The sequence below is a fragment of the Sardina pilchardus genome, chromosome 9 (genome assembly GCF_963854185.1).
Source record: "Sardina pilchardus chromosome 9, fSarPil1.1, whole genome shotgun sequence".
Taxonomy (NCBI): domain Eukaryota; kingdom Metazoa; phylum Chordata; class Actinopteri; order Clupeiformes; family Clupeidae; genus Sardina; species Sardina pilchardus.
This window is the reverse complement of record NC_085002.1, coordinates 21,829,994-21,884,993: the sequence shown is the minus strand read 5'-3', so window position 1 is coordinate 21,884,993 and position 55,000 is coordinate 21,829,994. Positions and strand designations below refer to the sequence as shown.

The 55,000-nt window shown below is 45.3% G+C and overlaps 4 protein-coding genes across 10 annotated transcripts in view; 2 read left to right on the top strand and 2 right to left on the bottom strand.

Annotated features, from left to right (window-relative positions):
* slc41a1 (solute carrier family 41 member 1) overlaps positions 1-7,303 on the top strand; it is a 20,132-nt gene extending 12,829 nt beyond the window's left edge. Inside the window, exons 6-11 of the mRNA XM_062546345.1 lie at positions 412-558; positions 1,951-2,098; positions 2,421-2,500; positions 2,811-2,945; positions 3,226-3,374; positions 3,620-7,303. Of these exons, the coding sequence (XP_062402329.1) occupies positions 412-558; positions 1,951-2,098; positions 2,421-2,500; positions 2,811-2,945; positions 3,226-3,374; positions 3,620-3,805 (845 nt within the window). The 3' untranslated portion in view covers positions 3,806-7,303. The remainder of the gene's footprint in view (positions 1-411; positions 559-1,950; positions 2,099-2,420; positions 2,501-2,810; positions 2,946-3,225; positions 3,375-3,619) is intronic.
* Positions 7,304-8,895: 1,592 nt separating this feature from the next.
* Positions 8,896-19,956, bottom strand: si:ch211-112f3.4 (EF-hand and coiled-coil domain-containing protein 1). Of its 2 annotated transcripts, none has more exons than XM_062545046.1 (8): positions 19,236-19,956; positions 17,200-17,776; positions 15,017-15,165; positions 14,339-14,489; positions 13,327-13,471; positions 12,485-12,622; positions 11,674-11,743; positions 8,896-10,795 (listed from the first exon to the last, which is right to left on the bottom strand). In XM_062545046.1, the coding sequence occupies exons 1-8, from the start codon at positions 19,795-19,797 to the stop codon at positions 10,620-10,622; spliced, it is 1,968 nt and encodes a 655-aa protein (XP_062401030.1). In that variant the 5' UTR covers positions 19,798-19,956; the 3' UTR covers positions 8,896-10,619. The 2 variants fall into 2 exon arrangements, with proteins under 2 accessions (XP_062401030.1, XP_062401031.1); XM_062545047.1 differs by having other exon boundaries at positions 15,017-15,147.
* An 8,314-nt stretch (positions 19,957-28,270) lies between these two features.
* etnk2 (ethanolamine kinase 2) lies at positions 28,271-37,441 on the top strand. The gene is made up of 8 exons (XM_062546344.1): positions 28,271-28,665; positions 31,442-31,701; positions 33,125-33,265; positions 35,106-35,248; positions 35,381-35,464; positions 35,603-35,763; positions 36,069-36,142; positions 37,275-37,441. Exons 1-8 carry the CDS (start codon positions 28,519-28,521, stop codon positions 37,345-37,347), a joined length of 1,083 nt encoding a protein of 360 aa, XP_062402328.1. The 5' UTR covers positions 28,271-28,518; the 3' UTR covers positions 37,348-37,441.
* An 8,504-nt stretch (positions 37,442-45,945) lies between these two features.
* Positions 45,946-55,000, bottom strand: part of LOC134093059 (transcription factor SOX-13-like) — a 26,636-nt gene continuing 17,581 nt past the window's right edge. For 3 of the 6 annotated variants that reach the window (XM_062546343.1, XM_062546337.1, XM_062546339.1), the window contains 8 exons: positions 54,502-54,616; positions 53,530-53,606; positions 52,768-52,921; positions 50,669-50,769; positions 49,168-49,303; positions 48,026-48,193; positions 46,485-46,704; positions 45,946-46,404 (listed from right to left, as the gene is read on the bottom strand). In XM_062546343.1, coding sequence (XP_062402327.1) covers positions 45,999-46,404; positions 46,485-46,704; positions 48,026-48,193; positions 49,168-49,303; positions 50,669-50,769; positions 52,768-52,921; positions 53,530-53,606; positions 54,502-54,616 — 1,377 coding nt within the window. In that variant the 3' untranslated portion in view covers positions 45,946-45,998. The remainder of the gene's footprint in view (positions 46,405-46,484; positions 46,705-48,025; positions 48,194-49,167; positions 49,304-50,668; positions 50,770-52,767; positions 52,922-53,529; positions 53,607-54,501; positions 54,617-55,000) is intronic. The other 3 variants (XM_062546340.1, XM_062546341.1, XM_062546338.1) reach the window with 3 other exon arrangements.

The following is a 55,000-nucleotide window of genomic DNA, read 5'->3' as shown; positions in this document are numbered from 1 at the left end:
CACGCACACATACACACACACACACTCACACACACACACACACACACACACACACACACACACACACACACACACACACAGACGCGCACACATACTCACACACACTCACACACACACACACACACACACATACATACAGACACGCACACATACACACACACACTCACACACACACACACACACACACACACACACACACACACACACGTGCACACACACGCACACACAAACACACGCACACACACACACACACACACACACACACACACACACACACACACACACACACACACATCTATGTATTTATAACCCAACCATCTCCATACATACAGTAAGCTAAGGTAATCAGTCACACCTCTAGTTATACTTAGTACGGGGCCCTTCATATGATCCCCTCCCCTCTGTCCACAGGCCTGATTATGATTGGCGTGATCATCGGCTCCAGGAAGGTGGGCATCAACCCGGACAACGTGGCCACGCCCATCGCTGCCAGCCTGGGTGACCTCATCACACTGGCACTGCTAGCAGGCATCAGCACGGGGCTGTACAAGGAGCTAGGTACCACACGACCACTCGGCTCTGTTTGCATGCTATTACGCTACCATGTTTGCTTGTTATTACGCTACCATTTTAGCCGTTAATTATTAACCGTCCATCAGCGCGCCTTCCTGTTGTTACAGTGAGTAATGCCAGGCTGAGTCTGTTTGTACCCATGTTGCAGTGATGATAACACTGTTTTTGGATATTAGCTGCTGTCTTTATTTATCGGCTTTGGTTTGTTGACATTGACTCACGTTGTCAGCTGTCAGAAAGCCATTAATGTTGTTGTTTTTTTATCAGCAGTTAGGCAGTGAGCGATCGTGTGTGCCAAGAGCGTTATCAGCCTAGACAGATGGAGGGAAAAAAAGACACATGCGATGTGTCTTCAAACCTGATGTGTCCTTATGCTCACAGCTAAGGCGGCGGCAGCTTTGTTTTGGATGCACTTGTGTGTGTACACACAGTGGTAGCGTCGGCACCCTTAGACTCTCCCTGCAGCTTCTGACTAGTCTGCGTATTTTCAGCGGCTGCTCATCCCAGATGCCTCAGTAGCCATCTGGCTGCCTCCCACCACACTGCAGCATCTCATCTCACCATGGTGATAAACCAGCCCGAGTGATATACACAACAGCCAGGGAGTTTGTGGCTGTCAAATCGAGGCATAAATCTTTCTGCTGAATCCCCCTGCTGTCTTAGAGGGCCATGTCTGGGGATGAGTGTAGACACTCTGTCTGTGTGACACTAAGTAACGTCAGAGCCAGACGAGGCCGGTTATGATTAAGATGTTTACACTTGATATGTGTGTGGCATCGTCATTTTGTTTGTTCCTAAGCGTGGGAGTCAGTACCAGACACTGGTGAGACAAGTGCCTCATGTGGGGTACTGCAGTGACCCGCAGACCATACCCAGCATGGGGCTATTGTTAGCTGAGCGATAGCGCGTACTGTAGCAACCACACCTTGGCCTGCTGGAGCAGATCCAGTCACATCACTGGCACACCGCAATGAGTCTCTCCACATGGGAATGTTTACAGCAAGAATAACGGCAAGAATAGCTATCAGCTTTCTGTTTTTCCCCCGTTTTTCTGTGGCCGAAATGTAGGCATTTTTGGTGTTTACGTGTTGTACTAGAGGTTAACCTCAGAAAAAAATCTCCCAGCATGTCCCCGCGACTGTTTGGAAGAGGTTTGCGGCCTGACGTGGGAAGCGTAGAGGAGTATTACACACTTCCAGCTGCCTCTGGTCACAGTCGTGCTTTTAAAACCAGATGTGTTGCGATGCTTTAGTGACCCACTGACCTCGAAATCCTGCATCCCCCCGCCTTCATCCGCTGAGATTTCTGCCTCCTGTGTCCATGTCCCGTCTTCTCTGACACCATGACTTCCTCTTGTGTCTCTCCCTCTCTCTGCAGACTCTAACGACTATGCCAACCCGTTGGTGTGCGCCTTCTTTGTGGCGCTCACTCCCATCTGGGTGCTGATCGCCCGCAAGATCCCATCAACCAAAGAGGTGCTGTACTCGGGCTGGGAGCCTGTCATCATCGCCATGGCCATCAGCAGGTGGGCAACAGCAACAACACACTCTCCTCGTCCATCGATGCTTCTCCGTCGCAGTATTCTCAGTGTCGTATTTACGTTTAATTTTACATTTTGGAAGACACTTTTTGCACAATTATTGTCATTATTAGAGAGATAGATCGGTCGTTAGATAGATACTTTATTATTCCCAAAATACATTTTGTTCTAGTTTTTTGAAGGCATGATCTTCATGCCACTCTTGTCCTCTTACTCTGTACTCTGTACAAGTTTTGTTGGAATTGCTTCACAACCATACCACATGGTCCAGTGTTGTTGACATCCGTCCTGTCTTGTTATCCTGCAGTGTTGGGGGGCTCATCCTGGATAAAACAGTGTCCAACCCAAACTTTGCCGGCATGGCCGTCTTCACCCCCGTCATCAATGGTGAGAGAGGCATCTCTCTGACTTAATTCTGCCTTCTCAAGGAGCACGCGTTGAATTTGCTAAATATGCCGAAAAAAAACAAAAACATGGACCGTTTGAGTTACAGTACGAACAATGCTATAGTGTTATCACCACCACTACTCTCCCACATGATAGATTAGTGTCTTTTTTACAGACATGTTTATGTAGCAAACTGATCTTTTTGTTGCTGTCTCCCTCTCTCCCTCTCCCTCTCTCTCTCTCTCTCTCTCTCTCTCTCTCTCTCTCTCTCTCTCTCTCTCTCTCTCTCTCCTCTCTGTTCTGACGGCAGGTGTGGGAGGTAACCTGGTGGCCGTTCAGGCCAGCCGGATCTCCACCTACCTGCACATGAATGGGCTGCCCATGGGAGAGCCTGACCCTACGCCAAAAAAATGCCCCACACCCTGCACTACTTTCTTTGGTTCAGGTGAGTCACCACACATACAACCATTGTCCGTGATAACCAGATTTGTCTTGAAAAGAAGATGGTAATTGCAAAGGATTAACCGGTTTGTTGCAATGCAGTGTCATTATACTGTATATGTGGCATGGGATAGTCTCTGACATTTTGCCCACAAAACCTGATAGACAGACATTTTGTCCTGAGGTCATGAAACCTTGTTGTGACATTATTCTGTATTAATCAACAATATGTCCCATCCTCCAAATGAATGATGTCCTTCCATGTTCTCTGTCTCGTGTCTCAGGTGTGAACTCTCGGTCGGCCCGAGTGCTCTTCCTGTTAGTGGCCCCAGGTCACCTTGTCTTCCTCTACACCATCAACACCATGCAGGGGGGACACACCACCCTCACCCCCATATTTATTGGCTTCTATATGGCCGCAGCTCTCCTGCAGGTAAGACCTCACTGATTTCATCACACCTGACCTGAGTCACACACCAAGATGCCTCTGTGATTAGTTTCCCTACCTCAAACTCTGAAAATCAGTAAACTTTAATGTCTGAAAAGAATACATTTTAAGGACATGGAGATAGCATCAACTTCAGTATCACCGACATTCTGACAATAGAAAATGAATACAACTGCTAAAGACCGAGGGCGGAGTTCTTACAGGATTTCTTTCTCAAAATTCTCCCTCAGGTGTCGCTCCTGCTGTACCTGGCGAACTGGATGGTGCAGTGGATGTGGGGCCGGGGGATGGACCCTGACAACTTCTCCATTCCATACCTGACGGCGCTGGGCGACCTGCTGGGGACCGGCCTGCTGGCCCTCTGCTTCCACATCCTGTGGCTCATCGGGGACCGGGACACTGACGTGGGCGACTGAAGAAAGGCCCTGAAGAAGCCTTCACCCACGTGCTCACCCCTCCTCCCTACCAGAGTGCCAGTCAGTGCATTACTTTATGCCGCAAAAAAACCCCAACCCTCCACTACACGAAAAAAAAAAAAAAAAAAAAAAAAACCGATACACATGTTGATATTCTTATAAATTGTTGTTGCTGACTCGGAGGTTCCTCATTATTTTTCAATGGGGACAACTCCTCCCTTTGGCCAAGTGCTACAGGCCGTTAATGTAAAATATATGATCAAGTTGCACTTGAAGTTTTAGCAAATATATTTAAAAAGCAAAAAAAACGCGAACTTAGAATGCAAATCACCAAGTGCTCTGTGTGTGCGGAATTGTACAGTAAATGAGTATTTAATACACTAAAAGAATGTTTATAAGAGACGGAAGCGCAGGCTCCAGTTTTCCCACGGAACACTGTCAAAGTTCTACTACTCCCAACTGAAAGCAAAAAAAAAGTTTCTGGACCAGAATGGAGTGACCTGATCATGCTTAGATAGCCTCTCTTTTGCCAGAGGTGTATGTGTTTGTGTTCCTTTGTACATTTTGATCCCTGCCAGCCCCTTTTGCCTCAACCGCTCCTCACTGCGCCTGTTGGTTCTCTCAGGAGACGGGAGAGCATTGCACAGAGGCTACCACACACTGACCCCTGGTCACGAAAGGTCGCTCACTGTAAAGGTCAGAGAGCCTGGGCTCTCACGTGCATAATGTGTGACGGCCATCCCAGTCCTAATCTCCCTTTCTCTCTCAGTCTTAAGGAACTCCTTTGTTTCCTCCTTAAATCCTGTTGGACCGGAGCTTGTGCTTTTTATGTTTATTTTTCGGTAGTATTTCTGTGTTTACTGACCACAGTTAAAGTAAATATTGGCATAGAATTGGGTGGCTACTCCTTAGCTATGCATGGACAAACACTGTCTTCTGATTGCTTAGATGAAGTTGATTGTGCTGACTAGTTGCAAGCCATGTGTGCAGTGCTATTGGCTTACTGTCCTCCCATACCGCTCATGATGTTTTATATGGCTAGATAATGGAATCAGAAGGACAGTGTGTTTTTTGACATGAGTGTAGAAATCAAGATGACTGGCTCCCAATTCTTCCCTCTGTAACTCCTCCCACTTAGGATGAAAGCCTCATGAGAGATTTTCAAAATGGCCACCAACTAAGAATGGTTTTGGATAAAACTCCCTTTAATTGCTTAGTTTTAAAGAAAAAAACAAAACAAACTACCAACAATACTAATGTATATTTGCTTTTATGACAATACGTAGTGGTGGGATTATTTTTCCAGAGGATTTCGGAGGCATAAGCTGACTGTTTTTTTAAGTTTTTGCTGGGACTGGCTATAAGGGCTACACATTAAGGTCTGTCTGCTCTCCAGCACACCAAGGAAGACACCTTGGCAGTGTGGCTCTTGCGCAAAGCCGTCTGACTGAAGACCACGGGACCCCCCCCCCCCCCCCCCTTCTAGGGCACTCAGGCTGCCACAATACCCACTGCAGTTAGACGCACATGTAGCGCATGGCTCACACAGAACATTTAGCAAAGCTATACGTGAAGGCATGGCTGAAATAGAAGACTTGAAGTGAATGGAATTTTTGTTTTAAAAAAAGAAAAAAGAAAAAAAAGCATGGCTCGACTGGAACTGAATATATTTACCTCGGTACCAGACCTCCCCTGGGGGAAATAAATCAATAATCGAACAACAACAACAAAAACCTACAAAAAACTATAACTATGGTAACCCATAACACTCTCCAATGCACTCTGTTGCAGCAGCTACTGATAACAGCGCAGATGAATGCAATTAGCCTTTAGTTCCTTTAAAATCCAACTGACCACTAACCATTGTAACGGCTGACATTGTACTAATATGAGCCTTTAAGTCTTATGATCTATACAGCAGTCGTGGCAGTTTTTGCAGTAAAATGCAATTTGTCCAGTCCATGGAGGCTCGTCTGTTTTATGTAAACCTGTGGGGTCCACCTGATGATGCTGTGCAGGGCACATGAATTGCATTGCTCGATGATTTTTTTTTTTCTGTTTTTGTTTTGTCCAAGTACTTTCCCCAACATGTGTAATGGTGGATGGCATAGCATTTCTTCATAATTGGTTTTCAAAGATTGTTTTTTTTTTTCCCCTTATGTTTTTTTTCTTCTCTTTGTTGTCATCGGTTTCTTGAATTGTTTATTCTACGCTGGTCAGACGCCAGTGAGCGTATCTCTGACTTGTGGCAAGCTGAGGTGAGACCACTGCTGTGCTAAACGTACTGTAACCCTGTGGCCACCAGAGGGCACTGTTGGGATCTCAAAAGGCACAGCCCGGAGGATGGCCACCAGGTGGCAAACACAGGAGCACGCGTGCCTCCACACATCCTGAGTCTGTGCTAGTCTCTTTTCCTCGGTGCAACTCACCTGTTGCCATGACACCACTGCCTGGCAGCGAACACTCACCTGTTGCCATGGCGCTGCTGTCTGGCTGTGAATAATTCTTCAGGGTGTGGGCCGCTTTGTTTTATTTATTTTTTAGATGTATACAAAGCGAAGTTGTATATAATATATATATTTATTCTATAAATAAGTTGTCTATTTTTCATTTTATTTTGTCTGTCATTCAGCTCATGTTTGTTTCGTTTTGGGCCAGTAGACATACTTTGTTTGCCCCCTTTAAGAAAACATGGCAAACCTAACAAACATATCAGACATGTGGTGCCTAATATCTGACAGAAACCTCACATTTGCAACTGTAGAACTATGCCTTAACAAAATCACCGGCAAGGTTTTAAACAAAAGGAAAAGTAGTTTTAAGAGCTTTTATCAATTTTTTTGTCTTTTTTAATTCTGTGAATTGATTTTTATGTTGTATTGATTACATTTTACTCCTGGGAAGACACAACTGTGCAAACAAAGAGACAAGACTACTGTGTTACTGTCTGCATAGGGTGGTGGTGGGCTAGCATGTGGCTATGAGCATGGGACAAGGGATCATTTACAGACTGAAGACACAAATCAAACCATGGCTATCTGTCTTCTCTAGATCTTATGAAAGACCGAAAACAAGACACAATTCAACACAGATCTCAATGGAAATTTCTTTAAGTAAAAAAGAAATCCCTGCTCTATTTGGTATGGATTCTATGCCAAAAAAATAACTCACATCCACACTTCACTTGTTAGCAGAAGGCTAAATATAAATACAGCTGTTACTCTCCTGTAGCAGTGTGCAGACAGATCGCTACTTCGAGGTTGTCTGGGGGCAAAGCTACAGTATCTATGTCAGATCATATGTATTGGGCCTATGCTCTTGGTTTGAACTATAGGATGGGTTGAAGGCTCAACACAATGCCACCATATTACTGTCTGTACCATCACCACTACCACCATCCTGTCTCTCTTCTGCTGTAATGGGGATTCAAACAGTGGTACTTGTAAATTTGCTGGAATAAAAAAAAATAAAGAAAGAAAATCTATTATTTCGTACCAACCTGGTGTTGAAGTGTTTTTATGGGATAGTGTCATGTCTCACTAGATAGGGCCTTTGCATGTATTTGCAGAGGTCTTTGCATGTATGTGTGTGTGTGTGTGTGTGTGTGTGTGTGTGTGTGTGTGTGTGTGTGTTTGTGTGCGTGTGTGTGTGTGGGGAGGGGGTGTTGTCTTCGTTTTTCCTGCCATTTCCTCACATTTCCTCACATTACCACATTGCACAGACGTTACTAAGGGATTGGATAAGAGGCCTATCTTACTGTAAGTCAGAGTGCAGTGGCAGTCAGCACTTTACAAACACTAATCCCCCCAGCCACTCAAAGAATAGAACACAATAAAGCCCTAAGGCTAAGGTGACCAGATGTTCGAGACCAAAACCGGGGACATAGCCCCAACAATGTGGAAAAAATGGGGACTTTTTCAGGGGACATCAATCTGATTGAAATACATACAAGTTTTATCTTCAAAAAACGGGGACATAGGTAGTTTTTCTGTATTTTCCCGGGGACAGGCAACCAAAAACGGGGACTGTCCCCTGAAACCGGGGACGTCTGGTCACCCTACCTAAGGCTTATTTCCATTGTGGTTCCATTAACGGAGTAAGCTTTGGTACCTGAGAGAGGAGGGTGAGACAATGTTGTAGGAAGGAAGGAAGGAAGGAACCTTTGAGGTCATCACCAGTGAAAGAGGAGAGAGAGAGAGAGAGATGAAGAGAAGGAGGGAACACATGAAGGGGACCCGGCCGCCCAGAGCTGACGTCCTGGTTGGCATGGCGAGTCCAAGCGGAGAACAGAGATTGCGTTATGCGTAGGGGGGCGAGTGCAGACAGGGTGGCTATTGTGCGCAGCCAGATGTGTGTACCGTGCCCTTGCCCAGCTGACCGATAACAAAAGGCTGATGTCACTTTGTTGGGTACAGCAGAGCGAGAGCTCCGTCGCACATTGCCAGTATCACATGTAGTATCACTCCTCTGATGCTCTTGTTTTGTCCAGCGACGAGTGTTGATGAGATTCCACAGCCTGGCGTGTGTGTGTGTGTGTGTGTGTGTGTGTAGACATGAAGTCAGAGCATGTTGGCATTAGCCCACACCGTCCGTAGTCACAGGAAATCTCTTGGCATTGCTGACGACAGCTGGACAGCGATTGGGTGTGTGTGTGTGGGGGGGGGGGGGGGGGGGGGGGGTAAAATGTATCTGCTGCCTTGATTGTGCTTCAAGGACATGGGCCTGATGCGCGTCTGACCATGAGACCATTAAGACACATGACCCAACTGAGGTTGCACTCAGCTTTGCCAGGTCTCAGTTGAATGTCAATTACTCTCCAAGGGATCCAACTATAGTTCCACCTGACTTGAGTAACTGAAGTCAGAGATACGTCCATTCATCCATGAATCACACAAAGCAGATTGTTTACAAGTTGCACTCTTATACACCACGTATAATAGAAAATGATAGTTTATATCAGATGTGATGATAAACTCAATATTTGTGAGTGAGTTGACAAAGTGCAAGGTATTTACCTAACCCTATTTATTCACCACTGAAAGATATAATAGAAATGAGTACCTTATGATTTGTACACAACAAATTAAATATGCAATATTTTATTCATGATTATTAACATAGATTTGACAGCATTGCAGAATTACAGTCACTCACACAAACGATCATGAAAACTGTGTCTTCTGAACACAATAAAGTTCAGTTCAGTGCTTTTAGTGATTTGAAAGATTCAATGTCCTCACACTCCTGTACTGTTAAGTGCCTTGTAACCAATGCTCTAGGAAAAACTAAGGCATGTGAAATGCCAGGGGAAAGCTTATCGACATTTTGTCTCCCACATACAATATCAAATAGCATACAGCATGGCACATGTAGTTCAGGGATACAAACAGGTGAAATGGGGGATCCTCTGTCTACCACAAACAGTTCAAGTCTGGTCTGAAGTAACCCCCCCCCCCCCCCCCCTCCCTTCCTGTCGTCTCTTCACCATCCTGTCAAATGAAGCCTGGAAGTGGGGCAGGCTGTAAACAGTGACAGAGGAGACTGGTTGGCACCGCTTTGTACACAACCAGTGATTGCCCTGACAGGGTTAGTATTAAATAATATGGACATACAGTATATATTCTCTGAAATTAAGTACACAACTGCATCCATCCTACTCCAAAAAATCTCCTCAGATCTGTGCAAATCTCATATCAAAAAGCTGAGTCTAAGCTTAATGATGAGAAAATTGCATTCGATAGTAAGATACAATCAAATTCCACAATTAACCATTTGTTTAAATATTTGGGCAAGTTATAATATTAGTGTTAAAATATTATACAAACCACTCCCTAATATCAGTGCTGAATTTGATGGCTGGTTAAAGTTAACAGTAACATCCACTGGTATTCTGGAACAAAAGAGTGAGTTTGTCCTGATTAGGGTTTAGGGATTAGCTTTCGACAGTTATTTTTCTGCCGTCCTCTATTAATAGCTACTACCACAGTGTTGTATGTGTGAATAATGAAGCACAGGAAACGACATCAGCTAGAGACATAACACACAGCTTTGGTAGGATGCAGTTTAGTTAAACTGTCAAATCTTTTGGTAAATTCATTGTCACATTTACAGTATCTGGAATAACTATCATGAGAAGATTAAAAACTCATATTTAATCGCACTGTATCACTTACAGCTAATGGAAACAACCAGTCACATTTGTGTCTCACTTGTTGTATATCAAATATCGGTAAGTTTTACACAAAGCTGTACTGGAAACCCAACTAGTGCTTAAGATCCGTCTCAAATGCTTTGTCTTTTACCACCAATTTGGAAAGGAGGTAGAGTAAACTAGTGGTAAAGTTAAGAACATGTTAGCTTATATTGATGATACAGTATGTTCATGAATAGTTTGTGTCTGCGCCAGTCATTCAGATTATCCCAACAATCTGTGAAGATTTTCTTCAGCACTGTACATCGTAGGGGTGTAAAGGTACGCATATGTGCACCGAACCGTTCAGGTACAGGATGTTGCCCCCAACTGGTGATTTCACAACTGAACCGGCACAGAAAATGTCTCCCAAATGTCAGTCTGATGAAAGGTCTACAGGGTGCCTCTCAACATCTCTCCTCGATGCTCGGTCCTCCAGGCTCATTCCCACTATAACTAACACTAAATAGACTACCCCATTGTTGCCGCCCCATCATTCTTTATGTAGATCAGTGAGCACGAGGCCCGAGGAAGGAAGGAAGGAAGGAAGGGAGGATGTATAAAAGACGAATGAGAGGCACCCCTAGAGTGGGTTAGAGGCAGCTGTGCTGTAGGACGGCCTCATCAGCAGGAGATGAGCAGGGGGTTGGTGGCGCTCTGGCCGGAGGCCGGCACTCTGGGCCAGGATGCTGGCGCCCCACTCTCCCCCGCACCTCCTCCAGCCTCCCCTGAGATCAGGAGCTCACTGGACAGAAGCTGCTGGCAGAGGGTGTCCACCACCTGCAGCACGGCTGAGGGACCTATAAGGACAGCAAGCATAACACGTGTGTCTGTTAAAGATTGTTTATGTGTGTACATTTTTATTTTTGTGGGCCCTCTTTTGTATTTTTATTTCACTTTTATTACTGTAAGTGGTGTACAACTGTTTTCCTTGGTTTTGACTTTTGCTTTTACTGTGGTGACGGTCAATGTTTGTGTGTTAGTGCAGTTTTGTTTATGTTGTGAAACTTTCAATAAAAAGTTAATCACACACAAAAAAGGGAGGTGGACACATGATGATCTGGGTGAACCATATCCCTGCTGGTGGAATGACCTACCAACTATTATCAGAGCAGGGGAGTCCCTCTCTATCTCTTTCAACCACACTTATTAGCATTTAAACTTCTGCACTCTCATCCTCTGGGAGCAGTAATTATTCTAGAAGTACAGTATTTAATGTTACCTAAGGTCCCCTTTGCAATGTAACTTTCATATATAATTGCATTGCTAATATTAGAAGTCAGTTTGGATAAAAGCTAAATGAATAAATGTGAATGTAAAGGAACCAATAATCTGTGCAAGGCAAGCTTCAGAGAACTTTTGGAAAAATTGCTTTACTCATCTGATGGCCGTTGTAAGCGAGAACAAGGCTACTGGGTACAAGTGTCGTCACACCTCAGTCCAGCAGATGGCGGTAATGCACTCTGTTTGCAAACTGCCAAAAACAACTCACAGAAGAAGGGTTTGCTTTGTCTTTTGGCAGTTTGCAAACGGAGTGTATTACCACCATCTGCTGGACTGAGGTGGGATGACAAGTGTACCTAGTAGCCTCGCTCTGACCGCCGTTTGAATAAGGGCAATAGAAAATCATCTATGGTTGAGGGAATGTGTGAGGGTGGTAAATGCTTGGTTTGCTCACCTTGATCATTTTGGCTGAAGACATCCAAAGAGCTCATGAGGATCTTACCCAGCATCCTTCGGGACACTCTCTAGTGAAATGAGAGAGACAAAGCAAAGAACTTGATGTCATTTTATCTATGTATGTATGTCCAACACCCACTGTGATGTTTTCACCACTAGGTGGCAGCCTAATATTGAGAATACTCTCTCAGTTGTGGCAGCACAGCCAATGCTTCCCTTTCCTGATATTTAATCTCTTGTGTCAAGGCCCTTGTCTGAAATGTCTTCATAACAACAGACTGCCACTATGTGAGTACACTTGTTACACTATACTAATCCAACGCATGAGTCATCCTCAAGTAAGCACAGAAGTTATTGGATGTTCTGTTCCGTATGCGTGCTTTTGTGTACCGGTAAGTACAGTAGGAGGTGTCCAGAGCACAGTGTGCTAGATAATACTCCTACATGAAGAAGGGGGAACGCAATGAAACAAAATATCTTGGGGTAGGAAGGGACAATTTGAGAGACAAATGTTCTGAAGTCAAAACGAGAACATAGACTCAGTGCTCTGAGGATGATTATCTGATCTCAGAAATATTTTTGAAAAACAGGTGGGTAAGCACATTTGCTGTGTGTGTGCGTGTGTGCATACGTGGGTGTGCGCGTGTCTGTGTGTGTGTGTGGTGTGTGTGCATGTGTACATGTGTGTGTGTGTGTGTATGTGTGTGCCTACCTGTGTGTCTGTGTGTGTGCATGTGCCTATGTGTACGTGTGTGTGTGTGTGTGTGTGTGTGTGTGTGCGCAATCTGCGCACGTGTCTGCGTGCGCACCTTTGAGCGCAGCTGCAGCAGCAGCTCCAGGGCGTCGGTGAGCCGCTCCTCCAGCAGAGAGAGCCGCACGCGCTCCGTCTCCACCTCCTGCACCTCCCCCTGCAGCACCAGCACCTCCTCCTGACACCGCTCTAACTCCTAGCAGAGAGAGAGAGAGGGAGGGAGGGGGAGACAGGGGGAAAGAGGGAGAGAGAGAGGGAGAGAGAGAAAGAGAAAAAGAAAGAGTGGGAGGGAGAAGCAAAGAGATACCAAGGGTCAGAGGGAGAAAAAGAAAAAGAAAAACAGAGAGAAAGATACTCAGAATCCGTGCCAGGAATAGACCATAAGACCATGTGCACTGCCATAGGCTCGGCTCAATGCAAGTTGCTGTCACTTTCAATGTTCCTTAGATTCCTGGATTAGGTTCTTATATTCCATAGATCCAACAGGAAGTAGTGTGAAGGAGCTTTTGTCAAATAGGTGACAGGGGATAACTGAAGAGTTCTGGCCTCCACTGCATTGCTCCTCTCTCCCCTAACTGCTCCTCTCTCCCCTAACTGCTCCTCTCTACTCTCACCTGCTCCTCTCTCACCTGCTCCTCTCTCCTCGCCTGCTCCTCTCTCTCCTCACCTGCTCCACTCCCCTCACCTGCTCCTCTCTCCCATCACTTCTCCTCTCTCCCCTCACCTGCTCCTCTCTACTCTCACCTGCTCCTCTCTCACCTGCTCCTCTCTCCTCACCTGCTCCTCTCTCCTCACCTGCTCCTCTCTCCTCTCTCCTCTCACCTGCTCCTCTCTCCCCTCACCTGCTCCTCTCTCCCCTCACCTGCTCCTCTCTCCCCTCACCTGCTCCTCTCTCCTCACCTTCTCCAGCTCGCACGATCTCTTCCACTCCCACTCGTGGCTCTGAAGCGTGCCGCCCAATCCCCTCGCTGCGCTTCCACACTCCCCATCACCATGGTGAAGATTGTGCAACAAGAAAGCCTGGCGTACGGCGGCGTTCTGGCACCTGGGAAAGAGAAGGTAGACGAGAAGGCAGCTCTGTTAGCACAGGCTTCAGTGGGAGAGTCACTGCCCAGAGATCATTTTTGAGTGAAGAATCATTCTATTTTCAAAAGCAACACATTAGATGACGATTAGTGGAATGCCACAGAGACTGCAGAACAACTGTTTCTCAAATTGACCAACGTACTCAAAGCTTTGTTTGGTATAGCTCATAAAGAGAGTCTACAAGTAAGCAAAAACACAGCCCACTCCCCTGTCACTTTCAAATGAACTGGCAGTGAAGTAGTTACCTAAATCTCAGTAGAATTAAAAGCTTTCTTGTCAATGACGAGCCATGACAACATTTTCTGTCCGTCGGTCTCATGAATTGCAACATTTTAACCTGAACTAACTGGGTTTACATTTTGCCTCACAGCAACATTGAAACAACCTGGCCACTGGCTGTGTTCATGACAGCTGCACCGTAATTACAGAGCGTGGAATTCACCCAAATAACCCTCATCGGTCTGACAAGAGGGAGTCAGAGTTTTAAGTCATTAGATGTAAACTGACGCCAAGAACATCATTATTTCTGATATTGCGTAATAATGTTGTGTAACTTGTAATTTTGTATTTGACATGGGATGGCAGCACTTCTCAGCAATGTAATGAAGAAGCTACCAAAGATCCTATGATGAACAGACCATAACATTTCTGGTAATTGAGAAACCTGATATGGACAGGTAAAGGTGTTTTGAGAGTGAGATTGTTGCTTTTCAGGTGCTGCTATATTCACCTACTGTATGCTTCTGATGGTTTTTTTTTTAATCTATTTTACTGATATTTTTATCCAAAGTGTGGGGGGTGGGTGGGTGGGTGAATGTGTACGAACCCTTTTGTGCAATGCTGCAGATGCTGAATAAGCCTCTTCGCCTCCAGAAGGCAACACTGGCCTTCGTCCTCCCCCCTCTCCTCCTCCTCCTCCTCTGCTTCCTCGTCTGAAGCCGCTCGGCCCTCCACAGCCCTCTGCAGACACTCTTCTCCTGAAGGGGGGAGGGACAGGAAGTCAAGAGGTCAAAGGGGTCAGAAGGTCACATGTCAAACCAGAGCACTACCTCCTTTTGTGATGATTGACTGACTGACTGACTGACTGACTGAAGCAGAGTCCTCACTTATGTCTGCACTGCATGTCAGTGTAAGGCCCAATTCACACCAAAGATTCGCAACGTGACGACTCCAAGTTGCAGCAGTGTGAATTCAATGTTGCACATGGTTGCAAGCCGTCGCAAGCCATCGCAAAGCATTCAGCTCGTCTCGTCGCAAATCTTTGGTCTGAACCCCACTTACCTCTCTGATTTTACAAATGGGCCGTGGACATGTATGCTGGATCTAAGACATTAACTACATTTCCATCCATATTATATTCCGGTTTTATTCGGAATAATAACAATATTCCGATTGCGCATTAGTCGCATATGTCAACACCTTATTCCAGCTGAAATAAGCCGACCTTGTTCATACATGTGAATACATTTATGTCATGGATACATCAAGCGGGGCCTTTCCTAACCTCCTCGGATGCTGCGGTCCTCACCCCCAGGATGGACATGTGGAGTGGACTGGCCAGAGATGACCGCAGCTGGACTCTCACCCTCAGAGTCCACTTCTGCTTCGCTTGCAGCTTTGCAGGAATATATGTACCTAAAGGAAACAGACCGTCTGTATTGACAATGGAATACTTCATGTAGTCATGTTCTCTCTGATATTCACTTGAGGCACGGAAAATATTTACAGTTGACAAAATAGACAAAGGATCTGGGATTGAGCCCAAGTGCAGGATTTAGATTGTAGAGCCCTCAGGTGATGCTGCAGAAAGGAATATGTAGCACATTCCTTTGCTACAGTAGCCTATACCACACAGAGAGTTAGATTGAACAGATTACACCACACACCTCGAATAGGTTGCGACAAAGAGCAGGGTTTATGTGAGTGCAGTCTGCCATCTTTACCAAACACAAACAAATAAAAATAATTGCTTGATGCAGTTGCATTTTAACATTCAAAACAGAACTGAAGGTGTGATTTCCCAGGAAATTGTCCCTATAGACTCAACATCATTATACGTCATCATGCTTAATCATTATACGCCATTACCGCCTGTTACTCTGGAAAAATGGAATAGTTTCCAACAACTACTGCCAAAACAGAGACAAGGACCGTCTTCAGTCCCAGTGTCTCTGCACTCCCTCAGACAGACAGGGTGGCAGGTCCAGGCTAGTCCAGCCTGCTTTGCATGGAATGCTGCACCGTTCCAACCAATCTATCCTAAGTGGTAACACTATGAGACAGTAAAGTGATCGCATTTCAATGTTCAATGTCATTCATGGACGTGATGTCTTTGTGAGAGTCCCCCTCTGGTGTTTGCATGCAGTCCTGATGATGCCCACATTTACCACAGCACCGGTCTTTGCTTTCATCTGGATAAGTATGGCTTGTCAAAGTGAGCAGATGCAAATGCGGTGGTTCAACAGGGCAGGAGTTTGATATTTCTTTTGTCGTCAGAAGGGCTGTGTGGTGAGATGAGTCAGAGTTGAATTTTAAAGCCGACTTTAGGTCACCACACAAAGGGGACAGAGGTGCTATTGCATGCTGGGAAATGCTGTAGTGGTGTAAGGTTTGGCCCACTGTTTTGTACTTAAGTGGAGTATTTATCTATGAGACATGTCAGAATTCCCAATAGTGAAAAGGGAGAAAGAGAGAAGCAAGAACCCCACCCCCCACCCCCCACCGCCCACACACACACAGAGACATCACCACTACCACCACCACCAACACAATTACTGGAATCTTGATTGTGTAAGTTTTGGTCTGTGCCCTCCATTTGCACCAGTTGTGTGTTTCCCTGAAGGGACTGAAAACTTTCTATGCATAATCACTCCACTGGCTTTCAATTACAGCAGCACCGACTCCGATCCCACCCACACACACATAAACAAAACTTGGATCACTTCCTGGTGCTTTCCCTCAGGTCCTCACTGTCAGTAAGTCCCTAAGGTTGCCCAGTGCCTACCCTAGTGATTCAGGAGCAGCGTCGGGGCAGGTAAGGAATTCAGGTGTATCCAATTTTCCAGAGTTGAGCGTATCTAAAATGGTGCAGTCCCGAGGGCATGCTAAAACACTCGTTGGTTTATTCATCATCTTCACTCGTGGGTGTGTGTTGTTCAGGCTTCACTCCCATTATCTATTCTACACACAACTGCACTACTTGCATGAGCCCCTAAATACTGTAATGATACTGTAACAAACGGTAACTGAAATAGGAGAGTAATTGCACTTGTTCCAGGTAAACGCATTACATGCTATTAGTAATATAAGATAATGAGTTGGGTTTTCAAAGACACAGTTTTAAGTATGAGTTTTGGAATGATGTAAGTAGTTGAGAAGGCAATTAGGCTTGAATCTCATGAATGAGAATACACCTCTACCATCAAATCACATAACCACATTCATTTCACACTCACAGCATACACACACAAATTATGCATAAACTATACACACTCACATACACAGATACTGTATATACACACAAACACACACACACACACACACACACACACACAAACACACACACACAAATTACGCATAAACTATGCACACACATACACACATATACACAAATGCACACACACACACACACACACACACACACACACACACACACACACACACACACACACACACACCTGGACTCACCTGAGGTGGTCCAGCTCCGTCTCCAGCTGCTGGACGCGCTCCTGCAGTGGGGCCACCTGGCCGGCCTGCCCCTGCAGCTCCTCCACCCTCTTGAGGCCGGCGGCCAGCGCCGCCCGCGCCTCCTCCACCCTGCTCCTCATCTGAGCGCGCTCCTTCCGCAGCCGGCCCGCCGCCTCCTCCAGCAGCTCGGCCTGCCGGTGGGCCTTGTTCAGCTCCGCCTCCAGCTGCCGGCCGTAGCGCATGGCCTCCTGCACCTGTCCGTCGCGCGACGAGCGCATCAGATCCAGCTCCCGCTGCAGGTCCGCGCAATTCCGCTGACCCCAGCAGCGGCCGCCACCGCCACCGCCACCGCTCCGGCCGCTGTTCTGGCTCGGGGTCGCGGCTTTGGCGTTGCCCGCGGCAGTCTCGAATCTGTCCTCCTTCCCCTCGGTGGCGCGGCGCAGTGCCACCTCCAGAGCGATGGCGCGGGCATCGCTGGCCTGCAGGGCAGAGCGCAGGTCCTCCACCAGCTCCCTCAGGCTGGCGTTCTCCATGGTGAGCTGCTCTTGCAGGACCCTCTGCGGACTGAGGGCGCTCGCTGTGTAGCAGTGAAGGGCAAACAGATTAGAATTAATGTCTTGAGATTCATTCCTATTTATATGTAGTTCTGTGTGTTTTGTGTGTGTGTGTGTGTGTGTGTGTGTGTGTGTGCACATGCACACATGCACATGGGCACAGTTCAACACAAAACCCCATAACCTTCTTCAGGCATCAGATAAAGTTCATCTAGCTTTCAGCATTACAGAACATAACAGCATAACATCATTACTGAATAATCTTGGAATTTAAAATACTAGAACTGTCTCAGCTGGTCTAAAGTCTAATGCTTCATCTGGAATCAACGAGTTGTCAGGGCTGCTGGTGGGTGTCTCACATGAGTGATATGCATGCACACAACTATACATTTCTTTGGACTGAGCTACATTTTACATCCTTCAACCCGGACATCAAGACCATTTAGCATCTGTTAGAGAGGGCAGGGTCAAGTGTCCACGACCGGGCCAGGGTCGTCAGTCACATATTTTCAGTGTCTTAAGTCCAGGAGGGTGCTGTGAATGAGTGTTGGGAAGACAATGGGCCCCAGTACATGAGGCTTGAAGTAAAATGTCTGTGTCTGAAGTTATGAAATTATGAGTTATTTCCAATGCCATTATGTGTAATTATCTCTAAGGCTCACGCCTTAATTCAGGCACAGTGCCGAGAACCCTGTGTCCTGAGCACAGATCCCGTTTCCCTAGGCAACACCACATGTGGGGTATTCCCAGGCAGAGAAGTGTCCCTGGTATTGTTCTGGACCTGACAGGCAAATTCATGGGTTTCATCAAGCCCCTTTCCACAGGTGTATGAAATCAAGCACCTAGATTATGAATGCAGACTGCATGGTGCTTGATTAACACCTGTGGAAAGGGACCTGATTAAAACCATGAATTGGCAGATGTTATGGACTTTGGGGTGATTGATATCTCCAAAACTTACCAATCCAATGTCTTTATGCATTAGTACTTTATACATCATGTGAGGTTATTAGGTGCTCAATAAGATCATGGAGATATGGTACTTGGGGTGGTAGCCTAATATTGCAATATCATTAACAGGACTTCAACACAAAATATTTTCTTTCACAGGTCCTTATTTAAACTTAACCAGAAAACATCAGATAAATTGCTGCTGACCACATATGTAAAATATGCATGCACATCATCCAGTCATAGGCATGGCATGGCAAAACAACACATGCACCTGCAAAAAAAGCAAATCACCCCCTAGATACACCGAAATGTGACAGTTCATTGGCTACCTACTACCACACCAGGGACAATGTGTAGGCAGTGAGTCTGAAATACAAAATCATTTCATTCAGTTTTCCACAACTGATTTTTATATTTAAACAGGTGACTGTTTTGAACAACAGCCAGATGTTTTCACGTGGAGAATTAATAAATAGCAGCTGTCATGTACATTTAAAAGTAGGGTAAGTGGCACTTGGAGTCGCCTACCTGTCTCGCTGCTCCAGTCAGCAAAAGTTCTGTTCTCCGACGACTGCTCTTGCTTTCTTTTGACTGTATCTCTTTGTTCTCTAGACAGGTCAAAACTCACACACTTCCGTCGGCGAACTCGTGGCCACCGAACACGGATCTCACGTTCTATGTGCTCGGTTTCTTCAGAGACAGGGAGACGCACCGCAGACTTCCCGCCTTTGGCATTTAAGGAAAAATGACCACACAGGCGAGCGTGAAATTCTCTAAATTTCAGCTCGCAAGGTAAGTCGGTCAAAATACCTCCTCCGTCCTCACCTTCTTTTTTGTCCTGGTGACTATTTGCTGTTGAAATTCCCAATATCAAGCAAAGCATACTGAAGTCCTCTTTGGAGATAGCTTCCTCAGAGTTGTGGAACACAAGATGATGGAAGATCTCCTGCAAGTACTGGTCGATGCCAGTAGACAGGACCAGGATCTCGTTCGCTACACAAGGGTCCGGGCTATAGTGGTGGCACAGTGCGCCACGCAACCACCGGCCCTTGCGCTCAGTGCAAAATGCCTTAGACGAAGTGTCCAGCATTGTAGCCTACTGTAGATCTTTGAAACTCCTGCGTGTCCTCAAGAAGTTGTTTTGTAAGTCTCTCTGAATACGTCTGGAAGAGCGTTGTTAGAACTCCATGCACCAATGCACCAATGAATTACATTCCTTATGCCAGTGGGCTACGCAAAATTCATACTCGCTGTGACGGGCAGACTACAGCCCCCCTGTAGACACAAATCCCACTGACAGGGAGGGATACCGAAAGCCTTTTATCAATTCCGAAGGTGTCGTTTCGGTTCCACCCGCCCTACTGACCGAGTTGGTGGAAGGCGTGTGTCAGAGTGAACGCCCACTGCTGTGTATACAACCCAGAGCAAAATAATCTCGCCTATGAGCATTTAGTTTAGTTAATGATCGACATTCGTCTCACACTGCTTATATATGGCTGACTGTTTATGTGCTGTCCATTGAGCACATAATGTAGCCTACACAGAGGCAAGATGGTCATGATGAATTGGGCAATAATATCTGGCTTAATCTTAATTTACTTATTTGTAGCCTGCTGCCATTAATTTACATGAAGTCGACAGAATGGCAGTGGGCTAGTCATTTTGTACTAAGTCTGGCGGTCATTATACTCACAGCAGGCCAACTATCCACCTGCTAATCCAAGTCCAGCTGCACTCAGCCCCTAGGCTAGTAATGACTTTTGACCTCAGCCTAGAGCCCTCCATCTCCTTTACAAGCGTGATGGAGTCAGGGTGATTTGATTTACATGTATAGCCCATGTAATAACAGTGTTTGAGATGACTAATAGTCTTACAGTATGTGAAATCCGATCTGATTGATGATGACATGTATAATTCATGCGTGTAAAATTGGCAGATCACACCTGGCCTCAACCACTGTTTATTTGAATTTCTATATTTTCCACTTCTGACAATTTACTTGTTGTAAATTCATGGTCCGCTATAGTCTGTTCGGTGCTTGTACTTAAAAAAAAGTAAGTTAGATGGATAAATCCACATAAACCAGTACAGTGTAGGCTGCTTCTAGGCTATCTCTCTCTCCCTCTCTCTCTCTCTCTCTCTCTCTCTCTCTCTCTCTCTCTCTCTGCAAATGTGCTGTCTCTCAGGTGTGAAAAAGAAGTCTTAGTCACTCTGTGGTCTCCTGGGAGTTTCTCCTCATCCTTTCTTCCGCTCTCCACTCCCTCTGTGACTCAAGCCCCCTGTAGAATCACGGCATTAACCACTTGTAATATTACCCTCACTGTTATACAATCGAGCAATACTCATCAGAAATGTGAGCTTTATGGTAAATGGATTAATGAATGCCTTAAGGAAGATAGTTCTCGGTAGCCCGGTGTGAACTGATTCTAAAAATGCCTTCATTTCGTTCTCTGTGAATCAGGAAACCACAATGTTGTGGAAAGGCTGTCAGAGAAACAGATCATCTCCCCCCCCCCACACACACACACACCCTTCAGGCACGTGTGACGGGAAGTGTCTGACAGGTAAAGTGGACTGGCTCAATTTGTCTTGTTTTGTCTTCCTGTCGTGAAGATATGGAGTGTGGGGGCGGTCAGCTCATTTCTGAGGAAGCATCTTTACACACCACTCTGGCATGTGAGGCCACATCCCTGATCCAGACCGACAGCACACCAGGGGATTTCTTTTTTTTATATATATAGTATTTTGTCTTAAGAACGGTCTCAGTGATCTCGGATAACTGACCCCTGTTCTGGAACCGGGCGGTTATCTTAGCGTTGTGCTTATCTGGCATCGGTGGGTCCCATCAGGCCAATCTAGCTCTACTCTGACCTGCTTTCTGAGCGCGATAACCCAGGAATTTGTCTCCCTCTTCTACAGCAATGTTTAACGTTATCTCCCTGGGGTGGCCACAGGAGGGGCTGTTTCACGTGAGGTGCTCACCTTTGGTGTTAGTGCAGGAGGCAGTTGTGGCTAGGCAAGGTAAGATGTGTGTTTTAACCTTTGACCTCGAAAGGATTGCTTCTGTGGATCAAATGGAGGCACTGAAATGTGAATGCTTATGAAATATTCTGTCAGAGAATACAGAACACACTCTCACAAATTTACCCACAGACATACATAGTTGCATAGACACACACACACATCACACACACACACACACACACACACACACACACACACACACAAAGACACACACACACAAAGACACACACAAAGACACACACACACACACACACACACACACACACACACACACACACACACACACACATCTGTTTTACTTATTTGTCCACTTTTGTCCCTGTGCAAATTATTAACTGCTATCTTTGAGTAGTACCTGATACACTGGGCTCGGGTCTTTGTGTCACAGTTCCACAGCTGCCCCTAAAACCTGCCTGGCCTGAATGGGAGCAGCTGATTTGAAACTGAAAGGCCTCTGCACAAACAGAAGGTCAGCGCACGGCAAGGGGAGGGCAAGGTGCCAGAAGGGAAACATCACCATAATGGCTTTTTAGAGTGGGTGTTTTCACTGTCACATCTCTCTCTGTCTCTCTCTCTCTCTCTCACACACACACACACACACACACACACACAGACACACACACACACACACACACACACACTCACGCTTGCCTTATAAACTACTGACCTTTTACCTTTTAACCTTATCTCTTGACTTATCCCTCCTTGACATTCACGGGGCCATATTTGCCCACTGCTTCTTTTCCAGCTAAACCCTCCGAGTCATTTTCCAGTATCCATGCAATGCCACAATATGGTGGGGAAATAGCATATAGCATAATAGTCAGGGCTACAACAGAAGATGGTTCTGGTTGAATGAAGAAATCCCCATTACAGTTTTTCACAATTCTCTAGCTATCACAAAACCTCTGAGACTTTTCGGGGGGGAAAAAACAACAATCAAAACAGTTTTCCCTGTGCTCAGAACCAAACATCTTCAGGTCATTCACACTACAGCACAACATTTTCAGTGTTCAGGGAAGTTCAGGGCATACATTATAACGTCTGGAGGAGATTCTTTTTTTTACAATAGGCCTGCAGGTCATGCATTCATAACAAACAAAACAAAACAAAAGAAAGAAAGAAAGATTTTCTAAGTCATTGGTTTCCGTATTTTCTGTCGTTCAGACATAATGACGTGTCGTAAAAGATACTGAAAATTCAGTACTATAAATGAGAGGTAAAAGACTACAGTCCACAGCCCATCGTGTATTCTAAATACCTCACAGTTTCTCCCCATTGTTGATATAAACCTGCACTGTTCCCTGTTTGCACTCTGAACTACTGTAGCTTATATTGGTTGTTTCATCATTTGAAACAAGCGTCATTGTGTTTATAGGAGAAATCCGGCGAATTTTACATAGATCTCCATCTCTCAAGGTCACCAAGTACTGTCGGTACGAAAAAAACAAAACAATCGGTTTTACCTAGCTCGAGTTGATACAGCCAGCGTGTAGCTAACGCAGCTAGGCAGCTACAGCTCTACACTCTGTGGGCATGTCCATGAGCTCCCAGTACTCTGTGACCTTGACAAAATGGAGATTTATGTGAAATTCCTTTAACTTATGACATCTGTGCTTCCCTTGTGTTTACTTTTTGCCACTTTTATTATTATGCATCACAAGTGAATCACAGTGTGTTTTATTGCAATGTAGAATGTGTTTAGTGAAAAGAATCAATGACATCTGTAAACTGTTAATGATCTTGCCAAGAGTGACCGATTGAAAAAAAATGTGTGTGTGTGTGAAAAAAACTGTATACAGTAGGTTGTGAAACGTTGATTAATGCCATATCCATCCCTCAGGCTATCGCTCTCAATTATCATTTCATCCTCTGCAGAAACATGCAATTACAAGCATTGTGGCAACACTCCAAGCCAAAACCCAATGAATTGTGCCTTCTCTCTGGAATCTGCATATGTCATCAGAAGATACTGAGGAAATATGTTTTGGGTATCCTATCCAGATCTTCATAGATTAGATTGCTTTTTATGATCCATCAGTTTGATATTTCATAGTGTTATTCATCTGGACATAGTTACTATGCAGCAATGCCTAAGGAAATCTGTAGTTGAAGTGAATACTAATGAAACTCAACAGCCAACTGCCATTTCAAACATGCCCCAGAAGTGCACGTCTGGATTCAGCATTCAAATGGCTTACAGTAGTTGAAGTAGTCGATCATGTTTTTTTACTGCATAAGCAACTGTCTCTGTGTTGCTTGGGGGTGTGCCTCAGGATTGGATTGTCTCTATGATGGCTCTTGGTTTGGCAGACAGAGAGGCTAGTTTATTGGCACCCAAAAACCATCTGCTCAATCCCCAACGCCTCAGTTACTGCAGTCTCAAGATCACCCACTGTGTTGTTGTCCAAGAAAGGGACTGTGACACCCATACAAAGAAAAGGGAGAGTGTGTGTGTGTGTGTGTGTGTGTGTGTGTGTGTGTGTGTGTGTGTGTGTGTGTGTGTGTGTGTGTGTGTGTGTGTGTGTGTGTGTGTGTGTGTGTGTCTGTGTCTGTGTCTGTGTCTGTGTCTGTGTCTGTGTGTGTGTGTGTGTGTGTCTGTGTGTGTGTGTGTCTGTGTGTGTGTCTGTCTGTGTGTGTGTGTCTGTGTGTGTGTCTGTCTGTGTGTGTGTGTGTATGCGTGTGCATATGTGTGTAAGGGATGCCAGCTAACATAGCTGTGCGTGTGGAAGGTTAGTAAGCCTCCGTCCCTGACAGCCAACAGAGCAGTGCTGGCATGAAAGCTACAATAGCAGCCTGCATGGCTTTTAACTCCATTGTCAGCATACTCAACTTCCGATCCGAGGCGCTGCTGTTTTGCGGGTTCGAGTCCGCAAGTTCAACACAACGCAGGTTACTTGTGCGCACCCACAGAATGATCATGTTGCATGCAGCTTTAAAATAGGGCAGAGATGGATGTGGGTGCACAGGAGGTGAAAGCTGTAAAGGTGACAGATGACTTCAGGGAAGGAGCTTGTTTTGAAAATAAGGGTGCAAAAGCCACAGAGTGTGACTGTCTCAAGCTACGCGGAACCAGAAAGTAAACATTTTCTCATCAGTACTTGACAGAAACACTCAGAGGCCTCAGTAAATGCACTCACTAATCCACCCAACCCACCGGCCCTCGCACCTTAAACTAACATTCCATTCTGCAGGAGTGAACGTGAGGCAGCCAACCACACAGCCGATATGGACAAGCACCAGCAGGTGTGGGAAGAATGACATCATGCTCTGTGTGTTATTGTGTGCGGATGAAGATTTAAGCTAGTTACCAAGGGCTTCCTCAAGATAATTACAGGTGGACTTGTCAAAATAAACGTAGAAGGAAGCTTTGTCCTCCCTCGTCGAAATCTTCTGAGAGCTAATATATTTCAGAAGATTTCAGTTACTGTAAGGCATGTTCCACATGCCGTATAACTCAACCATCTAAACTGCACCTCATATTCACTCAGTAGGCTATTGCATGTTTCCTGTAAATAAGAGAGAATAACAGTGACTGACTACAGTCCTCTAAATCTTCATTTGGAAGACTATAACTTGTCTGAAGGGGAGCATGTTGCATTCCCTGTGTAAGAGGATTGCAGATGATAGGGTAGCCTCTGCTGGACACACCCTTGTAAGGCACTGAGTGAGGAAGCAGTTATTCAGAAATTTAGTTGGTCGGTCATTATTGACCGCATGGTTTTGCAGTTCTCTATTTCATACGGTACTGATAATGTAATCTTAAATAGAAACTCTTTCCAAACATTTTTACAAATCTGTTTTTGAAAACAATAAGTCATGACTTAATTCTGTATTTCAGATGATAAAAGTTGTGTTGTTTTGATTGATTAAAGATAAATCGAATAGCAAAAATCCAAAACAAAATGTAAAATAGAATTATGAAAATGCATTTCAATGGAACTTCATATATACATTATACAGTTAGGAACCAAATTATTCATACCCCTGGCAAATATTGATTTCAAGTCGTCAAGTTTATTGATATTTAAAATGCAGTATCACCATAAGCAGGTCTCAAAACACTGTACACAGATACCCTATGAGCTCATGAGCAACCACATGGAGCCATGGATTCAAATAACATAGATAGAGTAATAAATTAAAATGAAGAAGAATAAAACAAGAAATAAAAGTTTCAGTAAAACAAATATAAAACTAATATACAGCGCCCTCCATAAATATTGGCACCCCTGGTTAAGATGTGTTAAAAGCCTTAAAATAAATTCAGTTTTTATTGTAGAAGCATACTCTCACACTGATTATTGTAGAAAAATGCAACCTTCAACTGAAGTGAATTGTAAGGGGAAAAAAGAAATCCCTGACTAAGAAATAATTTTTCTTCATAAAATTACCTGTTCCACAATTATTGGCACCCCTAACAATTCCTAGGAAATAAATGTAAACACAAGGTTAAACTAATGTAAACACAGGGTTAAACTAAGCTGTGGTTTGTCCATCCCACCACTAGATGGTACTCTTTAACTATATGGTGTATAATAAATTGCAGACCATTATTGTAGTTACACATTTTGTCCACAAACTAAACCATGGAGTGACTATAGGACAGACTTCCTAACCCAGGGCTCATATCCCAAAAGTTGCAATACAATTTCCCATTGCCAACAGGTTAACAGCTTAGCAACTGGTTTTGGGAAATGCACCCCTGCCTTTTGGAACTACACTTTGTTATTTTTCTTTTCTTCTGTTTTGTCTTGAATTAATACTTTGTAATGATTACAAATGTTTCCTGCTTGGGCCACACCTGTTAGGCAGCCTTCGGTCACAAGAAAACACTCAATGACACCCTCATGGAGGGTAAGCTGCAGAAAGTCACTGCTGAAAGGGCAGGATGTTCACAAAGTGCTGCATCAAAGCATATCCATGGGGACATATAAAGTGTGGTAAAGGTGCAGAGGCAACAGGGATGACCACAGCCTTTAAATGGTTATCAAACAAAATCAATTCAAGAACATCAGGGAACTTTTCAAGGAGTGGGCTGAGGCTGTACCACCACACACTGGCATGCCCAGGAAATGGGCTACAAGTGTCCCTTTCCATGTCAAGGCCCTTCCAAACCAGACGCCATTAGAAGCGCCTTACCTGCGGAGAAAAAAAACTGGACCATTGCACGTGGTCCAAAGTCATCTTTTCAGCTGAAAAGGCTATTTGTTTGATAAGTGAATATTTAATGTCATTTTTACGATCTGATGAAGGCCCCAGGCCGAAACGTAATCATTTAATAATAATAGCAGTGATATTGATGATAATAATAATAATAATAATAATAAACATTGATATGGAGCCAGAGTGTGCTACGCTTCTTGACTGCAATTGGTCACGCATTTAATGATCTATAAGATATGACGTGTTTGGAGTCTTTGTACTCCTCTGACTCACCAATGATCTCATGAGGTTGCTGAACTGCCCCAGCTGACGACGTAGACCAAGGTCTTGCCAATTGTCCAGAGTTCTCATTCATAAACATACACCACTGATATGATTTTGTAATAATATAGAATAGGTTTTTTTTATCTTCAGTTCTTAAAAACACATCTAAGAACGCTTACTTCACACCATTTGCACTTACTCCAGTGCGTCAAGACACACAGATCCAAATGGGCTGCAAGTGCCTCAATCTAAGTGTCAAGCCCCTCCTGAAGCAGAAACACTATTCAGAGCATCTTGAGGACAAAAAGAACTTTTGCGCAGTGATCCTCTTTTCAGATGAAAACACAATGTTGCATTTCATTAGGAAATCAAGGTCCCATAGCCTATCTGAAAGAAGAGTCGAGAGGCACAAAATCCAAGTTGCTTGAAGTCTAGCCTACTGTGGAGTTTCCCCAATCAGTGATGATTTGGAGGTGCTATGTCATCTGCTGATGGTGTTAACAATGTTGATCAAGTCCAGATTTAATAGCCTAAATTTAAAACATGTTTGGGTTCATGAAGTGTTGCTACTATCACAGAGCATAATACTGTTTGTTATTTATGGGGGGAATCAGGAGGGCGATTTTGGTATCGGTGGGCTTGTGTGTGTGTGTGTGTGTGTGTGTGTGTGTGATGGGGGGGGTCATGGATCCCCTGAAATGTAGGCCTAGTGCATAACAGGCACAGTTTACTTTAGAGAGTCCAGAATTTGCTAAGTGAGTCGCTCTGGCCATTAGTAGTCTAATGACAAACACTGTGTATCCTGGTCTACTGTAGCCTAGGCTATGCCTAGGCCTATAGCCGATTTTATTAATCCTCACCATAATCATGTTAAACACCTCAGCAACCGGTTTTGATCAAAGTAGTTTTTCAAATTATTCATGTAAACTGTCTGTGGTTAGGGCTGTTAGAGATGCTATCATATTGCTTTAAAAAAAAAAATGCAACATCCTTCAGCTCCAGTCTTGTAGAAAGGAGGCGTGTTCCTGTTGCCATCACTTCCAGCCTACCCACCACACCGCGAGCAATCGGATGATTCTGCGAGGGCGGTGCCTAGGATGGAAGCAGCGGCTACATAGTACCCAGGAGCATCCGTGAGTGAGTTCTGAGCAGTGTTAGCTCACTGCACTGCACATAGGTTAATCCCCTGACTTGTTATTAGACCCTTCAGAATACAACGTTACGTGTGGCTCCTCAGCTGTCAGTAAAATTGATAACACATCGTTTTTTGATTGTGTCGTTGACGTTTGCATGTCACCCAACTGACTGATCTGTAATTCAGAGAGGTAACGTAATTAGTTCACTAGCTGAGCATATCATGGAGACGGAAATACACGTGCCTGTTGGTTCACCGGCAATAAGAAAATTTCCAATATTTGTCGACGAACATAATGTTGTCGGTGGAGCCATGAAGTTAATAAAAGAGCTGCGACCAGCATGGGACATAAAGCTCGTAAAGACCAAGGTAAGTTTGACGTTTTCTACAACGTTATGGGTTAGCGGCTAGCAGATGTTAGCTTGATAGCTAAGTTGTACAACAAATTAAGTCTGCCTGTGTCGTTGAATGTTATATTCTAGTATCCAGTTCACAATGACATGTAGTCTAGCGCGCAACGCCTGCCAGTCCACTACGTTTGGAAACTGCTCGTCCCAGTCATTGCACGAGCGTAGTGTTCAGTGAGAGGTTTTCTTGTGTTAGCCGCCGGTAACGCTGGGTGTGTAAGACTTGTCTTCGTCATCATTTAAGGAAGCTAGCAGCCCATTTGTTAGCTGGAAGACAGTTCAGCTAGTCCGAGATAACGTTACACCTTCATCACCGTCTGGAATAGATCATGACACGCCAGCAGTGTGCAACCTAAGACAGTTGCCACGATTGCCATTTAACGTTAATGTTATCATTGAAAAGGTCCATGCGAAAGTCTCAGTACCTTGTCACAGTTTCTCAGAATGTCTTTTAGTGACACATTTCTTGGCACACTATATGGCCCATAATAAACAGGTCGGGAGAAAGATGCGATGCACGGTCAGACGATGCCAGGTTGAAGTTGGTTCCTCAAGTTCAGAGTCAAGCAGGCTAATAATTGATTAATTAATGTAGATATTAGACTGCCACGTTTATCACCTTGTAGATAATGTATGATGCTGTGGCTCCCATTTTAATGTACGCTTACAGCCCTTCAAAGGTAGACAAAGGTTGAACATCAGTTTGGAAACTGTAGAACCAGGCAGGTGTGTTGCTTTCTCTTGTGTCAAGGATGCCCATGCCCTCCCATGTGCCTCTTGGACAGACAAGCCCTAAATTGAGGGACGGCTTGTGCATCTTCCTAAAATTTGCACGATAGGTGCTATGCCTAAAGATGATTGAGTGTGGAAATGTAAAAATAAACAGCTGAACCAGATCGGTTCTATCAGGGGCACATCAGAAGGTGCATATCTGGGCTTAGAAGACTGGGGAATGGATAGGTCTAGACTTTGGATAGGCCTGTGTGTGGGTGTGTGTGTGAGTGTGGGTGTGTGTGTGAGTGTGGGTGTGAGTGTGTGTGTGTGTGTGTGTGTAAGATGGGTGGGGGTGGTGGGCAGGGTTACCATAGTGGAGTGTATTGTTTTGGTGCTTTGGTGCTCCGCAGTGGTGTTTACCACCAGTGGTGACACGTGGCCCGGCTGGTGTCTAGGGACCCCTGATCCCCCTCGTGTTTGGCAGCGTTGGACATGTTTACAACCAGTCTGTATGCATTGCTGGTATTGTGCAGTGGATTTAGGGCCGGAGCACAGCGGTGTCATCACACGAATAGTGTCCCAAGCCTCACGTGTTTGCCCACATAGACAGGGATCAGCGATCAGTCATTCGATTACTGGGTCAGATTACTGTCCAACCGAGGACCACCACATTCCAGACTGCTTAATGCAGTGGGGTGGCATGAGGGCGGGGGAGTTGTTTACTCGAACCACCTGGGCCACCTGTACACAGCAGCTAGGAGCAGAACAGCAATTTACAGTACAGTAGTAGCAGTAGTAGGCCAAGGCCTGTGTGTTTTGGATTGTTTCTTCTCAGGCCAGTGGTGATGATGTTCCAAAACATTGGGATCTGATGGTCCTGTATAGAGATTGAGATAAGACTTGCTGAAACACGTGATTTTTCTGTCTTTGTGGTGTGTGAGGAAGTTATTGTACTTTAAAGAAGTACAGTAAATGAATAGGCCTCTGTGTGAGTTGATTTAGTTAACTCTGCCACTACAGTACCCTTTGAGTAAAGGCTTGTTCAAGCTAACTTAGTCAGAGTTGTACCTAAAGCAAGTTTAAGATGCACATCTTAAATCACCGGTTAGAATCTGTCATTTCAGAGAAGAATTAGACCTACAGTGTAGTAGCCTTTATTATTCTTTAGGTGGACACTTATCCAAAGCCAATGTCAATTATTACAAGGGCCAATCTCATAAGTATTAAGTTGCTCAAGGGTTCAATGATGGCAGCAGTGAATGGAGCCTGCAACTTTTCTGCCTACTAGGCATGCTAGCCCAGCTCCGTAACCACTATCCTACCCCCCCCCCCCTGCCCACCATATAGGCCTATAGGCTAGGCCTCTGAGCTGTGGTCCAGCAGTGTTTTGGCCCTGAATATGCCCTTTGGTGCCATCTCGCCATGAAACCATTCCAGGAATGTGAGCAATGCATGCGTGCATGGTCTAGGTGGGCGGTGGGTCATGCACATTGTGTCCAGCTGCGGAGCGCTGGCCCGGCCACAGCTGAATGGAGCAGCAGCGCCTAGGTCTCTCTAATTCATGAAATTCATGTGACTCATGTTCTGTAAACCGCCTCATAGGCTACTATTGGCCACCACACTGTTAGGGTTGAGTGCTGGGAGGCTAAATTGGCCTGATTAATCATTGGCAGTCAGACTTTTTGAGTGATAAGATTTCACGTGAACGTTGTCACAGTTTTCCGCAGTGTTCAAAGTCCAGCAGGAAGCAACATGTATCTACTGATGAATAATCAAGCCTGTTGAGACTTAATGATCGAGCTGTATCAGCTGGCTCTGCTGAGCAGTCCATCATATAGTCTATTGTCCATCATAGTTGTCTATTGTCTGATCTTTTATGTTTCTCAGACAACGGCAATCCACTTAATGCTTTGTTTATCAAACAGAAGTCATTCCAGTGCATTCACCTCAGATTGTAAGTCCTGTATTATTGCCCTGGTCATGACCATGATAATAATCTCCCATCTCACACTGTACGCTGCTAGCTCTTCACCGACGGCACGACCAACAAGCTCGTGGGCTGCTACACCGAGGCGGACCCGGAGGACGTGGTGCTGGTGCGCGTCTACGGCAACCGCACGGAGCTGATCGTGGACCGGGACAACGAGCTGCGCAGCTTCCAGGTCCTCCACGCCAACGGCTGCGCCCCGCGCCTCTACTGCTCCTTCCAGAACGGCATCTGCTACGAGTTCATGCAGGGCGACGCGCTGGGCACGCAGGACGTCCGGGACCCCGTGCTGCGGAGGTAAAAAGCCAAGCCGAGGCCCCAGCCGTGGCGCAACAGGCTGGGGCACCTGCACCGCACGCCGGCGACCCGGGTTCGATTCCCGCCCCGTGGTCCTTTTCCGGATCCCGCCCCAGCTCTCTCTCCCACTCGCTTCTTGTCATTCTCTCTACTGTCCTGTCCGATTAAACGGCATAAAAAGCCCAAAAAAATAACCTTAAAAAAAAAAAGCCAAGCCAACGACGCCTCGGCCTCACACAAAGCTGGGTCCTCCTCATCTCCCTCTCCAGATTCACCCAGCAGCAGGGCCGCCGAGCAGGCAGAGGAGGTTTCAGTGATAAAGCACGCTTCACCTACCCACTCAAGTGGATGAGTGCATACAGCACATACCATAAAACCCACTGAGCAAATGCTACAGGTGGTAGCTGGAGGAGATGAGAAACCTAGCATCCAGTGTTATAACAGAGACTTGGGGAACACTTTATATTACAGTGCTCCTGTTACACTCTATCTGCACCATGAATGAATTGCAATACAGTACCATGTACTTAGTTAGATAGATAGATAGATAGATAGATAGATAGATACTTTATTGATCCCCAAGGGGAAATTCAAGGAACGTTCAAGTTGTACGTACATGATGGAATTTAGAGATAGGAAATGCTTAATTGATATACTTAGAGATAGGAAATGCTTGTTACAGACTGTACTCCTCCAAAGTGCTTATTTCTTCTGAAAATAAAAATAAAAAACACCTCAGAGTTAAAAGGTTTATTTAGGATGAATACAGGGTACAGTGATATAAAGTGTTGCCCTCACTTAAATACATGATAGACAGAGAAAGAACGCATTGATAGCATATTGACCAAGCTAACTCATTAAGTCCCAAACCAAATGATCTGTCTTACTCCTTCCCCTTAAAGCCGGGACACCAACCCGACGACCGACCGTCGGCAGAAAAGCATTCGGACAGATCAGCCCCCCAAAATACACCGCTCATACTGGAAAAACAAGCATACCAAGAGACTCCGTAAAATATTGGCATTGATAAGGATTCTAAATTAAAACGATAATTGTTTTATGTTGCTTTCAGGATTGTGACCATATATTCAAGGTCCTGTTCCTCATTGCAAGTTTTAAAAAACGATATAAGCACACCTTTAGCCTGTGTGAGTTACGCATTTGACATATTTCGATTTTTTTCACCCCTATGTTTGGCCACTTGGTTTCAAGGGACAAGGGTTAGGGATAAGGGGAAGAGAATCGGGGGAAGAATTGGGATCGAGCCAAAGAGTCTAACATGTGACTTGTATTTGGTTACCATGTAACCAAAACCAACCGAATAAGGATTATATATTAGCATATTGTGGTAACCACATTTTGAGACTGTGGAGAGACTGGTATTTCCTTTGATTAATGTCATCATTTTCTGTACACTGACTAGACTCATAGCCAGAGAGATGGCACGCATCCACGCTATCCATGCCCACAACGGCTGCATCCCCAAACCCAACCTGTGGATCAAGATGCGCAAGTACTTCTCCCTAGTGGCCACAGAATTCACCGCAGAGGCTTCCAACAGCAGGTAAACTCAGAGATGTTCCTTCTACTGTACATAATGTCAAGAGCAAACCAAACTATGCCACAAAATCTCCCCAGGACATGGTACAGTCAAAGTCAAGAAAACTGGAGGTAGTTTTGTCAGCAGTTTAAAATAGTCAAAAATCTTCAAAGGCTCAGACAGTTTGAATAGTAATTGTCAAAAGACATGCCAGTGTTTGCAGACAAAGGGCTTCATTGTTGATAAACTAATGAGAACTAGAATGTGTTGCTTCTCCAAGGGAGACTTGAAATGTCTGAACTGAAATGTCACCCTGTGTTTATGAATGGAAAAAGTTTTTTTTTTCAACCCCAATATCCTGGATTATTTATGCTCCACTGAGTGGAAATAATCATCCCGGTACTCACCACTGGGTCAAGCGCTTGTAATAAGGCTTTTACGTAAGCTCGGCCATAACGACGGCGGGACCAGGAAGTGCCTGAGGCCTCCAAAGGACAGTTGGCAGATGTTTGCATTCTGCCACCTATCTGCAAGGCTATGTCTGGCAACCACGCAACCCATTATCTCATCAGCTCATAGACACCCAGTATCGGTTCACATTCTCAATGGCCATAGCCTTCACTTGAAAACCAAACATCCACAAGTATACTTCTATCTATTCTATTGTTATTTTATGTGTCTCTTTAACCCTGTCCGGCTCATGGAAAAACCTTTGATTTGAAAACAAACTCCCTTCATTTCCATAGTTAGTCGATAAATTTGTTTGAAAACGAACTCCCTTGATTTCCATAGTTAGGCTAATCGATACATTTGTTTGAAAACAAACTCCCTTCATTTCCATAATTAGTCGATATGTTAGTCGATATATACCACATGGGCTGCTGTTCCTTTTGAAAGGCCTGATGATAATAAAAGGGGCTTGGACCATCATGCTAAGTCTTGGGCTCAGGCCTGTCTGCTGTGGCCTTGCTTTCCTTTATATCAGAGAAATGTTCTTCATTTCGATAATGTTGACAGAGCCAGTTGCCTGGGCAGTAGTTTGTCGCCGCAGCTTTCCCACTCGGTCTTGCTAAGCAGCTGGTCGGCAGGCCGGCAGGTGAACCGCGAGGGCTCTCCAGTTGCCGAGATTAACCGGTAAGCCACTTGTATCCAGAGAGAGCGGTCACCAGTCTGGAGCCTTTATTGGCTGAGTTGGGTCATGGGAATAAACCTCTTTGCTCCCTTTCAGCTAATTGGAAACCGCTCCCGTGTGTCTTGTCTCATGTTTAAAGGCAGACCATGCCTCCCTCCTCAGCAGACTTTTGATTGGCTGAGACATGGGTGTCTCTCCCATACGTTTTTTTTTTTTTTTTAATGGAAAATACAAACATTTCCCTCTTTACATGTCTGAGACTTGCCCATCTTTATGACTTGTTGTAAAAGTAGGACGTGAAAGATAAGATAAGACCATGTCAACGAACGGATGCTGCTCACGTCAAATGAGTACAATCACAGTTCAAAGCACAAGAGCAAACCTCAATGCTACTGTAGGTCCTTTGGTATTTACTGTCTGGTAGGGTGCTCATGAATTTGATTTCCATATTGGAATGGATGAAGTTGATGAAGTAGTTAACGGCATATTAGCCATGACATTTGTCCTTCATGGTAATACTTTTAAAATATCAAAATAGATTATTGAAAGGTACATAACATGTTGTGAGTCGTGGTCTTTTGTACTGAAAAATCAAAAGCAGGAGAATACCTATGCATGTTGCCAAAGGATAGAGCATTTAGGACTTTGGGGGGTGTACCAGAGATCAGCAGACATGGTCTCTGACGACATTAAAGAATACCTGTTAATATTACCAACGGTTTATGTTCCCAGAATCCAACAGGAAGTTCCCAGCCAGGAAATACTGGAACAGGAAATGGCCTGGATGAAGGAGCACCTCTCTCAGCTGGGTTCTCCTGTTGTGCTGTGCCACAATGACCTGCTCTGTAAAAACATCATCCACAACGACAAAGAAGGTAGGAGCTCCGTGAGCTTGAGCTTGTGTTGTTATCTAAAGCCCAAAGAGGAAGAGGAAGCAGAACTAATAGTTCTAGACTGTGACCCATTTAAATCGAGGAAATTGATTTTGCCTTTCTCTGTTTCCTTAGGCCATGTCCGGTTCATAGATTATGAATATTCTAGTTATAATTACCAGGCCTTTGACATTGGAAACCACTTCAATGAATTCGCTGGTAAGAAACCAAAACATGTTCTTGGATGCTTTTGTCATTTAGATGTCAAAATTTGATGAAAAATGGATGTTTCAGTGACAGTGTGTGTGTGTGTGTGTGTGTGTGTGTGTGTGTGTGTGTGTGTGTTTGTGATGGCAGGCATGAGTGAGCCAGATTTCGGCCTGTACCCCAGCCGGGACATGCAGTTGGAATGGCTCCACACGTACTTGCAGAACTACAAACTGTACACCAAGAAAGGAGAGGAAGTCAGTCAGCAGGAGCTGGAGACTCTCTACGTGCAAGTCAACAAGTTCGCCCTGGTGAGCCCGCCGCAGGGAAACAGGCAGAGGACATGGGAACGCAATCAAAGACATGCAACTACGTAACGCTTAAGAGCATTCACACACGCTACTAAGTTAGCGAAATGTTGCAGTTCGTGTTCCTAATCGACACTTTCGTAACATGCAGTCAGTTTTAAAGGTGTATATCTGCAGTCAGCGCAAAATAGTGGCTTGAACTGTGTTATGTGTGTTATCTTGTGTGTCTGTGTGCATGTGTACTGTATATGTGTGTGTGTGTGTACAGATTCAGAGGTAACCTGAGGCGCTCTCTCTCTCCTTGCTAGGCCTCGCATTTCTTCTGGGGTTTCTGGGCACTAATCCAGGCCAAATACTCCTCCATCGACTTCGACTTCCTCGGGTGAGTCGGTCAATATGAGCTTCACACCACCCTACTGTCCTCTCCACATGGGGGCACATCTGTGGTCACTTAAAGCCCTGACCCCATTATTCACCTTCCCCTCACCCCCCACCCGCTCAACCATCCTTTCCATTGCAACAACAAAGACACATTTTATATTATAGGAAAACCAACGCACACCTGCTGTGTTTCTTGCGAGGTGCTGGCCGCCAGATCCATAAACGTAGATTATCAAGCGGAGGAGACCGCACACTCGTATGCCAGTTTTATTCGGCCTGAAGCCTTTTCAAAACTGGCATTGGAATAAGAGTGTGCGGTCTCCTCCACTTTATAAACAACAAAGAGCCAGTCACTCTCAGGTCCTGGTTGGTGCACTGACACCTCTAACTAGCTTGAGTCTTGTTGCAACTTGAGCGGAGATGCACTTCAGTCTCCTCTGTGAGAGCTGAAGGTAGTTGAAGGCCCCCTTTTTGCTTTGTGGAAATGTTGTCAACAGAGTCTGTTATAAGGACGCTGATGGTAGAAACATGATCTCTGCTGAATGTATTGGAGATAGCTCTGCACCAGAACAGTTTGTATCAGTCGCTGTCACCATTTTTCAGCAAGGCCTTGGACAACAAGGGAAGCCTCAGACAAGCTTTTGTGTGGCTGCAACAGAATAGCGCTCTCGCGGCGACATCAGCCGGGTGGCGGTGGTGTTCTCCTCTTAGGTTCTGCACCTGATGAAACCTTTGGGGGGGGATTCATCATGCCGCTCATGTTGCCCCTGGATGAGTCTGAAGGGGCCTTCTGTCAGTATAACGGTCACAATGATGCCCCAAAGTATTTTTCCCCGGCGCGGTCAGCGGTATATTTGACACCCCAAATCTTTGTCAGACACAGGTTTGAAAGTGTGACAGTGGATGACAGGGAAAGGGAGTCACTACAGGTCAACAAAATAATTTACTGTAAATCATTAGATTATATTCATGCTGGTCAATGCTATAGGTAGATTGTTGTGTCTGTTAGTATAATGTTGTGACCAGTGAATCAGCAACCAGCGAGTGATCTGAAATAAAGCCTACATTAATAGTCTCAAATGTTAAACCTGCTCTTCTTATTGTGTCTCCGTCTTCCTATGTGTTTGTGACAGGTACGCTGTGCTCCGCTTCAATCAGTACTTCAAGACCAAGCCTGCCCTCATGGCCCTGACCGTCCCCGAGTGAGCGCCTGGCCAGGGCCACAGGAGGATGAGGAGGAGGAGGAGGAGGAGGGTCTGGTTCCAGAGCAGACACCAAGTAGCCAGGCCATAGGATGCTCCTGGGGGGTCGGGTCGGGTGGGGTGGGATGGGATGGGATGGGATGGGATGGGGTTCAGCAAAAGCGGAATGGTCTGGTTGACGGCGCGTCTCCTGTTCCATCCTCCTGCTCTGCTCAGCATCTGTCACTTGTCAAATGCAATTCCTTTTCCTTTTTTTGTCCTTTTTTTACTTTCTATCGCTTCCTTCAGAACCTTTCCTTAATCTTTACAAGTTTCCCTATACTCCCCATGTTCTGATGGATCCAGAACCGGACCGAGATTGACAAGAGTGTGTGTATTCTGTGTGTGTGTGTGTGTGTGTGTGTGCAAGTATAATGTTTGTGTGTGTGTGTGTGTATATGAGTGGGTAATGCATGTGTGTTGTAATACGTGGACCATTTCTAATTATTTATTTATAAACACTAGTGACTAAAGCCCAGTCACTCTCACAAACGCACCCCTGGACCGGTCAGTCCCACCTCTGTGTGTGTGTGAGCCCTCGGGCTCCTCAGCCGTGCTGTCCTCAGTGGCCAGGAGCCGTGTGCCGTGGCACTTTTTGCGGTGGTGAGATGAGTTGGCCGGCGTGGCAACGCTGCTGTGTGCGGTGGAGTACGCGTCCCCTCAGGCAACTGGTGGGCGCTCTCAACAACCCACAAACTCTGGTGGAGTTCGAAGGCTTATTAACTTTGGAGAAAAAAAAAAGAACTTATCGCTTGCTTGCTCTCCTCCAATATATGTTTTTGTTGCTTTTTTTTATATATATATATTTATCTTAACAGTTCATTTATGGACAGTTTCTTCTGTCTTATTTAATTCCAGGGATGGTGCTGTTGAATGCCAAACAAAAGTTAGCATTCTCAGTATCGATCCTGAGCATGGGTCATCGCAGCAACTCGGTTGTCAGTTGCAGATACCATGTCTTTAGCTCGTTTTGCTGCTCTTCTAGAACATTCCCTGACCAGTGGGCAGTGAGGACGTTCTCTCTCTCTCTCTCTCTCTCTCTCTCTCTCTCTCTCTCTCTCTCTCTCTCTCTCTCTCTCTCTCTCTCTCTCTCTTGACCTCCAACAGGAGACACTGCTTCCACATCTTTGGCTTTTATGGTTATCGCCCAGCGAGGCTGTGTTTACGTTTCCACTCATCACGCCGGGGGCCATGGAGCTTAACCCCCTCCTTCTCCTCCTTCTCCTCCTCCTGCCCTTCACCTCCTCCCTCCTCCCCTCTGCCGTCCTTCCTCTCGATCTTAGCGTCTCCTCCGTTCCCTGGGTTCCCACGGTTTGGACAGGTGCCGGTCAGAACCTGTTGCCCACTGAGATCCCTCTCCAACGATAATGTTTCAAAGAAAAAGAAGAAAAACAGAGCCAAACGGTTATGCAACCATCCTTGTGTAACAGATACCCGACTGAATGAGTGTGTGAGACTCCAGCTTGAAAATGAAACGGCGGCCTCAGCTTTAGATTGTACGACCCCACTGTAGAGATGAGTTGGTGTTTTCTATGAGAACAAACAGTGCTTGGCTACAGGTGTATGTAGGAACAGCTCTATTGAATGAAATAGTGTAGCTGCCACAATCCAAACCGCTGGCCAATTTTGTCAGAATTAGAAACATACAAAGGAACATGCAAACATTTAACATACTCATTCATTTGTCACTCATCATGACTGAAAAGATTACACAACTGTCCCTTCAGTTTGGACTGTGTACGAATGTACCATAATATAATTGCACAACATGGTGTACCACAAAGGTAAGCACTTGAGGCACACTTCATTTACGGCTGCAAGTGTGTTTGATGGCATGTGGCCATAAAATTAACATGGAACCCAGGTTGAAAGTGTCCTCTTAAGATGAATCTGTCATGTAGCTTACTAGCCCTATTCACAGGCCAGTTGGAAAATTAGTCTCATGTGTCTCCCTCTCAAAGTTTCAAGGTCTGACTTGCCACAGTACGTGTATTTATCTGACTGAATAGGTTTTGTGTTTGCGGAGGTACCTCTCTGGCGATGCCCCCTCTCTGCACTCTCCTCTACACTGACCTTACTTTAGCATCTCTGCCAAGTCTTACAGATTGTGTAGAATTCCGTCTGATTTTGGTTGTTAATTTGTCTGTCACATTCCCCTTTTTCTGACACATTCCTGTTTGAAATTCCTTAAAAAAAAAAAAAAAAAAAAGTTTGGGTGTTGGGGCAAAAACAAAACGCACATTTGCAGATGGAAAAATTGACGAAGATAGACTTCTAATCACAGATAACGTTGTCCTCCAAGTACCAATGGCATTTCATGAAGGTAGAAACATTAGCTAGTCACACCAGCTCTGGTTACACCAGTGGTCACCATCACCACACGCACAATTCCACGAATACAGCTCAAAACCTACATTAAATGCTCGCTGCTCGTGGTCTGACCGAGGCAGCCTGGTGGCACATACTCTGGTTGGATTTCTGATAGCTGTCTGTAAAAGCTTCGTGACGGCAGGTGAATTATTTAGCAGTCCGAGCCGCAGGTGTTTGTTGCAGAGGAGACGTGGCTCTCCAGCGGCAACCTGAATAATTTAGAGGCTCCCATCCTGCCTTTCCGTGAGTCACTCCCGAGGCTCGTAACTGTGAACTCTTGCCACGTCCATTCACCTGTTCACTCCTTGTGTGGACGAGGAAAATGCCACCAGGGTGCAGTTTACGCCCTCGGCTTTCCAGACTCCCCAACCCCTCAAGCTCTTTATGGCGTTCCCTGAAGGACACATGAAGGAGACTGTTGATGTACAGTATGGATAGCTTTAATCCAACGGTCATGGTTATCTGGTCAAGGTGGGATAAGAAAATGGATCCTAAAGGCTATTAAGTTTGTCTTGTACTCGGCAGTACACCTAAAGCAGCTCAGTTAGCAAGCAGTTAGTTTGTGGGCTGTTCTTATTCTCAACTTTTTCAGAACTTACACCAACAGATGTACATTGGCGAAGGGGGAAAATACACTAAATAACTGCTTCACAGCTCTGACCATGTACATCACAGTCCTTTATGTCAGAATCCCTTCAAAGGCCAGTTGACCGGAACTTCAACAGAATGCTCAATGAATCCTGGTGTTGCTTAAAAAAAAGAAAAAAGCAAACCAACATCAGATATGCCTTATATGTGTGCATTAAGTTTCTTTGAAATAGGCTACCTTTTAAATGAAACCGCTCAGGAGCCTGGGTGTGATGGTGCATATGAGTAGCAGGGACTTCGTGTGAACTTTGGTACACTGATGTTTAAGCGCGACGCTCCCTGGCAGTTGAGCACCTGTTTATGAGTGATGGAGTAGATATCAAAACCATTCTATTAAAAAAAGATGCTTTGATATGTATCTATTTTGATATTTAATATTTATATGAAGGCACTTGAATTATGGGGTATTTATTGTTGCTATTTAATCCATGACATTTCAGTCTTGTTACTTGAGAGCTAGATTAACATGACATGTTTGCAGTGCTTATCAGTAAAAACTAATTTTGATTTGAGAAGTGATGCTTACCCATAATGGCTTCCTTCCAGACTACAGTTACATTTCCCTGTAGTGAATGTACTGTTCTGACTTGAATAAGAAGTGGATTGATTACTTGCTTTTCTCTGCCAGACCTTTTTTTTGTAAGTGTGTGAGTGTATGTCTGTTAAGTGATTTTTCTTTTTCTTTCTTTCTTGGGGAAAAAAAATCAAATAAAACCACGGTTTGAGTCAGTCATGAAGCCCACTTCATGTAAGAGTAGGATGCAGTGGCTGAGATGTAGTGGCAGTGTGTTACCATTAGAGGGTACTGTTTATCTCCTAATCAGCTGATCAGGGTACAGCAGTGTCCAAGCTCTCCTCCGTCAGACTGTCAGTTACTCAAACAGGCCTTCTTCAGTTCACGAAACCCAAGGAGAGCGAGAGGAGGGGAGGGTGCTGGGAGAAAGTTGTATATACTGTAATAAAAAAAAAACTGTGAAAAAATGTGACTGTACGATGACCCTTCTCACTTCAAGTGCTTGGGTGAGTAACTTAACGTGTCAATAAATATTTACATTAAAATCATCTGAACCAATCCAGTGGTCTTTCACTTTGTTGAAGAGCATGTACTCTGAAATGACACTTTAAAGGAGAACCTCTCTGGTGTCAAAAGGGGCATCTGCCATTAGTATGACACAGTATACTTGCCCCACACAATCTGCTATATATGGCATAGTATACTTGCCCCACACAATCTGCTATTAGTATGGCACTGTATTGCCCCACACAATCTGCCATTAGTATGGCAGTGTATACTTGCCCCACACAATCTGCTATTAGTATGGCACTGTATACTTGCCCCACACAATCTGCTATTAGTATGGCACAGTGTAGAACCCCATGATCTACTTTAGATACACGCCATCAAGATGTGAGGGAGGGGGGTGGGCAGATTTGTTAAAGATTTGCTATGCTGCTGTCAAGATGCAGATTAGGCGCGCAACAACCATAGAGAAGGCCATACACAGGCCTACTGGGACTATGAATTTCTGAACAAATCCTAGTCCACTAGACATTTTACTACCATTTAGATTCTCTGAACACAGCTTCCTCAGAAACACCCTGACTTCCTCATGGAGTTTCCTTTTATCGCCTTCTCTGCCATTGCTGGCGGCACCCGGAAACCCCAGCTGGGGGAAGACTGCTATCGAGGATATCCTGCACCACACACACTCTCACACAACATCCTATGTTCACTCACACAGGGATGTCTGACCCTCTGGATGTGTCAGTAAATAGGGGAGGGTTATGAGGCTGCTTCTTTTTTACGGGATGTTTACACTTTAACTCCACGGTCCTCTCAATGGGGAAATTGCTCTGTTGCTAGTTTGGAGTTTTTTAAACACGGTTTTAAACTGGAGTTGGAGTTTAAAACTGTGTTAAACTACAAACTAGCGACAGAGCAATTGTATCCATGTATCCATGGCCTTAATCATAAATTAAAATGAATGTGTTGAAAACAACACATCTCTGTGCCAAGATAGGGCAACACAGTTTGTGTTGTTTCCAACACATTGCTTTTGTTATTTGTTTCACAGTGCAGTATGTATACAAAAAAAACCTTTTGTCTGATCTACACGAATTTTGCAATTCAATTATTTGTTTAAATGCACTGAACACGATTCTCTGCATAAGACACAACAATCTGACAAAGGTACATATTTTCCCTTTCAAAACACTGATGTTCAAAATGACACTATATAATTTGAACTATGTTAGTCTTATGGCAAAGTATACTAAATACAAAATTATTGATCCCTTGCGGATAAAAAGTAGAATTCTGATTATGCTTAAGTAGTTTTAGCTGCAGTGTTACATTTTGCAGAATATATGATGTTTTGGTGTGTGGTTTTGTGATTTGTATTTTGATAAAAGCAGCCTCGTTTGCAAAAATTGTGTTTAAGCTATTGGGGAAAACTAATTCCTAGTATGTCTTATTTGGCTGTATAGAATTTTGACACAATGAGCCAAATTCTGCAAAAACTTTGTATGCAATTAGGCAAAAACTGTGGCTAGATAAGTCCGTTTTTGGCTCAATCACCACATGGCACCGTCTATCCCTGCCCAACTGGCATCATCATATAATAGAATGGAACTATTTCACCCACCATGAACATTTGGTCCCATTGGGAAGTGAGAGTCATGTTGGATGAATGGGTGGGTGATGAGGATGCACTGTGAATCTGAATGACCAATTTCAATTTAGTGTGTGGTACGCCATCAGCTTGCGGTGTTGTCAAATCCAAGAACTATAGTGACCCCTTGTGGATAATCAATTTACTGCAAATTTAAATTGAAGCCCAACTTCTGTCACAGTTTCAGGGGAAAGTGGTTTATGTTGCACAAAGTCTTACAGCCATGATATGATTCCTCAGTAATCTTACATCATCTGCTACTCCAGAGGGAGTGCAAAGTATCTAATAAACACAAAAATAATGAATCATATCATAAGTATACTGTAGATACAGTGAGAAGAAAAGTCAGAAGACTTGGCTCAAGCAAACAAGCTTCACACATATTTATGCAGGAAGACTGGCTATTCAGTGCAGAGCAAAAACAAAATCACACAAACAAAAGACACAAACTGAGATATTACTGCAAACTGAGCACATCAGGTGTTTTTTTATTACTATTATAATATTTCAAAAACAAACCACAAACCTCTGAGAGAGAAAAAATTACTGAAAAATTTACAACTTTTAAATTACAGCTTTATAAACAAAATAAAGTCTGTTCTATTATATACAACAGCAGGTGCTACAACAGCGATCAGGACAGGGGGTTTTACTTGACCAAATTTTACAAATAAGAAAAAGGTCTTCATATATCAACTCCCTATACAGTACAGCTACTTTATGAGGTGCCAACACATATATCCCAGCACATTTTTCTTCAAATGCCTGATTTAACATTTTCTGATGCTTAAAAAAAAAAAAAAAAAAAAAATCGTTATAATTTTTATCTTTAAACTCTGCTAACTCTGAACTAGGTGTTATTTCAGTTTTACTGCAGCATGTACAGAAACTAATCTATATATGTGACACACAACTTCGGGGGGGATGTGAAGAGACAATCAAAGTGGCCGAGGAAGATGAGAAGACCTAACTGACACAAAACAGACACACAGATACACGCATGCTCGCACACACACACACACGCACGCACGCACGCACGCACGCACGCACGCACGCACGCACGCACGCACGCACGCACACACACACACACCAGTGGGTCTAACCGGAGCTCTCTCTCCCCCCTTCGCTGATGGCCTGATGCAGACACAGCATAGCATAGCAACACATCAAGTGCAGCCCCCGCCCCACAGCAGGAGACCAGGAGGTCTAACCCCCCACCCCACCCCACCCCCACCCAGCCCCTACATTTCACCAGACTCCCCTCAATCAAAATCAGTGCAAGAAAAAAAACAACAAAAAAAACACAATTTCATGAATGTGCCAACCAGCAGGTGATGAAGCCATTCTGCAGCGCCTCAGTGTCTACACTGAGTACACAAGGAGCACACAAGCACCACGCCAGGCAAAGAGCTTGCAGATACAGCCAACAGGAGCATGCCACTGGGAAGTGGGGGGGACGGGGGGACGGGGGGGACTTCCCTTCCTTGCCGGACAGACAACGTGCCGATCAGCTTCTGATCAGTGCTGCACATTCTGTGAGGTCGGGATTGGATCGAGTCCCACTGATCTCAAAACAGCAGAGGTGCGGTTTGGCAATGGCACTGAAACAGAAGAGTCATTGCCCGAAAAGCACAGAGCTCTGTTCTGCCACCTGACGCTTAGGCAACAGCTCTCAGCTCTTATCCCAGACTAACTCTTTACAAATACTTTAGCTTGTAGCTAGGCTTAAACCAGAGCCAGAGGCTTGTCCATATTTGGATGAGCACTCCTCAGATGAAAGATGACTCATCCCTTTTTGCCTTGTAGACTGAACTGGCTCACATACAGATGGTATTATTCTACCACAAAAAATACAGTCAATTCTCTGTACTTTCCAAACAATGCATACATACATACATACAAACAAACACACAAACAAACAAACGACAAAACAGCTTAATAAAAACACTAATGTTAACCTTAATGTTTACAACAGATATTATAAAAACCAATGTCAAATTCCATTATTTTGCATTAAAAATCAGCATTTTAAAAACAAATGAATTTGAAAAAAAAAAGCACAAACAAAAATATTACACCAGCCTCAACGGGGGATATTTTGATAAATCTGGACATATTATAAAGAGAACCTTCAAAGCTGGCTACTGTGTGTGCCCCTCTATCTGAGATACTTTATGTAAGCTGCACCTGGGTGATCTTGGTTTTCAATACACGGCAGAGTGACAGTTTACTGTCAGTGCACGTTGGAGAGAGAGAAGTGCCAGAAGGGTGGTTGAAATGGTGGTTATGGTGGGAGGTTTCATGACCTTGGCTGCAGTTGTGTCACATTTTGAGAATGAAGGGGTTATGTCAGTGAATGTTCGTGCGTGTGTGTGTGTGTGTGTGTGTGTGTGCTTGTTGAAGTGTGCCATTTTTGAGGAAGTGGTGTTGTGTATGATAATAACTGATAAATATAAATTTATTACTGCAACAGCTTCTCACCGACTGAAGCTTATATAGTTTTCTTTCACATACCAGCGCAGCAGGGAGATCTCCGAAGGATTAACTGACCCTAGAACAGGCCTGGCCCTTGTTCCGTCTAAAACTGGCCAATCAGCTATCGAGGACATCTACACAGCATCTGGATAACTCTCACCATGACTGATCTCAGCCTACGAATGCCAAAATCCTTTAAGGGCCCCCGTGTATCTATGAATGCATATTACACAAGAGTCTTTTCTTTTGAGGGAGACCTTACAAAAAACATCAGAACACACATGCACAAAAACATAAACAAACATAAACACACATAAACACACATGAATTAACACCAAATGACCCCCTCTCCCTGAACTCCCACCCCCCCCTCCCTCCCTGCTCCCCTCGGCCACACAGACACACACAGACACACACAGACACACACAGACACACACACGCACAGACGGTTTCAGTCAGTGAGCACCACCAGCTCTCCCTCGCTGCGCTCGCCCGTGTCGCTGTCGTCTCCCTCGCTGTAGGGCTGCCTCTGGGCCTCTCGCGCCCGCTCCCGCTCTCTCTCCCGCTCTCTCTCCCGCTCCCTCTCCCTCTCCCTCTCTCTGTCCCGCTCCCTCTCTCTGTCCCGCTGCGCCGCGTCCGCCAGGCCCATGGCGTCTCGGCCCTGGGCCTGGGCCTGCGCTTGGGCCTGCGCCTGGGCCTGGGCCTGCACCTGCGCCTGCACCGCCTCCAGGCTCCGGGGGGGCAGGTAGTGCTCCAGCAGGGCCGAGTGGAGCGGCAGCGACGCCAGGGAGACGGGCGTGCCGGTGTACGGAGCGTCGCTGGACGCCGCCGGGTAGTGGAGCGCCGGCTCTAGCTGGCTGTCGGGAGAGAAGAGAAGAGAATTAGAACTAGAAACAGAATCAGAATCAGAATCAGGGGTGGGTTGGCGGACGCGTACCTGGTGGAGTAGGCGGTGCGGTGCTGCTCCTGCCGCCGGCTCTTCATCATGGCCTTGTACTCGCCCACGCGCAGCCGCCGGCCCTCCACGATGCAGGTGCGCTTGGGCCGTGGCTTGTACTTGTAGTCGGGGTAGCGCTCCAGGTGCTGGCGGCTCAGCCGCGCCTGCTCCTCGTAGTACGGCTGCTTCTCCTGGTTGGACATGGACTTCCAGCGCGTGCCTGCAGGGGGAGACAGAGAGTCGCAGAGGTTAGAGGTGTGTGTGTGTGTGTGTTTGGGGGGGGGGGGGGCAGAGAGAGAGACAGAGAGACAGAGAGAGAGAGAGAGAAAGAGAGAGGGAGAGAGAGGGAGAGAGAGAGAGAAGGAGAGGACAGCAGGTGATCCCAGACCCAAAGAGCAGGAGATACACCACTGAGATACATCTAGTCACATGCCACATGCCATAGCATAGCCATGTAGCAGCAGCAGCAGCCTGGTCAGAGAGAGATATGTGGAAGGAGGACAGAAGGAGGAGAGCGGGGGGGGGGAAATGATGTGGAACAAAAAAGACAAAAAAGATTGAAGGAATGATAGAAAGGAGAGAGGGAGAGGAAGGGACTGAAATGAAGAGATTGAGAGCAAGAGAGAATGACACACACACACACGAACACACACACACACACACACACACACACACACACGAACACACACACACCAAGATTTGGAGGCGAAAGAAGGGACTGGGCATGTAGCGTGAGTATTTTAAGCAGAGCACAATGGAAAGGAATGCGAGTGTTTTCTCAGAGGAAAAGGAGGAGGGAGGAAGGCGAGGGTGGATGAGGTGGGGGTGGAAGAGGAGGAGGAGGAGGGGTGTTTTCCTGCTGCTGTGGAGGCAGGTGGCAGCTCCTGCCCCGCACTGGCCTGGGCCACAGGATCAGCAGGTGACACACCCCAAACACACACACACACACACACACAGACTACAAATGTTTCTGCCCGAATATGCTGAGCTTATGGATAAATGTATATTTATGTATTCATTTATTTTTTTAATCAGTACAGATAATCAAGAGTTATCAAACTCTTATTTGATTAATTTTCTGAAAATAAATACAAATAAATAAAATAAATAAATAAATAGCAATCCAGACAGATAATGGTTTTATATGTGAGTGCATGTGTGTGCATGTGTGTCTGTGTTGGTGCAAGTGTATCCATTAGCTTCTGTGGAATCGAGCTAACCTGTCTTTCAACCTTGTCTACCTATCAATCTGTCAATCTCGTCCGTTAATCCTGATTTGGCCACCCACCCAGCCGTCTATGAATTCTCTACCTGTCTGTCTGTCTGTCTGTCTGTCTGTCTGTCTGTCTGTCTGTCTGTCTGTCTGTCTGTCTGTCTGTCTGTCTGTCTGTCTGTCTGTCTGTCTGTCTGTCTGTCTGTCTGTCTGTCTGTCTGTCTGTCTGTCTGTCTGTCTGTCTGTCTGTCTGTCTGTCTGTCTGTCTGTCTGACTGACTGACTGCTGTGTGAAGCAGGCCCCTCCTGTCCTGTGCTGTCTCACTCACCCAGGATCTTGCTGATGCTGGAGTTGTGCATGTCGGGGCAGGCCTGCAGAATGCGGCGCCGCTCGTCTTTGGCCCACACCATGAAGGCGTTCATGGGCCGCTTGATGTGTCCGGAGGGGGCCGTCCGACTCTCCCCCATCCCCACCAGGCCAGACATGGACATCGTCCCTGAGGAAGGACACACGCACAAATGCCAACATTAACGGACAGTAATTATTATCATTCCTATATTCTTATATAAGTACATATTGCATCAGTTTATCTGGTCTTGATTCCCATCTAGAACCTTAGAAGTATTAATTATTAAACACTATAAGGAAGATACATTATACATTCAGTCTAACGAAAACACAGTAGCTGCTTTCACACTCTGCAGTATATGTTGATCTTTGCTTTCACACTCTGCAGTATATATGTTGATCTTTGCCAAACAAAGGTCCAACCCTTCAGGTGATTCAGATATGATGCTACCATGCCGACATTATGCGCCCATGTGTGAATGACACCGCCGTACATGAACAGAATCTCTGTGTGATTGAACTGGTTGAAAGTGGTCGAACACAAGAACATCTCCGCATGTTCTTCGCTTCGCACAAGCTCATTTACATCGGAAATACTAGGAGAGGAGTTTTATAACAGACAGCTAAGTGCGGTTATGTTGTTCAGATATACGGCCCAACCGTTTGACATCCGCAGAACATGCGGACTCACACCTAGATCTGAAAGCAGCTACTGATGTCCGCATAGAAAAGGCACCGAAGTTGTTAGTGTCTAATCTACACTATATCTGCCTCTCTGCTCTTCTTCAGCAAAATCATATAATTGCATTTATCAAACGTTTGCAAAGGCAGTTGTATATCTCGATGACGTAACAAAATTATGATCTAAGTTTTTACAGAGTCCTGGAAACCATGAGACACTGAAGCGAATCAGAAACAAGCAACAATAACACGGTGCTATAATGTCTGTGCCACAGCCGCTGTTGATCACCATGCAACTAAACATCACGTGCACACACACACACACACCCTTAGAGACCCAAAGGAATGTCTAGCCACAGAAGCCAAGGAGGGAGAGAGAGAGGGACTGTTTAAAGTAAAAGGGGGGGGGGGCAGGTGGCAGGTGTGTTTGATGGCCCATACCTTCAGAGTCACTGCCCATGAGGTCGTCCCGCACCTGTCGTTCCTCGGGCCGCTCCGACGGGGTCAGACGCCCACCCCGTGACCCTTCCTTGTAATCGCCCTGGAAACAGGCACCGAGGGCGACTTTCAGCACGTGCTTTAAAACATGCAGGATCACAAGATGACCACACACGCGCACACAAACACACACACACACACACACACACACACATCGCAAGCCACAAAACTTTATATAGCTATACAAGAGAGGGCATGTTTACCCCTTACATTCTCACACACATATGGGCACAGGCAGGAATTTCCATACGGTGCTCCCCTCTACTAGTATATATATACACATAATACACATTATGCACTGTAATCCAATAAGCATCATCACATCAGCATTTCAGCTGGTCCTGCCATTAGCATGCTTTATCAAATCAAGCTACAGGCACAATATTGACAGCAGATACCCTGTTGATACCGACAATGATTCCAACTTTCATAACATGGAAATGAGGACTACACTGTGAAGCTATGTGAAAGTGCAATGCAAATAGTGGCAGAGGAAGCTGTACAATTGTGCCTGTGAATCTGAAGTGTTGGTACAGTAGCCCCACAAAGAGAAGGGGAAAAATGGCCAGAGACAAAAAGATTCACAATGCTATTTCTGACAAAGGAGAGGAAATAACTGGCATATTATCTGCGGGCTGCTACTGTAGCAGCATGCACTGACAGGGTAGCAGCTAACAGGTGTCTGTACATCAAACAGGAGCCCGGCAGTCTGTGTGGGCTGTTAGTAGTGCGGAAATGTGTGTGTGTGTGTGTGTGTGTGTGTGTGTGTGTGTGTGTGTGTGTGTGTGCGCGAGTGCGAGCATGTATGAGCATGTATATATGATGTGTGCTTCACTATTGGTGTATTTACATCTTGAGTGAGTATTTTTGTGTGAGTGTGAGTGTGAATATATATGTGAGGGTGCCTGATCATGTGTACTGTACATGACAGTTGGGGGTGTGCATTTATTGTACACTTGAGGTGTGTGTGTGTGGGTGTTAGGGATAGGTAGGTGTGAGAGTGTTTGGGTGTGTGGGTGTGTAGGTGTGAGTGTGTGTGTGGGTGGATGTGGTATGATTGTGTAGGTGGATGTGGTGTGATTGTGTAGTGGAGGGGCTATGGATTCAGTGTGTGTGTGTGTGTGTGTGTGTATGTGTGTGGTGTGTGTGTGTGTGTGTGTGTGTGTGTGTTGGGTAAGGCTCTGAGGCCTGTGAGGGGAGAGATGGGGAGGGGGGGGTCTCAGCTTTCAAGTACGAACAGAGGCCTGGTGACAAACATTCAGCCCCAGGTGCCCTCAAGGAGCCTCCACTCTAACATGTGAAGTCTTGGGGTATGTGAGTGTGTTTGTCTGTGTCTGTGTGTGTGTGTGTGTGTGTGTGTGTGTCTGTCTCTCTGTGTGTGTGTGTGTGTGTGAGAGAGAGGGTGTGAAGGCCACTGTCGGGCCTTTTTAAGTCGTTGACTCACCGGCCTGGTCGTGCCGTCCCTCTCCCGCTCCCTCTGACCCCTGAGCAGCTGCTGCGCCTCCTGGATTGCCTGTGTCACCACGTCCCCCTCTCCCAAGAAGTCTGAGGATGGAGAGAGAGAGAGAGGGAGAGAGAGAGAGAAAGAGAGAGAGAGAGAGAGTTTGATGTAAGGGCTCAAGTGTTCTCTTGAGAGGATGGCTTTGTTAAGAGCAAACAAAAGCTACAGAGAAAGAAAAAAAGAAAGGAAGAAAGACAGAAAGACAGAAAGAAAGAAAGAAAGAAATAAAGAGGGAGAAAGAATAAAAAGGACAGAAAGAAAGAAAGAAAGAAAGAAAGAGAAAGAAAAAAGAAAGAAAAGAAAGAAAGGATGGAGACAGAAATAGAATGAAAATAAAGACATGTCTGGACTTTAAGTGCCAGGGGAATAATAAAAGAAAGCCAGTGAGAGAAAGGACTCGAGTGAGGGACGGAGGGAGGGAGTGTGAGGGGGGGCAGAACCCCTTGGGCTTGGACGTGCCTATGTACTGAAAGAGAAAGAAAGACAGGGAGAGGCAGTGAAAGAGAGAGATACTGAGTAAAGGGAGGGGGGAAGAGAGAGAGAGAGAAAGAGAGAGAGAGGCAGTGAAAGAGAGAGATACTGAGTAAAGGGAGGAGGGAGCGAGAGAGAGAAAGAGAGAGAGAGGCAGTGAAAGAGAGAGATACTGTGTAAAGGGAGGGGGGAGCAAGGGAGAGAGAGAGAGAGAGAGAGGGAGAGAGAGGGAAAGAAATACAGGAAAGAGAAAGAGCATGATAGAGACAAAAAGAGAGACAGAGGGCCTGGAGGCTTGAAGGAGCTTAGCGCGGAGGAGGAGGAGGGCGCATAAGGAGGTGGCGACACATTCTCCGAGGGCCTGTTGGCCCCTCCGGGCAGCGCTGGGAACAGGTTTGTCGGCACAGGCTGGTAGGGAGGGAGGGAGGCAGGCAGGCGGGCACCCACTGATCGGCGTGCCAAGGGAGTGGGTGGGGGGTGGTGATCGGGGCAAAGGGCTGGTGAGGGGCCGAACGGCAACTACACAATGGCTACCGCTGTACACCAGTCATACACTAACCATAACACTACACATGAGCCAGACAGACAGACGTCTGGCTATCGCTGGAATCGCCTCACTGATGGCAGTGAGAGTGGACGCATACAGTATATCCTTCTACAGGTGGTGTGTTAGCAACATTCATTTGCATACCATCACAAATGTCACACCAGTAATTACAAACACAAAAAAAGCTGTGGTTTGGCTCGGGAGCACTATAGCAAGACTGACAGAGGATTTTGGCTTCACACACACACACACACACACACACACACACACACACACACACACACACACACACATGAACCTTGCAACTGTTGCCGGGAAGCTTTTCTTCCAGAGGTATGTTCACTACAACCTCTTCTCAAACATGAAACAGAAAGAAAGCAGTGTTCTGAGTGAATATGACGTATGTGAAATGGAGTGAGAACGCACAAAGATTTGCTTGTGCGTATTCTGTCTTAAGTGTCACTGTGACTTTGTAATAACCCAATGTAAATTCCATTCCATAGATGCAGACAACGGAATGTTATTCTTGTGATCTAACTGGAAAAACCACGTTTTCCTCCAAATCTAGGCCACTTATTCAAAACATTTACTTACAAAACAACATGCTAAACTTTTAAGGGTAAATCCCAAAGACTACAATCAGACAATAATACTTCCTTAAAGCATACCACACCATTACACACAAGCAAAATATGTGTGTGTGTGTGTGTGTGTGTGTGTGTGTGTGTGTGTGTGTGTGTGTGTGTGTGTGTGTGTGTGTGTGTGTGTGTGTGTGTGTGTGTGTGTGTGTGTGTGTGTGCGCGTGTGTGCGCATTCCGTATTGTTTCATTCCAACTGTCAAAACCTGCAAGAGGCTTGCATCTGTAATTCTCCCCCAGTGTTCAAATTCTACCAAAAGTATGACAGCAAATGTGTGTGTGTTCAGATCCTACCAAAGGTATGACCGTAAATGTGTGTGTGTTCACATCCTACCAAAGGTACAGTATGACCGTATATGTGTGTGTTGTTGGCCTCATGCACATACTCAGGCTGAGGCGTTGGGGGCTGGGTGGGAGCTCTCGGGCCCTGTAACCGCCCTGCAGGTGTGCAGAGGCCAGCTCCATGGCCTGGGGGCTGGGGGTCTTCCCCATGTCCAGCCCCTTGGGCTTGGCCGTCAGGTTCAGAGGCTGGCTGCTCTCCTACGGCACAAAGAGAAAAACATCCAACTCAGTTGGTGAAAAGAGAACAAAATCACACACACACACACACACACACACACACACACACACACACACACACACACACACACACACACACACACACACACACACACACACACACACACACACACACACACACACACACACACACACACACACACACACACACACACACACACACACACACACACACACACACACACACACACACACACACACACGTGAACAGTACCACTGATAAGGCATGACAACAACTGCTGATCAATGGTGCTGTGCGCACAAAAGAGTGTGCGGTCTCCTCCACTTTATAATCTACGTTTATGCATCCTGCGACTAGCACCTCGCAAGAAACACACGTGTGCGTTGGTTTTCCTACAATACAATGGTGCTGTGCTACCACCAGTTTAAAGTTCGATCAGATGCATTGAGAAAGCATGGATAGTGTCGATCAGATCAATGAGAGAGCATGGATAGGCTACCTGTCAATCAGATCAATGAGAGCATGGATAGGCTACCTGTCGATCAGATCAATGAGAGCATGGATAGGCTACCTGTCGAACAGATCAATGAGAGCATGGATAGGCTACCTGTCGAAACGCTGTGCCACTGGACCGTTTCATGGACGCGGGGTGTGGGCTTGGGAGAAGAGGCATGGGGTACTCCACTACAGAGAGAGAGAGAGAGAGAGAGAGAGAGAGACACATCATCACTCAACACGCACAAGCCACTCATTTCCTTAATGCAAATGCAAACAAATGATTACTAAAAAGAGTAATCGATTCTGAGAAAAGGATCTACGACAAACCTATTTAAGCAAAACCAACAAACGTACTTATGGCGTATATACACACAAACACAGAGAGACGGACGGAAATAAACAAGCGTAGGGACAAACTTCAAAGAAACACTCACATAGGGACAAACTTCAATGAAACATTACTACTGAGCGAGAGACGGATCCGATGCAAATAATCTGTATTGTGGCAACAATAAGAGCGACAATATACAAATACACAATCATGGAGGTGACCTTGGGCTGTCTTGCGGAACCCCTCTGTGTCTGTCTGTATCTATCTGTATCTGTGTGTGTGTGGACGTGTGTGGGCACATGTCTCTGTGTGTGTTGATGCCCATCTGGCCGCTTTGTACCCTTTTGTCAAAAAAGACTTACAGTAGATAAACACTACAGTATTAGCAAAAATAAGTTTCAGGAAAATTTTAAAGAATAATAATAATAATAATAACTATCAATAATAATAATAATAACAATATCAAATGCCATTCATATTAACAAATGACCATGAATGTACAAATCATAACTCTGTTAGAGAACATTTACAGTAGAACATACAGAACACACATTTCTTGAAAGCCCCAAAACGATCACAAGAATGCAGAACATTAGGCAACCTGAACAACAGTTTTGACTGTGATCTCTTAGCGTTAATGGATGAGTAGCACAATATCCATAGTGTGTGTGTGTGTGTGTGTGTGTGTGTGTGTGTGTGTGTGTGTGTGTGTGTGTGTGTGTGTGTGTGTGAGAATGCACCCATAGTCACCTGGCTTGCAGGGGATGGGTTGGATGGGTAGGCCCATTTGGGCCTCAGAGGTGACGGACATTTGCTGGGCGCTGGGATGGAAGGCAGGGATCATGACGTAGGGCATGTTCACCTGCTGAGGCAGACAGCACACCACACACACACACACAAACACACACTCAGATCTCCCTCAAAGCTCGTCAAACAGCCAATAACATCATGTCTTACTACATACAACTACAAACAAACAGCCTCCAACATCATTACTTCCACTATGCAATTAGAAAGAAACAACTACGGACATCATTCCTTTGTGTGTGCAATTAGATCCGAGTACAGGCACATGGCCGATAATGAAGCCGGATAGTCCTACTACTACAAAAGGATTATTGAAATTAAAAAATGTTGTTGAAAATCGCCCTTAACCAACCCCAACCCCAACCCCAATCCTTAACCAGAAATGGTCACTGACAAAGAGTCAGACAAATGATTTGCTTATAATCTGAGCATCTGTAGGAAA

Coding starts and splice junctions, on each gene's coding strand:
- etnk2 (XM_062546344.1), top strand. CDS start 28,519: ATGGAGACGGAAATACACGTGCCTGTTGGTTCACCGGCAATAAGAAAA. Junction 28,666..31,441: donor TAAAGCTCGTAAAGACCAAG/GTAAGTTTGACG, acceptor GTACGCTGCTAG/CTCTTCACCGACGGCACGAC. Junction 35,249..35,380: donor CATCCACAACGACAAAGAAG/GTAGGAGCTCCG, acceptor CTGTTTCCTTAG/GCCATGTCCGGTTCATAGAT.
- si:ch211-112f3.4 (XM_062545046.1), bottom strand. CDS start 19,797: ATGCTGGACACTTCGTCTAAGGCATTTTGCACTGAGCGCAAGGGCCGG. Junction 15,166..17,199: donor ACGGAGCTGGACCACCTCAG/GTGAGTCCAGGT, acceptor TTGTCAATACAG/ACGGTCTGTTTCCTTTAGGT. Junction 10,796..11,673: donor CTTCAGCCAAAATGATCAAG/GTGAGCAAACCA, acceptor CTGTCCTTATAG/GTCCCTCAGCCGTGCTGCAG.